This window comes from Gossypium hirsutum, chromosome D06 (genome assembly GCF_007990345.1).
Source record: "Gossypium hirsutum isolate 1008001.06 chromosome D06, Gossypium_hirsutum_v2.1, whole genome shotgun sequence".
NCBI classification, from domain to species: domain Eukaryota; kingdom Viridiplantae; phylum Streptophyta; class Magnoliopsida; order Malvales; family Malvaceae; genus Gossypium; species Gossypium hirsutum.
In genome coordinates, this window is record NC_053442.1 from 4,606,954 (window position 1) to 4,679,042 (window position 72,089).

At 32.0% G+C, this 72,089-nt stretch overlaps 2 protein-coding genes and 1 long non-coding RNA gene across 3 annotated transcripts; 2 read left to right on the forward strand and 1 right to left on the reverse strand.

Moving 5' to 3' along the window:
* Positions 1-17,900: 17,900 nt before the first annotated feature.
* Positions 17,901-21,220, forward strand: LOC121218241 (TPR repeat-containing thioredoxin TTL1). The gene is made up of 6 exons (XM_041095123.1): positions 17,901-19,107; positions 19,189-19,384; positions 19,479-19,651; positions 19,792-20,125; positions 20,211-20,415; positions 20,510-21,220. Exons 1-6 carry the CDS (start codon positions 18,176-18,178, stop codon positions 20,761-20,763), a joined length of 2,094 nt encoding a protein of 697 aa, XP_040951057.1. The 5' UTR covers positions 17,901-18,175; the 3' UTR covers positions 20,764-21,220.
* Positions 21,221-21,665: 445 nt separating this feature from the next.
* On the forward strand, positions 21,666-28,116 carry LOC121218242 (uncharacterized). Its single transcript, XR_005914412.1, has 4 exons — positions 21,666-21,918; positions 25,113-25,195; positions 26,987-27,345; positions 27,421-28,116. It is a non-coding gene; the product is annotated as an uncharacterized lncRNA (long non-coding RNA).
* Positions 28,117-40,526: 12,410 nt separating this feature from the next.
* Positions 40,527-41,943, reverse strand: LOC107901450 (uncharacterized). Its single transcript, XM_016827466.2, has one exon. The coding sequence runs from the start codon at positions 41,783-41,785 to the stop codon at positions 40,763-40,765; it is 1,023 nt and encodes a 340-aa protein (XP_016682955.1). The 5' UTR covers positions 41,786-41,943; the 3' UTR covers positions 40,527-40,762.
* Between the last annotated feature and the right edge of the window lie 30,146 nt (positions 41,944-72,089).

Sequence of the window (72,089 nt, forward strand, 5' to 3'; positions counted from 1 at the left end):
AATAAATTGACCTAAACATCTCTTGGATTCCTGTCAATTTAAAAAATTGAGCAAATTAACCACTTAAAAAATCAAAATAATCTTCAAAAAATTGATAAAATAAAAAAAATTATATAAAATTCTTAAAAATGATATAAAAAACTTTAAATTCTAAATTTATCTCCAAATTACAAAAATAATAGTTTTCTTAATAAGGTCAATTTGTTATTAAGAAATAAATATTTAGAAAAAAAAGACAATTTCACTATAGGTCCCCCAACTACAGTTCAAATTCTAAATTGATCTCCAAATTTAAAAAAGCTCAATTGAGTCCTCAAAGTATTAAATATAATATCATATAAGGCAGGTGTGTCGATCAACCTAACATCAGCATGGGCGTTGCATGTCAATTTGGATTTGATGTGGAGCAAATTTAAAGCATGTTAATCGATTTTGAAATACATGTATACTTAGTGCATGGACAACTTTTAATCTAGATAGTAATTAAATTTTAAGAGGCTATTTCTTTTTCTAAAATGTTAAATTTAAGTTGTAGAAAAAGCTAGGAATGTATATGTATAATAGGAGCTAAGTTAAAATTATGGTAATACTGAAATATATATTTATGTCAATTATATATAATGATTTAAATAAAAAAATAAGTTATTGAGATATATAAGTTATTTGTCTAATTTGATGATTTGAGGAGAATTTTTTTTAATTTGGATAATTTTTAAATTTAAAATTTTTAATTAAAAAATATCTTTAGATGTCAAATAGTTAAGATTGAGCTAAGCAAGAAAAAAAATTGCTACTTGAAAATGTTTTAACTCATTTTGTAGACAAATCTATTAACAAAACATCTTATTTAAATATTATATAAATTTTTAACTAAGAAAAATATAAAAAACTTATAATATTTTCTTAAATTTCAAATATAACAAATTATGTTTTTGGTTAATTATTTAAAAAATTCTATTATTATTAAGGTTTTAATTTTTAAGAATTTATAATATAATTAAATTATTGAAATTTTTATTAAAATTTTTAAGAATAAAAACATAAGAATCTATTGACTTAGAAATAAAATAACTAATATTAAATTTGTAGTTTTGTACTAAATATCGAAATTTTATTTTATTTTTATTGTGAGCATAAAATGAAAAATATTACTAACAAATTAATTAATGTAAACATATCTATCTTATTGATTAAAAATAGAGAAAAATTAGGGTAGAAGTAATAATTAAGAATAAATTAAATATAATTTTACATTATTTGTATGTAATGATATAATGAAAATTTTCCACAAATATTCTTGAAAAGACTAGAGAAATTGAGAGCCTTGCCTGCTCCCTCAGTTATGCCCCTCGACCTGTTTAAAATTTATTTCATGTGATTTAAATATGTTGGATGTTAAATTTAAGTTAATATTTAATACTTAATATGACAATTAAATTAATTAAAAGATTTTATTGATATGATATTGAAATTTTAAAAACTCAATTAGAATATTTTAAAATTTAAATCATACGACTATGTATGGTGTAATTAAAAAAAGAAGAAGAAGAAAGTTATAATTTCATTCAAACATGAAAGGAAAAAAGGTTAGAAAATGTAATGAAACAAAAGTAGGCAAAAACAGTAGTTTTGTTGATGGAAACCGACGGAATGGAGTAATGATTGTGATGAGCCCAGTGGGCCGACATCAAAGCCTCCAAAAATGGGGAGCCTTTTCTTGTATTTTTCATGCTACGATAGGAGCATGGGTGAAGTCGAGAATTGTTCGATAGGAGCCGAACTGTATTAAAACGGTTAATTGAATTTTTAACTTTTGAGAGGGGCCAAACATGTTACTTTTTCTATTTAATAAAGAGGTTAAAAGTGATTAACTAAACTATTAATATTTGAGAGGGACTAGAGTCCAATTGTACCATAACGAGTAATCATCGATTGAATTAAGGAGAAATGAAGCAGCAACAATTGTCTCTCCGTCTAGCCTTGCACGGTTTCGTTCACCATTTTCTTCTGAAGAGGAAATGGTTACAAAGAAGGTAAAAGAAACAAAGAGATTATAATGGCAAATTAACCTTGATACTCAACATTTGAATGGCACAAGTCAACAAGGAGTTCCTTTTCGTGACAAACTTTGGAGAATGTTAATGTTGTTAATGATGTGATTGTGGATATAAGAACATGTTCGTACAAAACTTGGGTGAGGAAAATCTCGAAGACATGAACGGAACATGAACAACAACTCGAACAAAAAATAAAGAATTAGGATACGGCTCCAAGGCGTGTATCAAGCCACTATCTTTAAAATTCTATTCGTCCCCACCTATACTCGATGTGTAAATGAGTTTCAAGCAAATGAACCTTGAGAATACAATGAAACCCGATGACTATTTGCGTTTTGCATTGACGAAAATAGTCCACTAATCACTAAGCAATGTATAACAAGAAAATCAATTTCTATGAAGTTCTTTATAGGACAATCTAATAATATTAGAAGATGAGGAAAGATAGAAAGAATTTTTAGAACTTGTTGGTATGATTTCCAAATGAAATCTCATTCCTGTTTATAGGAATTTTCATGTCTCTTCATAAAAACATCTTTCAATAGGTATTTTTTCTGAATAATAATATCTTTAAAAGAGCTATAATTATTAATCTAATATCTCTTGATTAAATATAACTATTCAAAGTTTGAATAGTTATACTTCTTTGTCAATAATCAAAAGGATATAAGTTTTGATTAATTACACCATTTCATTTATAGTTATTGAAACACTATAAATATTGTTGAAAATGTTCCAACAATCTTCCCTTATTTTCAAAATATTTTAGATTTTGATATTCTTGGATATCAATTTGCATAAATGAAAGTGTCTTGTGATTGAACCTTTATGGTAGACTAAGCTATGAACCAACTATTCCATTTGATTAACTAAACACATCTCACACAATTATTTCAACATTGCTCAATGCATAGTATCCAGGGACACTATTATGGCCATGTGTCTGTGTCTTCTTTTCATGAGTGATGTAAGAGCCAAGCCCTTGAGCTACTAGAAGCAACCACACTTCCAATCACATACGTAGATCCCATCAAGATTATTCTCGTAATTATAACACTCTAACATATTTATGTTATGGGTCTATTAAGAGTATATTAATTATCGTTCCCTTATCATTGCGAGTACCTACACTTTAATCTTAGGATGGATTTATTTATAGTGCTAGCAGACATATACTAATAATGTACTTTGTCTCATTGAACTCAAGACTTGACGTTATACCAAGCGTTGAGTCGAGTTTCCATCATGGGTGACTTTAATTAATGGGCTTGAACCCCATCCCTTTTGAGGTCTTGTTGATTACACCTCTAGCAAGACTTTTTGTCAAATGATCCACCAAATTTTCACTTGACCTCACATAATTAATAGTGATCACTCCATCAGATGTTAATTGTTGGAGATAGCTGTAACAATCCGTTTTTAGTTAAATCGAAATAGTGGTTTCGAGACCACAAATTCGAAGTTGGAAGAAAATTTATTTTAATATTATTTTATGGTCTACACTATGATAGGAATATCGTATGAAAATTTCGTTAAGAAATTTTACCGTTTACATGCCTAGCTTGATAAAAAGAACCAAATTGCATAAAGTGTAAAAGTTGAATTGTAGTAGCTAGAGGTATTAAATAGCTATGGAATTTAAAATTTGAGGTCATTATATGGAAAATAAACCATTTAGAGGAGTTAGTAAATAAAGATGATTATTCATCATTGGAATTTAGTAAATTAGTAAGGTTAATTTTGGAAAGTAAATGATAAAATGATGATAAATGAATTAAATAATTAAATAATTATCTTTTTCATCATCTTTCCTACAACAAAAGCATGGAAACCCTAACCATGAAAACTTAAGTTCAAGCAAGCTTACTTTGCTTAATTAGGTGTATTCTTGTCCGGTTTTTAATGATTTTTATGTTTTTGATATCATAATAGCTTAATCTAGTTATCTCGGGGATTAATTTGCAAAACTGTTAAAGTATTAGGGTTTTGCTATGGATGAGTATAGTTGAAATTTGAAGTTTTATGGTAGAAAATGAAAGGTTGTTGTTAGATAAACAACTTTTGTAAAGAGAATTTTGATGAAATTATGATTTAGAGAAGAAATTGAAAAGATGAAAAAATTATGAAAAAATTCTGAATTTTGTGAAAAATATGGGCTACTATTGATATGTATAAAAATCAGTTAGGCTTGAAATAATGGTTAAATTGTATAAATTTCATTTTCTGAGCCTAGGGACAAAATAGTAATTTTGCCAAAATGTGTGTTGGATTGAATTGAATATGAATTGTATTAAATTGAGTTAAATTCATTCATATAGATCCAGATAGACCTAATATGGAGTTAGATCGTGGAAAAGAAAAAGTATTGGATTAGTAGCCTACAAAATTACGAACACTTGTTGAAGCAAGTTCATGTAACTAAATTGTATATTTGTATGATTTGAATTGAATATCATTGTGTGTGTGATTTGTATAAAATGCCATGTATATTATTGATCACATATTCGACAAGTACAGAATCCCATTTGAACCTTAGAAATTCAATGGATACAAATGACATGTCATTAGGGTTCCTGGATTTGTTGTGGTCCTGCATGTGTTGCGGACACACCACAACTCTTATGAGCATCCCGATATTTGGCTCTCCCGAGCTTCCCGATTTATGGCTCTTATGAGCTTCCTAATATACAACTTGATAGAGCTTCCTGTTATACAACTCACATGAGCTTCCCATTATATGACTCAGAAGAGCTTCCTGTTTACATGCTCGTATGAACACATATGTATATGAATTGACGATTACAGATTTGTACACTTCGTGTGTACTACCCGTGTATCCAGCGATATTTTAAATGGTTTAACGGGCAAAGTTCTGATATGAAACAATATGAGTTCGAAACGAACAATTACGAGTATATACTTGAATTACATGGAAATGATATGACATGATATGTTGAAAAATAAGATGGATGATACATGTATGTGAATCTTACCTAGTGATTATGTACATCCATGTCTATCGATTATGGAAAGTGTTACATGACTAACATGTGGATATGTGTTTAGACTTTTGGCCAAATTGGTTTGGTTATATTAATATGCTTACCTTAAATGTAATTAAATGGTAAGTTAATTTCCTTATTATACAAACTTACTAAGCATTAAATGCTTACTCTGTTTTATTTTTCATGTTTTGTAGTAATTCATAAACTCATTTTGGTTGGAAGTGGGTCGGAGCAACTTCACACTATCCATCGACCTTTCGGTATATTTAGTAAATTAGTTTTGGTTATAATGACATGTATAGGTTAACTTGGCCATTGATGGCATATAAAGGTTTTGTTGAGATTAGCCATTTGAATGACTTGTGTTGGTATATTTTGATGTGTATATAAGTGGTTTTATCATGTTTGAAGTGTGATTTTTATTATGCATATATATGCATTTGGTTATCTAGATAAATATGAATATTTGGTTGACATGTCTTTAAATTGTCATTTGAGGTGTCTAAGGGCACATTGGTTGTATGTGGTAATGTCATGTTTAAGACATGATTTTGGTTTGTTTTGATTGCTTTGTTGTGGCTTGTTGAGGTGTTAAAACATTGTGTTTAGGTTGATACCAAAATGGGTGAGAAATGTGGCTTGGAAATAACCTATTTTTGTCCACACGGGCAGAGACACGGGTATGTGTCTTAGCCGCGTGTGACACACGACCAGGTGATACGGTCGTGCGTCCCCTGTATCTTTAATTTGCACAAAACAGAATGCTCACACGACCTAGCACACGGACATCAGGCTTGGCTGTGTGACCCAAGTCAGAGAGCTCATAAGTTTGGACACGGACTGAGACACGGCCGTGTATCCCTATTTCGAATGTTCAAACGGCTTGAGACACGGGCGTGTCTCTTGACTGTGTGAGACACACGGCTTGGCCACAAGGGCGTGTGTCCCCTGCACTTTTGAAAAATTTTAGTGTTTTTCAAAAAATTCTTTGAGTACCAGATTTAGTGTCGACTTGTTTCTAATGTGTATTTTGGGTCTCGATGGCTCACATAAGGGACATTATACTTGATTTCAATTGGTTTCTGATATGAATGCTATATGATATGAAATATTTGTTTATTTATTTTGTAAATTTTGGTAATACTCTGTAACCCTGTTCCGGCGACGGATACGGGTTAGGGGTGTTACATTTATTATGTATTAATCCAATGTGTCTAGACCTTCCATTATATACTTGGCTATTTGCCTTTGTTAGAGTAATCTCACTATCGCCAATGGATAGAAACAAGTGAAATTAGTTTAGACCATAGAGGTACATCATAAAGCAAAGTTCTTAACCATTATACTTCTTTAGATACAATGGCTAATACAATAAATTCGGTTGCCATGGTGAAATCAGTAATACATGTTTGTTTCTTGGAACCCCAAGAAATGACTCTTCCACCAAGAATGAAGATCCTTCCACTAGTAGAAGCACAATATTCTAAACTTGTAATCCAACTAGCATTCGAATACCCTTCTAAAATTGAAGGTATCTATTATAGCACAACCCAAGTTAATAGTTATCTTTAAGTACCTAAGTACTCTATTCAAAGCTTTCCAGTGCAAACTACTTAGATCACTTGTGTACCTACTAAATTTCCCAACATCATACGTAATATCTGGTATTGTACAAGTCATTATGTACATAAGACAACCAATTAGACTTGCATATTTCAATTGATCAATTTTCCTACTAGCATTATATGCTTATTTTATTTAAGGATCCATGGATGTAGATGCTGGTATATAATTGAAAAGATCAAACATTTTAAGCACCTTTTCAATTTAATGTGATTGTGATAAAGCTATAGTGATTTCCTCTCACGTTATTTTAATCCCAAGAATAACATTTGCTACACCCATATCCTTTATACTAAAATTGTTTGACAAGATTTTTTTATGTTTTCTATTTGTTCCAAATTCGTGCCAAATATGAGCATATCATCTACATAAAAGCAAATTATGACACATTTTTCATTTTTAAATTTGTTATATATCTTGACACCCCAAACCCGACAGGGATAGTCCAACCCGAATTTCAAACGGTACATTAGCCACCGAGGTGACTCTCCAAAACAACTACCACAAATCACACCAATCATCCATACTCACCATACATATACAAAATATTTAATACAAGCATTTAGTCCTAAGAGCATGCTTTTCTAAATCAAATAATAAGTCGTATAATAAGTGAATTAAGGCGTACCTTAATTTCGGTGGGCTCTACTAGTTGTAAAATGTCTCATTAGTTCCTATAGGCAGTATCATATAATTCAAATAACAATTTCAACCAAGCAAGCAAACACAGAGTTTAAAAAGGTCCCAAAAATTAAATAGACTAAAAAGTCCAATTACAACCCTTTAAAAATATTTTTAAATTGTATAGAATTATCTAAGTCCCATTCGAAGTCTCTAGCCGGGGACTGTCCCACATTGCCTTCTTAGGGTTCTATAAGCTCAACGCATATACTGTAGAAAGAAAGTTTGTGTAATGGATTACTAAATTGTCACCCTCCTCGCTATCCCGCAAGCTGTTTATTTGGAAGAGAAAAATAAAGAGATGAGCTTAGGAAAACTCAATGAATACACATGTATACAACACTAAAAAACACATCAATAATCCACATACAAACAAATCATATATAACAGTTCGCATAGAAACGATTTCGCGTAATGCATGGATGAGGTTCGCACATGCACATGTTCAATTCACAACATGATGATAGGGTTCACACGTCTTACTTGCTTCCCATAGAGTGCAATCTCGTTTTCAAGTGCAATATATATTGTACTCACCTTGTTCACCACAATGTCGACTATGTGACCTTCTCCTTGCCTTTATCCCTGCTAGTCGATTCTCCTCCAAAATTTTCAACTTTGCATGAAAAAAATGCACATCACATAATTGTTTAAAATAATTTAATTCATTCTCTACTCAACAGCAGCCCGCTATTTATGTTATTTCTAATAGATTTTTACTATGTCATTATTTTCCTTTATTTTTCTAACTTTTAACCCTAAACTAGCCACTATTTATCGTCTTCCTCAAGCGCAAAACCATTTGGTTTATAAATTCCCTTAAAAACTTTGCTAAATCGGATTGTAAACCTTTTATTTTTATTAATTCTCTTTGAAAATCATTTTAGAAAACATTTTATAGCTTTGCCAACTTCGATCCACCATTTTCATGAAGCCAAACATTAAAAAAAAATTATATTTCTTATCTAAATCATAGATACTTTAGCCAAAAGCATCTCATGCAGATTTGATATGAAAATAGATTGTTTACTTTCGATCTTGCTATCTTTCGTAACTCCCAAGTGGTCTGCTCAAAAATCGAACTAGGGTTTAAAAAGAAAAATAGTGCTTGGTTGTTTAGAAAATGTAATGCACAAGAAAAATTTGAAGGAAAATTAACTACTAGATGCAACAACTTTTGAAATGAAGAAAGTGTGAAAAGAAAAAATATAGTAAAAAAAAAAGGAAATTAAAACATGAGAATAAAATGAGCAGTGACGACTTATATAACCAAATTCATTTATAAAGTTGGTTTATTTATCTTATAGATCCCTCTTAATTCTACCCTTGTTTTAAATAAATCCCCCACTAATCATTAGTCCTAATTTACCTATTTAAGTTCTCTACTTTAGCTATTATTCCTATTTAGTCCTAATTACTAACGTGATTTCTATTTACTCTATTTTTAATCTATAATTTAATGTCAATACTACCAGCTTGATTTCCAGGATGTGATATATGCACTTATCAGATTCATTTATTTTATAGACATTAGCTAGAATAACCTTGTCAAACTTTTGGTGCCATTTACTTGGTGCTTGTTTAAGCCCATATAAAGATTTAATAAGCTTACTTACATTATACTCCTATCTTGGAATAATAAATTCTTCCGATTGTTCCATGTACACTTCCTCTTCCAATTCACTATTTAAAAATGTAGTTTTAACATCCATTTGGTGAACAACCAAATTATACATTGAGGTAAGTGATATTGAGAGTCTAATCATAGCAATTCTTGCTACTAGAGCATAGGTATCAAAGTAATCAAAACCTTGTTTTTGTTTAAAACCTTTGGCTACCAACCTTGCTTTAATTTATCAATGGTTCCGAGAAAGACACAATATCCTGAAGTGAGTCTTCTATTTGATGGAGATCTTGGCCCAATTAGCATCTAAATATCCAACAACCTATGTATTTCTCTTATCTTTATATGTATTTCTCTTATCTTTATATAACAAACCTTGTCTAGATACATCTTTGAAGTATTGAAGGATGTGCTTCATTGCATCCCAATAACTGTCACAAAGAGCTTGAAGAAATTGACTAACCAAACTTACTGAAAAGAACATTTGGATGTATGATAGTAAGATAGTTTAATTTCTTGACCAACCTTCGATATTGACTTGGATTTTGTAATAACTTTTCCTATCTCAAAATAAGTTTGATATTAGGGTTCATAAGCATATGAACAAGTTTACAATCCAACATCTCCATTTCTTATAATATATCCAACACATGATTCCTTTAAGAAATAACGATGCATGTCTTTGATTGTGCCACTTCAATACCCCAAAAAAAATTCAACTTTCCTAAGTCTCTAGTTTGAAAGTGGCTGAAAAGATGTTGCTTGAATTGTACTATCCCTTCATGATCATCACAGGTGATAGCAATATCATCCGTATAAACAACTAGATATATGCACTTATGACGAGTTTTGTGACAATAATAGATTGAGTAGTTTGTTTCACTCCTTTTCATCCCAAGTTGTTGAATAACAACATCGAATCATCTAACCAAGCTTTTAGAGACTACTTTAGACCATAAAAATATTTTCTCAATCGACATAGTAGCCCAAACTTCCCCTAAACAACAAAACTAAGAGATTGTTCCATATAAATTTGTTTTTTCAAATCTCCATGAAGAAAAGCATTTTTAATATTGAACTGGTTAATAGTCTAATGATTTATTGCAACAAGAGAGATTAAGAGTCGAACTGAGGTATTCTTAGCAATCAGAGGAGAAAGTTTCCCCATAATCGATAATGAAAACCTGTGTAAATCCTTAAGAAACTAAATGTGCCTTCATTCAATCTATCTTTCCATCCAAACCAACTTTAACTATATATACCCATTGACAACCAACAGTTGATTTGCCCGATGGTAAGGGAATAAGATCCCACGTATGATTAGCTTAAAGACTAAACATTTCTTCTATCATAGCTTAGTACAATCCAATATTAGCCTTTGCTACACTGACAATCTTAGGAATGGATACATTGGATAAATACGAGGTGGGGACATAATATGAAAGTGATAATTGATGATAACTCAAAAAAGTATAAATAAGATGAAGATTACGAAAAGAATAAATACCATTTCTGAGAGAAATAGGTGGGATGTGTTCTTAAGGCATGACTAGAGATGAAAATATGATAGGGTAGAAGGTAAGTTTCATGGAGCATCCACCTAACTTGTATTTTCGAAATAATAATTAAAAGCATCATTAGAGGAGCGTTGAGAATAGACTTGAAGAGGTTTGGTGGGAGGAGGATTATTAGTGACAGAAAAATAAGGATAGGGAGAACTTCAATAACGTCCTTTTATTTTTGAAGTGGAAAAAAGAAATTTGGAGCAAAAATGGATAAAAAATTACTTTACAATTTAATTAGTGTGAGATTTTACTAATGGAGATTAAATTGTAAGAATACTCTAGGGTATACAATATTAACTTTACTGGAATTTATGAAGGAGGATTGATTTCTCCTATCCCTTTAATGATAGTTTGAGTACTATCACTAAGGTAATTGTAAAAGAGGTAAAAGAAAAAAAACAAGGGTTGAGAAAATGTTTGTTATTACAAGAGATGTGATTTAAAGCACCCAAGTCAAATATCCAAGAACCATTTCAAAATGACTATGTTAGGAAAGCAAAAAATTACCATGCTATACAATCAGAGCTATTGAGGAAGAAGATTGTTGTTTCGATGTTTGATACAATAGGTATTCATCATAATATTTTCCAATTAAAGTAATAGAGTTAACTCCTTGTGTAAGAGGCAATGGTAGTAAACCATCCCTTTGAAATTAAGTGACATAAGCAAAAAATCGAGAATTTTGATTATGATGGGAAGGTCGTCCATAGAGGTCCTAACAAAGATCTATTTTGGAAGTAGAAAACTAATGAGAAGAGTCAAAGGCAAAGTCGCATAATGTCAACACCATTAGAGTCAACGGGATTAGGCTAAGCTCGTGGAGAACTTGTGACAAAGCACGATAGTCGAAGGAGGACTTATGCAACTTCTTAAATTAATTCTCAGTCGAAGGGTTGATTGGGGCTAGGCTTTTCAGTGATGGGGGTTGTGAGAACTAGAAGGCTCTGATACTATTTTTATTTTGAGAGAGGAGAAAAATTGAAATAGGGAGGTTGTTGCCACAAATGACTCATACCATGTGAATTTCGCAGATGTTATACTTATAGTGATACTAGAGAAGATATTATCGATGTCCTTCGAGAATGTACTATTCCTACCTCAATATGGATGAGACTCATCAAACCTAGCAAACTGAATGAGTTCCTCTAAAGAGAAATTCAGGATTGGGTGCACATTAATTTATCCCTTCCAAAACACTTCGCGGTTGGTAGCTAGGATTGGAGTCTGAAGTTTAGTGTCATTTTCTGGTGTGTTTGGCATCATTATAACGAGGAAGTGTTAACCATGTTGATATTGAAGGCATATGGGACAGAAGCTTAAGACTCTTCCATGAATTTGAAGGTAGTGCAAGGACTGGGTATACTAATGGAATAGACAAACTTTTACCACATATGTTGCTTATTAATTGGTCCCCTCTCCAGAAGCTTGGTATAAAATCAACGCGGAAGGCACATTTCAAAAAGAATATCAATTGGCCACTGTTGGTAGGGTGATTCGTGAACATATGAGAACCTTGACTCTTGGGGTTTGCCAAGTGCATTGGCAATTGCACTATTAGTGAAGCAGAAGCTTGAGGTGCTGTGGAGGGTCTCAAACAGACTTGGAGAGGTTGTGAATTCGCTTAAGGATCTTGGTCAGGCTAAGCATATGAGTGGTGTAATCCAAGCTATTAGCAGGATGTTGGATCATGATTGGGAGGTGCGGTTAATACACACTTATGGAGAAGGAAACCAAGTGGCTGAAGTAGTTCGTCGACTTGCTGGAATCAGGGTTGGTGAATTGTTGATCTTTACTTTGCCACCTGATGGAATACGGCAGAAGCTTCTTGGTGAATTGGTGAATTGTTGACCTTGTGCAGTGTACAATTCCTAGACTCGTTCCTTAAGCTTTGTATTTCTCCGATTAAAAAAACAATTAATTGTACCGTTTAATCAAGGTGGTGCAAAATCCCCTCATGTACTACGCCTGTGGGGGCAAATCTTTTGTGTGATAAAACCATCAAATTTTTACATGATAAATAAGTTGGGAGAGAGAGTCTACCGAATATTCTCAGGCTTATTATATCATGATTTGAATAGTAGTTTAAGATGCTTGCAACTTAAACTTTGATAATGAAGTGCTGACAGCGTGACAAGTGTATCGAATTTTTCACATGGCAGGCGGTAGTTGCCTAACCATATAATGGAACAGATATATATAGAGAAGAACAGGTTCGATGCTTGCCTTTTGGATAAGGTGTGTGTTAGTCAACCACTATTAGGATGGATCCCAGGCCCAAAAAATTGAAAACTACATAAATAGGATCATCGGTGCATTAAAAACTAAATATAAAGCAAGTGCAATATAGCTTCAATTGTTATCAAGAGATATTCGAGTAAGAAAAAGCCTAATGATTCGATGATATGCAGTGCAGATTACATACATTAATAATCATCAAGCATCGACCATGTGGGCTTTCAACCAAACAATTATTGGACGATTAACTGCATGCATGTTTTTGTAGTACCAAAGATAATGTTTTTGTGAACTGGATAGAGATGAAAATGTGCATAGAGGGAAGTGAGAAGGCCGGAATGTCTTGTTGAAGCTGATCCCAATGTGACCCCTCCATGCTTATAGCTGAAGTTTTGGGTATCCTTTAAAAAATCTTTGGATCACGCACCCACATCTTTTTCTTTACGTAAAACCCCACGTGCAGTCCTTTATTTATTTATTTTTTTGTTTAAGCCTTGAGTTTCAAGAGTGAAAAGCTATAGGCTGTGTCATTTCCAAGTTTCATTTCATGTGCCAAAACTTTGAAGAAATCTCCATGTATTATTGGTACTTAGTTTCCACTCATTTTGAGCCTTGCATTCCAAGCCTAACCCCCCAAATATTTACACAGTTTTTCCCTATTTTCTTTTTCCTTTCGAAGATTCCAAGTTCCCAATCGAGATTGAATATTACTTATGGATATTGACAAAAGAAACTTCACAATTCTATTCTCATACAATTTTACTTAGTCATGATCTATTCAAGTTTAAAAGCTTACTCGATATTTCTAATTTTTTTAATAAAAATATTAAATTTAAAAAATAAATTTGAACAAAAATATTAGATTCGTCTAAATTATGGATTGAACTTAGGTTCCAATATTCAATGTTCGAGCTTGGCCTAACCCATTTAAAATTTTATAATTATATTTTCACTTTTTCACTCTTTATATATTATGTAATTTATAGTATATGAAAATTAAACGTATGATAATATAATATAATATAATATAAATGTTAAAATTTTAATAAAAGAAAAAATATATAGAATTAGAAAATAGTAAATAAGAAATAACATACATTTTATTTAAAAAAAGGTATGGATGGATTTAAATAGGCTTGAGTTTTTTTTTGTCAAAATTAAAATATCCACAGTGGTAGTAGTGATTAATCTGCTCGTCATGGGTGCTTTATGAAGAAGTAAACTGCTAGCCATGAAATGTTCTCCATTCTCATGAATAGAGACCCCAAACCACATGATTTAAGAGACGAAGTGAATAATTATCACGCCACACCTTGTGATTAATAAGTCTAAATTAACCATTTATAAATGCGATTAAATTTAAATAAAATTTAAAATTTGACCAAACTAAGCTATAGAGTGGACATATAATCAACTTAACCCAAATCTAATCTAATCCAGGAAAACTTTTACAACCTGCCAAGGCAGCTTTAAAATATATTTTCATATCCAAGAAAGCAAAGCTCTAAAATCCTTAAAGATTCACTCAAATTGTCCATTTCTGAACACTTTGTTTAGATTGTAGCATATGTAGCCCTGCAGGTGCCCCCACAATTGGTTGGCATCAACTTTCTCTTTTTCGACCTTTAATATATATGGGGTACTAATGAACTAATTAATATTTGTTTGAAGATTAATGTATTGAAACTTGAGTATCCCATAAGATACAAAGAAATGGGGTTAAATTAGAGAGATCCCTTTTTGATCATTTGCTTGAAATAGTCAAAATTCACATGTGCTTTTCTCTTTAGATTGCGCCATAAACAAGGCTTACCTTCGATTGGTCTAAAAGAATAATTTATGAATGAGTCCAAGTTTTATCTGGCAATTCCATGTCTTCATTATAGACAAGGAAAACATGTGAAATTTGACAAATCCCTCACCTAATCCAGTAGCTTAATATAGTCTTATCAACCAATTGAATTGAATTTTGAGTTCGTCACACATCGTCTTTGAAACCTAAGCAGAGGATTGGAAACTGGAAAGTGCTCTTACGTTATAGTTTTTTTTCCTTTAATTTTGATTTTGCTATTTTTCTTTTCTTGTATAGTTTGACATATCTCTTTATTTTTATAATATCTTTAATTAGTCTAAATTGTTAATGTTGGTTATTCTTATTAAACTGTTAAATTCAAATTGGAACATATTTTTGTCTGCATTTTAACTGAAATAATTAGGAATAGCAAAACTTAAAAACCTTACGACAGATTTTACTAAAATGGAACATATTTTTTTTAAAAGTGAATGTGGGGTAGAGTGAAAATTTTCATTTAGACGGTAGATATGGAGTGATTATAGTAATTGATTGCCCCGATTCACTATATAAAACTATCACTTTATTCTTGTATATATAAACTATTAAAATGGTAAAACTGTAATAATATAATATAGAAAAAAATTCGTATATTTTATATTTAATTTTTTTTGAAAAATTATGTTTAAACATCTAATTACTTTTAAAAAGATTGAAAATATTAAAGATAAGTAAAAAAAAATTAAATTGAAGCAGAAAGAGGTGGGGTGAGATGGATACATTCAACATCCATGAAGGTGATAGTGGTTTTTAAGATTATACATCCATAATAAGGCGAGACGGATAGTGGAACGAAATATGTCAATTGTGGAGAGATGGTGAATTTAGCAATATTCGCATCTATCCTGATCCATCTCCATCCCTGAGAATAATGTTATAAAAGTAGAGGGTCAAATTGTGCCAAATTAAAATGTAAAATTAAATCTCAAATTTAAGTATAATAGAAGGACCAAAACAAGAATTTGACCTATTTTCTTATCTTTTATTTCCGTATGAGACGTAAACTTTGGACCACTTCTTTGAGCTTTTAGCGAGAACAGAAAACATGATTCGAGTGGATTTTGGAAAGCCCTGAGAACTTGTAATATTTTGTGTTTCCATGAAATAAAGCAGGTTGTGAAATTGATTTCAAAAAATTTTCAATGCTGTCGGTAGAATTTAAACCCCTTAAAAGAGGATTTAATGAGTTGAACCAAATAAGTGGGTCATTCCATTTCATCTCGGTCAACACCAAAACCCCATCTTTATTCAATTTCTGACCCTGTTTTCAACTTTTAATAAAAAAAACCCAACTGCAACAATCCCCAGCCACACGATTTCATCATACCATTTTATATGGGTGAAAAGATTCTAATATCATATTGGGTGTTTGTCACAAGTTTTGTGTATGTCAATAATAAATGTATTAAGAGCAATCATAGAGGAACTTATGGCTAATTATTTTCTTAAATATTTTGACCCATATAATTGAAGGATGGTAGAATCAAAATATGCAGGCTGCCGTCTCAAGCTGGTGGGTCTAGGAGAAACAGTGTGGAAACCGGCACCGACTGAAACAAATTATGTAGGGTTTAGACCCGGACAAAATCTTTCTCAATCTTTGGGTTGCATTCAATGTTTTTATACAAGAGTTCAATGTTTGAGCCAAACAAGTAGAGTGGCGGCATCCCCTGTCAACAGCTTCTGTATGTATTATAATGAATACCCATCATTAAGTACCAAAATTTAGGCTCGAATAACTAAACATGTGGCTAGTTTGGATGGATTTTAAGTCCATTAATACCATGCTAGTTTCATAGCACAGTTGAATTTCCTTATTAATCGAAACAATGCGTCGGAACTAGAGGTGCTCATGGGCTGGGTGGTTCGGCCCGACCCGATGGCCCGCCCGAAATATGAGAGGGTTTGGGTAAAAATATAGGCCAGAAATATGGGCTTAGGTAAAAAAACGAGGCCTGATTAAAAAACGGGCCGGGCCTCGGGCACCACTTTTTTGGACTTGGCCCGGCCCGAATATAATAATTTTTTTTTATTTTTTTAAATTTTAAAATACTTTTTTTAAAATTTTTTTAATTTTAAAATATATTTAAAATACTTTTAAAATTTTTTAATTTTAAAATATTTTTTTTATTTTTGTTTTAATTTTTAAAATAAATTTTTAGTATTTATTTAAAAAACGGGCCGGGCTAGGCCGGGCCCGGGCTTATGAATTTTTCCCGGGCCGGGCCTGAGCAAAATTCTAAGCCCAAATTTCCGGCCGGGCTGGGCCCTGGCCAAAATTTTTTCCAGACCCGGCCCGACCCAAGAGCACCTCTAGTTGGAACCAACAGCTATGTTGAACAAACAACAAATAAATGCCTCTTTGGCCGCCGATCAATATATTGTATTTTTCCCCATGTTTTGTTTCGTGCTAAGTTTGAAATACAAAAGGGTTTAAGGTTTGATAGAATAAATTTAAAAGATTAATAAATTAATGATAAATTATGTTTTTGTCACTTAAATTTAAAATTTATAAAATAATTATTAAATTATATGAAAGTTTTTATTTAAGCTATTGGGCTGTTGAAACCGCTGATATATGGCCTTATCTCTGCAGTAGATCAGTTTTTTTTTTCCATGAAATATCTTTAAACATCATAAATTTATAAATTAAAATCCAAACAACTTTCTTTTTTAATTTTCAACATTGATTGTCAAATTAACTTAGATCTAAGTTATGTTCTACTCGTTGATGGGTATTGATTCACCGTATCGACGTCAAATCATCTCTCAAAACTTGCTTGTTAAACTTAAAAAAAACACTTGATAATCTAATGATTATTTTATAATTTTTTGAAGTTGAATAACTAAAATGTAAATTTACTAATAGTTTAGTGACCTTAAGTGCAATTTACTCATAAATTAAAAAAAGTGAGGGGGGGGGGCTGTTGCTAGGAAATTGGTTGATCATATTTGTTTACTAGCTAGTATGATAAAAAGAACCATAGCCACCCCTTGTATGGGGCCAATTCAATTGATTGTTTGGAATTCTTCCTTTTATTTTTGTCAAATCACAATAATATGCAACAACCGAACAAAAACATTCTTTTTGCATTTAATTTAAATCATGTGGTCATTAGAGATTAAAAAAATCATCAAAGGGTAGAATTCATCCCCATATTTATAAACATTATTTTCAAAAAAAAAATTTGTGTAAACCTCCATCCCCTTTTCCTCAGTATCCTATAAAGATAAAGTAGGTTTCTTGGAAGCCACTCTAGAGGGTACTAAATTGATGATATAAATACATCTTCTAGGACTAAGCCTGTTACATAGAACGAATCCTTCAAATTCAAGTCATCTTTTATTGTTGCTTCAATTGTTTGATTCTTTGAATTCTTTTGGTTCATATTTTTCTTCTTGTACATACATAGTGGTTGTGGTTATATTAATATTGCTCTGATTCCCTCTGTTCTGTTGACAAATTCTCTGCCTTTAGACTAATTCAATATATCTTCCATAACAATCATTTTCAAGTGGAAAAGTTGGCAAAGATGACAAAATGTTCAATGGAGCAGGAGCTAGGGTGTGGTCTAATGGGGGGAGTTTTACAACGTTGGAGCAACTGGTCGAAAAAATCATCGGTGCCGGCACTGCCCGGAAAAGGGATGAACAAGGTTTCAAAAGAACCGGTTACTGATAAGTCTAAGAAGCTTTCAAACAATGATGATTCCAGGAGGAGACGGAGTACCAGCACCGTGGAGCCTGTCCTCCTGGATTCATCCAACTTGGCTAAGCCTTTACCGGAACAGGATCAGAAACCGGTAAGGAAGTCCGAGTTGTTGCCACCACGAAACTCGGTTTCATATTCTCACCCTGTGAAAGACAGTAGGAGACGTTCAAATACCGGCAGAAGCTCGACATCGTCCTCGTCAGGCTCAACACATCACTCCAAGGAGCTTGCTAAGGTAACCACTAGTGATCAACAGCCATCAAACAATAGCAAAGCTCTTATTCGAGCAACTTCGAGTAATATAATGCTAGCAGGCCAGTTGGGAAACTTAAGACAGCTTGGAGCTGGGAGTGCTGTAGGGAACCATGGTTCCAATGCAACAATCGAAGCTTTGGATAAACTACCAAGAAAAAACAGCCTTGGTAAACTTGGTGGTTCAGTGATGGGCAATATTATAAGGCAACCTAGTGATGAGTTTAAACAGCTTCACGGTCTAACAGGTAGATTGGATCCTGAAACACTGAAGAACAAGGGAAATGAAGCATACAAGCAAGGAAGGTTTGAAGAGGCATTGGCTTTATACGAACGAGCAATCTCTCTGGATTCTAAACAAGCGACATATCGGTGTAATAAAAGCGCTGCCTTGTTAGGTTTAGGCCGTCTTATGGAGGCTATTGTCGAGTGCAAAGAAGCTATCCAGCTTGATCCTACTTATTGCAGAGCTCATCACCGTTTGGCAACAATTTATTTGAGGTAGTATTCAATCATAGTGTAAAACTTTATATGATCATCCACAGAAAGGAAAATCTAAAATTGGTATTGCTTGCAATGCAGATTGGGAGAACCAGAACATGCATTATATCATTACAAACATGCCGGAAATCATGCAGATTCTAATCACATATCTGAAGCTCAAACTCTAATCCAACGTCTCAAAAGATGCTCTGATGCACGAAAATCACACGAATGGAACACTTTACTCAAGGAGACTCAATGTGTTATAACCTCAGGAGTCGATTCTGCACCCGAGGTCAGCTTTTTTTACAATTTATATACGTCGAGTTTTATTGTATGCTGTATGTAGTTGTTTATGGTCATATGTTGTTCTTTGTGATCTATTCCAGGTCTATGCTTTACAAACAGAGGCCTTGTTGAAGATCAACAAGCATCAAGAGGCTTGTATAACTTACAACAAAGGACCAAAATTTGCCATTGAATCGTGTATTAATTTCTTTGGCCTGACTGTTAGTGCTTATCTTTTAATGATCAAAGCACTGGTAAACATGGTTTCTGGCAGGTTAGTCGAAGAACTCTAGATGATTATACGCTTGTGATTACTTTTATGTAAAGCATGCGGACTGTCTATTTTATACATATGCATGCGCCCAGATTATTGTAGTTCAATAAATAATTGTAGACTTGATGGGATGACAATAGGCTAGATGAGGCTGTATCAGCAGCTCAGCATGCGGCTAGACTCGATCCAGGCAACAAGGAAATAAGCCTAGTGGTAAAGAGGACTAGAGCAGTATCGTCAGCTCGATTGAGCGGTAACTTGCTCTTCAAGGCATCAAAATTTGTAGAGGCTTGCATCGTATATGGTGAAGGACTCGAATACGATTCATACAATCCAGTTTTGCTATGCAACAGAGCAGCTTGCAGATCAAAGTTAGGCCAATTTGAAAAAGCCATTGAAGATTGCACAGCTGCTCTCAATGTTCAACCATCTTATAACAAGGCAAGGCTAAGGAGAGCTGATTGTAATTCCAAGGTAAATAATTCACACTTCATAATCAAAGGGCCTAATCATGAGCCACATAATTATTCATTATTGTTTCTTTCCTTCATCTTTTCAGCTTGAAAGATGGGAAACTGCAATCCAAGATTATGAGAAGTTGATAAGGGAAACCCCTGGAGATGAGGAGGTGGCTCGAGCTTTGTTCGAGGCTAAGGTCCAACTCAAAAAGCAGCATGGTGAAGACATTGAGGACTTGAAGTTTGGGTCAAATCTAGTTTTGGTCTCTAGCAACGAGCGTTTCAGGCACTTTGTAACCTCACCTGGTAAGTAGCCATAGCTTCAGGTACTTTGTAACCTCACCTGGTAAGTAGCTCATTGGTAAATCTAATTAGATAAAGCTTTTTATTCAAATGACAGGGATGACTGTCGTGCTATTCTGTAACAAAACAAAACACAAGAAAGTAGTGCAAATTATGGAACAAGTGTGCAAGAGATTCCCATCAATCAACTTCCTCAAGGTGGAGATAGAAGATCATCCCTACTTAGCTAAGTCAGAGGCATTAACCTGCATTCCAGCTTTCAAGATATACAAGAACGGATCAAGGGTTAAAGAAGTTCCAGGCAATGACCCTGAATTGCTAGAAAGATCAGTCAAATTGTACAGCAGTTGAGGACAGAATTAAACAACATCATGGGGCAAGTGCAAAGAGAAGATATGCAGGGAGATTTGTCACCTCTTTTTTCAAAAAGAAAGAGAACCAGGTTCAACAAGAGAGAGAAATTTTAATGATGGGGCTAATCCTAATAAAATATGCTAATGATGGGGCTAATCTTAATCATGTCTGCTCAGTCACTTTACCAGCATTAGACTCATACATGTCTAAAAAGCTGTGAGAAATTTGGGCGGCAACTTGAGATTTAAATATGGAAAAGGGAGATTTTTATTTTTTATTATTTTATTTTTCTTCTTTTACTGTTTTAAAGGAAAGAAACAAAGAGTTGTGTATATTGCATTTATAGAAATGGAACCAAAAAAGAAAAAATAGTAAGTGTGAGGATAGAAAAGAAAATTTGGTTTGTTTCTTTTAGCAGAAAGATTGCATAATGGAAAGGTCATGATTAGTGCCAGTAATGGAAATGCCAAAAGAATGTCCAGAAAGGAACTGTATGCTATTATTTTTATTTTCAGTTCTTCTACTATACATAGGTTAACACTTTTCTTTCTCCCTCCCAGTTTTTCAATAATTTTTTTATTTTCAGCAAATTGTTTATTTTTATAAAAATTAAAAGAATTTGATCTTATCAATTTGATATGCGATCAGTTATTTGTACATAATTTTAATTTGTATGATAACAAATTTAGCATTTTATGTTTATACATTCTAAGTAAATGTAAACAGAACCTATAAATGTTCCAGGTTAAGTCAAATTCTATTACACCATGTTTGGTTCGATGGAATTAGTATTCCATTCCGTCTCTATTCCGTGCAGTACAGTAATTCCGTCCCTATTCCATGTTTGGTTCACAGTTTTCTATTCAGTCAACTATTCTATTCCATCCCTATTGCGTGCGGTCTTGTAATAGCCATTCCGGGCACGTTTGTCTGAATTGTTATTCCAAACCACTCGTAATAACATTTTCCCCTTTTTGGACCAAAATAGCACGCGTCTGTTCTTCATCGTTTTCACTCACTTCTGCAGATTTCTTCCTCAACATTTATCCCCAAACTGAACCCTAGAAATTAGCTCTTTAATCGACGAAAAATCAATCATCCATTCGCCATCTTCATCTTCATCTTCCTTCTAGTTGAACGTCCTTATTTACAGTAAGTGCCTTTGATTCCATTTTTCTTTCTCTGATTTTTTTAGTTAAAGTTATTTCAGTTCTTTTAACTTTTCTTTTCCCGTTTCATATTTGGATATAAACTAGCAAAGCAAGTTTCCAATTATTGGGTTTGATATACTTTCTGCATCTTCTTGGGCCGTCTCTTTTCGCTTTCTGTTGCTGTTATCGCTTGTATTTATCCATTCAAACTTCAAATATGAACATGAAAATGGTATAAAAAATGTTCAAAATGGAAAAAGAATAAAAGGTCTTTGTCATGCTAAAAGTGATTACTTTAGCTTCAAAGAAGTTTGTTTGTTCTGCAAATGTGAATTTTTCCTATTGTGGTTGTGCTTTGTTTTGGATATCTTGGTGAAATAAGACAAACCCAAATTTGCAAATTTGATATTCACTTTGAATGTTCCTTTTTCTTGGATATGGAAGGAAAAAAAAATTAGGATCTATAAATTTGGTATGCTTTGTATATGAAATTTCTTTATTGGAAAAGAAAAAGAAGTTCGGTATTGATTTCTCTTAACTGGCTTTGCTTCAAAGTAGTTTAGATGCATTTCATAAAGATTATATGCTTTTCTTCTTAATTTTGTGTTAAACATTGTTTTTAACATATCCAATTTGATATATGGGATGTAAAAGCTTTTTGGGTTTTAAGAAATGCAACCTTTTATCTAAAGAGATTTCAGTAGGTGAAAGTGCATCATGTATGTGTACACTTAAATTTATGTTTACACTTAAAATTTTCATGGACTATATTTATGGGATGGTCCCGGGATGCTATGTTCAAAGCTTAACCTTGTTTTGATCTCTAATTAGTTTATGACTAACCCCACCCCAGGATTCCTGCGTTTCCTTTATCTACACTTGCTGAGTTTAACATAGAGTTTAATATAGCGTTTCCTTTATCGCTTTATGTTTATTAAGCTTGCCATATAGAGTTTTGCAAACCTATAACTGAGTTTAATATGGATGATTTTTTTCTACTTGGCCCTTCTTTTGTGTTCTATGCCATGTAGTTTCTTGATTTAATTAGATTTAAAGCAGTTTATAGATGTTAAAACTAAAGTACTGATCCCATTGAGGCATACCTCCTGTCAATGTTTTAAGGGTCTAATCATTGACAAGTCTTTTTATTGAGGATGCTGATTCTAGTTGGTCGATTAAGATTTTGTATTGACAATATGTTTCTCATTTTAGAAAGAAATTATTTGCACTTTTGTAGAACCTGAGGTTGATTAAGATTGCAATTCGCAACTCTTAGATAAATAACTTACAACATTTCTTGCCATTCTTCATTAGCTGTAGGTATTAGTAAAATAAAGCTCTTTTACAACTATGGAGCTCCTTATTATTTTTCGAAATACTAGTCTTTAATTGTGAGGAAAAATAAACAATGAAAAATAACTACACACTTGAGACGGACATGATATCTATCACTCACGGTATATATATTTGTTCCCTTCACATAATAATCTATATTTACAACAAAAAGATATCAATAATGTTGGGAAAGTTGTTGTTGCTCGTTTCATGCACCGTTATAATAAATTTGTTTCTTTGCTTATGCCACTATTTTGAGTCCTATATAAGTTTCGGTTGGGCTAAGTATGATCCATTGGGAATGATCAAGTTTTAAGAGTTGATTTCTACTGAGAATCTGCTCACCTTGCGCCTAATGAATATGAAACTTGCCCTGTTTTTTATTTATTCACCATGAGCTATATTGTTCTCTTTATAAAGTTAAATATGTATGTGCAAAACAGTATGGATTACTTTTTATATCTAAAGATACCTCTTGTATATGGATTACTTTTTCTATGCAGTTCCTTTTTCTATGCCATGCAGAACCTGAGGTTGATTAAGATTGCAATTCGCAGCTCTTAAACAAATAACATTGTAAAGTGTTTGACTATGCCATGTTTGAGAAAATGATAGCATAGGTCAATTAAGATGTCTTATTAGTCTCCCAATTGAATTTCTCAAACACTAGTAAACTGTTTTAATCGAGAATATTCATATTGCTATATATCTACACTAGTAAACACTAGTGAACTGTTTGATAAGCATGGAAGTCAAACTGTTAGCAGATGATTAATTGGGATTGATCAAGTTTTAAGAGTTGATTTCTACTGAGAGTATGCGCAACTAGTGTTTCGACTACCTTGTTTGTTTCATTTTAATCGAGAATAGTCATATTGCTATATATCTACACTAGTAAACACTAGTGAACTGTTTGATAAGCATGGAAGTCAAACTGTTAGCAGATGATTAATTCGGATTGATTAAGTTTTAAGAGTTGATTTCTACTGAGAATATGCGCAACTAGTGTTTCGACTAGCTTCAAATCAGTTTTGAGTGACTATTGTAATAGTTAGTGCAAAACAATTTATTTTTATTACTTTTAATTTTAACTATTATTTTTCAATTATTATTCAAGTTTTAATTTTATTGTTATGGATTGGTTTTATGCATTTGTTTTTCAATTTACTAAATAATGCATTTGTTTATTTTTGCAATTCAAGTAAAGTTTGGATATTTTTTATTTTTAATATTTCAATTTATTAAATAATGCATTTGTTAAAATAAAAATAATTAAATGCATAAAACTAATTAAATTATATATTTAATTAAAATAATTAAATTATATTTTTTTATTTTAAATATTTTTTTATTTTTAATATTCCAATGTATTAAAATAAAAATAATTAAATTATATATTTAATTATTAAATACCTTTTAATAATTACAAAGTCTTTAATTGTTTTAATTTGATGTAGAATGTGATTTAAAAATTTTATTTTGGTGCAATTGTATAAATATAATTTTAATTTTAATTCAATATATAGATGAAATTTTAATTTTAGCTCAATTATTCATATACCTACAAAGCATCAACATAATAACATGATCAAAGATTTTGAGGACGAATAATTTATAGAAATTGCTCTAGACTATTTTCAAAATTTGTTCACCTCACAAGGGTAGTCTAATTCTACATAAGGTTTTGGTTAATAGACTAAGGCATGCCATCTGTGATTGTATTATCGAGGCCTAAAGTGCTTTTATATCATGACAACTAATTTGATAAAGAAATGAATTTCAAGTTGCAAAGATAATTTTAATTTCTATTTTTTGCTTCATAAAGATTCTAAATTTGTGTTGTTCATTTTTCTTTGATAGTGTGTTATTGCAACTTGAATTCTTTGGCATGTTTGATTGCTTCCTCCACCCATAGTTGAGCGTCTTGTATTCACTAAATCACTGTAAGTTTTTTGGCAATTAAATTCTTTAATTTTATTTTACTGTTATTGAAATTAGTAATGGAGAAATGTGACCATTTTACTACGATTTGAAGATATAGAACACTTTAATATCTTGCAATAATGGCTCGTCTGCCTTTAATAGGACAAAGTGTGATGCGTAAAAGAATTGGTATTGCATTGACAATATGGTTGCAAATCTGTAGAATTGCGAGTTGGTTCTTACTTATATTGGGTGCCATCCATAGCCTACATACTTATAGACCAAGGATTAGGTCCTATATTTTAGATTTTTATACAAAACGAGATTATGTGAAAAGGCTTATAAATGCTAGTGACGAGACCTGTATTGAACAAGTTAGGATGAATAGAATTTCCTTTTTTAAACTATGTGAGATGTTACAAACGTTAGGGGGATTGAAGTCGTCAAGGAACATGCTTGTTGATGAGCAAGTGAAAATGTTTTTACATATCATTTCCCATCACCTTAAAAATCGAATTATCAAGCATCACTTTAATAGGTCCGGGGACACTGTTAGCAGATCATTTCACCATGTTTTAAATGTTGTCATACGTTTACAAGATGTGTTATTTAAAAAGGCAGAGTCAATTACAGTTAATTCTACAGACCCAAGATGGAAATGGTTTAAGGTATTGGAGTGAGTTCTATATATAGCTTCTACATAATTTAGTTGATTTAGATTTAAATATAGTATCCTAACTCATGGTTTTATACATGTGTTATAGAATTGTTTAGGTGCTTTAGATGGAACCCACATCAAGATTAAGGTTCCAACAGTTGATAAACCTAGATATCAAACGCGAAAAGGTAACATAGCAACAAATATGTTAGGTGTATGTACACCTGATATGCAATTTGTATATGTTCTTCCTGGTTGGGAAGGTTCTGTTGTTGATGGACAGGTTCTTCGAGATGTCATTAGTTGGAGACATAGACTAAAAGTTCCTCTAGTAAAGTACAAAATTAAGGGACTTTGAATTATTCTTTAAGATCAAACATTATTGGGGAATTAATCATTTAAATTTTTTTTATAGGTTGTTATTATCTAGTTGATGTTGGATACACAAATTGTGAGGGATTTCTTGCACCTTTTAGAGGACAACGATTTCATTTGAATGAGTGGCGTCAAGGTTATCAACCAAGTACTCCGGAATAATTTTTTAATATGAAACATGCCTCAGCACGTAATGTTATTGAAAGATGCTTTGGGTTATTAAAACTTAGATGGGGAATACTTAGAAGTCAATCATTCTATCCTGTAAGGGTGCATAATAGAATCATTATTGCATGTTGTTTGCTCCATAATTTTATTCGAACCCATATGAGTATTGATCCTATTGAAGCGGAGTTGGGAGAAGGATTACCTAGTAATGTGGTAGATGACGATGAACCGAATATCGTAAATATTCATCCATCGGATGCATGGGCTACTTGGAGGATGGAACTAGCCAACCAAATGTTCGATGAATGGCAAGCATCTAGAAATTAGTTAGGTTTAGGGACAAGATGAGTTTGAGTTAATTTGTTTATGTTATTTTATGTATTTAGTTTGTGAAGCTTTGATGGTGTTTGAATTGTTTATTGTATTGTACTAAACTTGTTGAATTATAATTTAATTTCTTTTCATTCATCATGTGTTATAATTTTATAAAGTGTTGAGCTTTTGATTCATGATATTGAACTTAATTTTAATTTTATAAAGTGTTCACCTTTTGATTCATGATATTAAACTTAATTTTAATTTGTTTTTTTTCTGATGATAATTATGTTAGGTGTTTCAGAATCAAATGTTTCTTCCCAAACTTCTCGAGGAACCAAAAGGAAATGGGTTCCAGAAGAAGATGTAGCGTTGGTTTCCCGTATGGTGGACTTGCACAATGTTGGAACCTTTAATGCTGATACGGGGTTCAAAGCCGGTTATTTAAACGAGTTGGAAAAAATGTTAGAAAAAGCTTTACCCAATGCAATGTTGAAGGCTAGACTTAATATTGAATCGAGGATTAAGGTACTGAAAAGGGATTGGTCAATCGTGTATGACATGCTTAATGGCCAAAACAATAGCGGTTTTGGTTGGGATAAGCATAGGCAGCTTGTTGTTGCTGAAGATGCGGTTTGGAACTCTTATTTAAATGTAAGAATTATTTCAAGTCTTTATTATCTTATTTTGACCAAACTTATAACTAATATGAATTCTTCATTTTTATAGTCATAAAGAAGTCAGTCAATTCAGACATCGTAGTTGCCCTTACTACGACCAACTTATTACCATCTACGCAAAAGATCGAGTGACTGTGAAAGATGCTCAAACAGCCGCTGATGTTATTGAAGAAATAAATGTTCAGGATGTACCTACTACAGATATTAATGAAGAAAGAAACGAAATCTATGACTGCGAAGCTGATGTCTCTTTGGATGACATGGATGTTTCTACTACAGAACCGCAACCAGATAGTCACCAAGGGGGTTCCACATCATCAAAGAAGAAAAAAAGAATTCTGATGCAATTGATCACATTTCTTCTTCATTTCATGATGCTGCCACTTTATTGGCGGAAAACATATGGGCCATTGGCGAACAAATCAGTAGGAGTATTGCCTCCAATGTGGTAGTTCAACAAAAGTCAGAAGAATTCCAGATCATCCAAGAAAAAGCTATAAATTTATATTCAACCTTATGTGAAATAGAAGGTTTAACTGTGGATGAGTGCTATCGAGCATTTTCTTTAGTTTACCTTCTGATGTGCGGTTGGAATGGGTCAGAAGATTTCTTGCTGACCATTAAAAATCATGGTTCTGTTGATGATATTTTGTTAACTTTTTATGTTTGTAATATTTGGGATGGTATGTTATTACAATGTTCTAACTTTTTGATGTTGTAAAACTGTATAACATATGTATTATGACATAGAATTTCACGAATTTCATGTAACATTTTGTTAATATATGAATATTATCTTTATGCAAAATATAATTCTCAAGTTATTTATTACTGCTAATATTTTTTTCATTGTAGAATAATTAAATTATTTGTTTCACTAATGATATTTTAGCACATTAAATATGTATTGCAGTTTAAAAATAATAAAGTAGATTATATATTATTTTTATAGTATTATATATTATGATTTTAGTAAATTCATATAAGAATAATTATATTAAGAATTTTATTAAATTATATATTTTTATTAAATTATATTTAATAATAATTATTTTAAATTATATTTTATAGTATTATATATTACGATTTTAGTAAATTCATATAAGAATATTTAATATTAAGAATTTTATTACATTATATTTAATAATAATTATTTTAAATTATATTTTATAGTATTATATATTATGATTTTAGTAAATTCATATAAGAATATTTAATATTAGGAATTTTATTAAATTATATATTTTTATTAAATTATATTTAATAATAATTATGTTAAAATATGATTAAATTATTTATTATTTATATTAATAATCTTATTAAAATTTAATAACAATAACAATAATCATCTACCTAAAAAAATTCTGCTAAGGGTATTCTAATCATTTTAGTTTTTTTCCTTATGCTATTACAACATCATTCCATTCAACCAAACACAAGAATACTATTATAGTTCTATTCCATTCCATTCCATTCAACCAAACAATTGAATTACTATTACGCCTCTATTCCATTACAGCTTTATTCCATTACACCTCTATTCCATTATAGCGAACCAAACGTGCCCTTAGTCTTGTACTATGCTAAGTGGTAGATTTATTCAATGTTCTATAATTTGATCATTTTAGTTCTTATAATTTCCAAAATTTAGTCCTTACTCAAATAATAACCATTAAATCCATTAATTAAAATTGGAATGCCCTTTTGTGAGTATTATGTGGAAATAGCAAGCTGACATGGTATTATACATGTAATAAAATGTTTGTCACATAAGATTTTAAAAATAACAGATATTAACAACTTTAATGACTATTGTTTTTGTCAAGATTAAAATTTCAAATTTTAAAAAGTATAGAAACTAAAATAACTTCATTAAGGTACATAAATTAAACTCACAACTTATGTATGGTATAATAGCATAATTTGGTCTTTATTTATATAGTTAAAGTTGGTCGCTTGTTGGTCCATAAAGGGTTTGTCATTTTTTTTTGTTGGTCTTTAAGGAACGTCTGCTAACTAATGCGGAGCAATGTAAAAAGGTCTCTCGAAAGATCCTTCATGCAAGACATGTGGGAGTGTCGATGAATCCTGTCTTCACGTTCTTAGGGATTATTGTCATGCACGAGAGGTGTGGAAGCAAATTATCCCGTCGAGGGTTTTGCCTCAATTCTTGTCCTACCCCTTGATGGATTGGCTTTCGGCTAATTTGAGGAACAAATTCGGCTTAATCTTTTAGGATGTAGATTGGCAGTCCTTATTTGGTATTGTATGCTGGAAGATTTGGAAACAAAAGAATTTTGCAGTTCTTCAAGGTGACCTTTTTAATGTTGAAAATGTTATTCAGTCTTCATGGTATTGCACGAGATCTATTAAGCAAAGGCCAAGTAATTTTGGTGGCTCCTCTAGGAATCATATCATGTATCAAGTATGGAATCCACCACCTCCTGGTTCTTTTAAGCTGAATGTTGATGGAGCTCGCATTCTGTCCTTGGGATTGGCTTTTTTAACAGCAGTAGCAAGAGACGAGTATGGTAGATGGATGTGGGGGATAGGACATAACATTGAAAGATGTAGCGTAGAGAGAACAGAACTTTGGGCTATCTATGATGTCCTTCGGGTGGCTCGGGATCCTAATTGGGATAGATATATCATTGAGACTGATTGTGCTCTAGCCATCAAGGGGATTCACAAAGGCATCAAATGTTAGTCGAACAGAGATTTGAATTTAAGAATTCAATAACTATGCAAATGTGATTGACGTGTGGAAATTAAGCAAATATCAAAGGATGCAAAATTTGCTCATCATATTCTTGTAACACCCCCAACCCGTATCCCTCGTCGGAACTGGGTTACAGAGCATTATCGAAACTTATCGATCAAACATACATAAATTTAAACCTTGATATCATATAGTATTCAGGTCAAAAACCAATTAAATTCATACGCAATGTCCCTTATTTGAGCCCTCAAGGCTCAAAATACGTGTTAGAAACAAATCGGGACTAATTCGAAACTCAGAGAATTTTTTGAAAAATAATAAAATTTTCAAAGCTGCAAGATTCACACGGCCATATGGCTAGAATGTACCTTAAATAACAAGTTTACCATTCCCTGCAAGCTTGGACATTAAGCAATTCAAAAATCATTTGTTTAACTAGTTCAAAACACATTCAAACACATTCAAAACATATCAAAATAATCATCCTAGGTGCCTAACCAATGTACCCTCATTGGTACCACATTTATATCATCAATTTATATTATCAAAACACCATTCAAATTCAAATTATAAACATACCTAATTTAATCCATTTTACCTAGTTTATGAATATTTAAACATCAATTTAACATGCCATAATAAAACTTCAAAAACAAACACATGTATATATATACCAAACCAATATTAAACTTATAACTTCATTTACATTCAATCCACAAAATAACTATTAATTTGACACCCTAGGTACATGCCGACACAAAAGATAGATATCGCCACATTTGAGTTAGGGATAGTTGTTGGATGCTGAATCGGCGATCATAAGTTAAGTACCTAACCTGCGGATGGAAAACAAAACCGTACGTTGAGTATAAACTCAGTGGTATTTCTATAATTCGAATATTTAAAGATAAGAGATTAAAAGTGTATATTTGAAATATAAACACATATTAATATTATTTAAAAATCATAACTACCGTATGCCAACTCTTTGAATTCATACATAATAGCATATCATATTTCATTTGTTTCACAAATATCCCAATTCTCATACTTGTTATATAAATAGTTTTTCATAATTTGTTTCACATTTCATTTAAACAACGACATTATCCATTCCATATTCAATTCATGAGTATATAACTCATATATTCCATGTATTTACAACATATTTCACATTTTATTTTTAATTCACTATTTCACTTCCATTTCTCATGCCATGCCATTTCAATATCAATTATAAAACTTTATTATTCATTTACCCCTATTAACACGACCAGACTAACACGGATATATGGATCCAACCAAAACAAACCAGTTTGGCACCCAGTGTCTCATCGGATAATTCGAAGTAATAATTTGACACCCAGTATCTCATCGGCTAAATCGAAGTAAATTGGCACCCATTGCCTCATCGAATATATCCGAAGTAATAATTTGACACCTAGTGTCTTATCGACTCGAAGTCAAAGAAATCCCTGAACTCTTCCAATCCTATGGCATGCCATCTATATCCTACTTAACCCGATACAGTTAATAGGGTTTAATTTCACTTTTCAAATAATCAATTTATTCAATATATATACCAATTCAATCAATATAAATTCAATAAATTTATCACATACTAAATCAATCAATTTCAATTACAAAACACAATAATTCTCACCTCAACACTTACCATATACATTAAATTGAATTATAACAATTAACAACTAAATTCATATTATAGAAATACAAACTAGAAATTCTTAGCTATTCCTCGTCGACTTTATCTTTTCCCTTTTTAGTCGAGGGTTCCGATACGACGTTAGCTACAGAATTAGAACAATTAAAAATCATCAATACAACACAATTTAATTTCATATTGAATATTTCAATTTTTACTCAAATATTGCCTAAATTTCAATTTAGTCCCTAAACCGAGACTAACTTTTATTCTTCACATTTGATTCTTTATTTTCATGTAAATTCCACTTTAGACTAAATTCAACTCCTTATTTTCACATAAATTCTTAAATTTCAAATTTTTACAATTTAGTCCCTATTACACAAAATTTACTATTTGTTCTACAATTTAATCCTTTTTCATTTGTAGCTTAAAAATCTATCAATTTAATCCCTAATACTAAAATTATTCAACATTAACAACACCTAAAAACTCAATAATTTCTAAAATTTCGGCATAGGTCGGGTAGTATTTAACACCGGGATTCTAAAAACATAAAAATTAAAAGAAAAAGGAACTAAATTGACTAACCAATTGAACTTAAAACTTTGAAACCCCTAAGTCCCTTCCTCATTCTCATTTCTCTCTTTTCTTTTTCCTCTTTCTTTCTTTTCTAATTCGTTTGGATTTCTCTGTTTCTTATTTATTCATTCTTTATTTATTTGTTTTATTATAATATAATATAATATATATACTTAATTCTTAAGGTAAATATATTATAATAATATATATTTTAATTAAAATTTTATAATATTTTCATCCTTATGCCGCCTCATTTAAAGATAATGGCATAATTTCTTCTTTGGTCTCTTTAATTTTTCTTTAATCTATGATTCAACTTTTACCCTATATACAATTTAGTCCTTTTACCTAATTACTCTTAATTCATACAAATTTACCTAACCAAAGCCTAATTTACTATAAATATTTACAAGTCCAATTTACGGTAACGGAGTCTCGGAAATACAGTTTCCGACACTCCTGACTATCGGGTGGTTACAATTCTGGTCGGATTGATGAACGAATTACCCATTGATCCCAAAATGTTTCATGCATCTCCTTCAAGGGTTGCGGACCATATACGATTAGATAGATGACTCTTGATGCCTAGTCTTGCCGATACTAATATTATTTTGTAATAGATACTCTCATATTTTTGTCACCAAAAAGAAAGTTGGTCTTATATGAATTCAAGTAGGATTCGAGTTGTTTATCTTAGTTTAAAATTTTTATTATTTAAAGGAGTTTTATATGTAATTATTAGAAATAAAAGTCCTTAATTATGGTTGGTTAGGATAATTTAGTATGTCTTAGGAGTTTATTTAGGATATTAAATATTTATTTATTTAGAATTCAATTATATAAGACTTGCAAAACCAATTTTTTAATTAGTTGTTAGGAGTTTAGCCAAGCATTAAAGAATGGAGATTTGAGTTTAAAAAACTTGGCCATTAGCCTTCCTTTCCAAGGTTTAGCCATTTACCTTATATATTTTCTTGTTATCATTATTGCTAAGTCACAAGTTGATTAGAGGTGACGTAAAATAAATTTCCTTCTTAATTTTACATTAAAATCATGTTCTTTTGTTGATTTTTTGAATTTTCTTGTAACACCCCCTAACCCTAAACCGTCGCCGGAATAGGGTTATGAAACATTACCGGACATATTAAAAATTTACAAATAAACAAATCATAAATAACCAACATATTAAAAAAAATATAAATCATAAATTCATATAAACATTACTAATTGACTTCATTCGATTTTTTTTATAAAAATTTCGGCAGCATTTCTGCTTATTTTTACATTAAACCTCTTGCAAATAAAACCATAAATTTTCCAAACATAACCAATTCAACCAATTCATTTCGCATTCACATTTTCTATTCTAAATACATTCTAATCAAACCCAATTAATTCAATATCAATTTAAATTTATCAATGTACTAATTAAATTGGAATGGATAAATTTCTTTCATTAAAATTCTTAGATTTATAATACTAACTTTTTTAACTATTTACATTCAAAACATAATAACGTTTATACACATCCTATGTACATGCCACATTACTAAAAGAAAATATACATCACCAAAATTTGCTGAAGTCGGGTCTGGTTTTGGATGCTGATTCAGTACTTGACTTCTACAACCTGCGCACGGAAACAGCCGTACGCTGAGTATTTCATACTCAGTGGTATTACTATAAATTAAACTATTTAATAATAAAATTTCAAATATTGACCATAATCTTATAAATTACTTTAAATTAAATATACATATTCATATATCATTCCATAGATTTTAAATTTATATATATATTTACATACTAATTAAATTTATAATTTAACTCATACATTCTTTCTCATATTTTTATATAGTGTCAAATCAACCAATTTCATTTTCAAATTTTCATTTCAATTATTTACCCTATTAACAAGGCTCGAATTCTGACAGATACGAAAATTCCACCCAAACACACCAGAATATCCAACCTAAACACACCCGAAATTATTTAAATCCTCCAGAACACACCAATAAGGCATTAAATGCCTCTTCAGATAAATCGAAGTATATAATAATGTAATCATCTTCTCGGCCGAACTACAAATCTCATCACCACATCACAAATCCAATGGCATGCCATTTGTATCCAATCTAGTCCGATAAGTTAATAGAGTATTATTTTACTTTTCCAATTTCGAATTCATTTCCACACAATTTCAAACATTCAAACAATTCAAAACATCTATTATTTCAATTCACATATATTTCAATATAGCATTTAGTAAATAGTTTAAGTTATAGTAATATAAACCCGGAATACACGTTTACTCCTCAACGATCTTTTCTTTTCCTTTAGATGCCGATGCCTCGTTTTCCTTGTTAGCTACGAAAATAATAATTATTTTCACTATTAATTACAGCATTAAAAATAATAATAATATTAATTAAATTTTATTCAATTCCTACTTATTCCCAATTTAATTCTAACTAAGCTTACTTATTTTTCTAACTTAATTCATACTTCTTTTCTACTTAATGTCTTATCATATTTAACTCTACTTTTCAATATTCATAATTAAACCCTAATTTAAGACTTTTTATAACTTAATTCCAACTATGTAAAACTTATAACTTAGTTTACAAATCAATCTTTTTGTCTATTCTAACTAGAAATTCTATAAACTAAACCCCTGATTTAACAACTTGTTCAAAAACCTATAAACTTCCATATCCTCCACTTGATTTCAACAAAACTTTGTTTTAAAGCTTCTAAATCATCAAAATTAAGAGAAAAGGGATAAATTTAACTTACCAATTAAGCTTGAAGCTTTAAAATCCAATTTTCCCCTTTTCTTTTCTTTCCCCTTTTCCTTCCCTTGTTTTCGTCTCTTTCTCTGTTTCTATTCTGTTCTTCTTTTGTTTCTTTTTCTTTTTTGTTTTACTTCCTTACTATATTTCTTTTATTTTAACTAATAACATTAATAATATCTTATTAAAAAAATCTTTTACTTATTAATTAAGCACATATTTATTTTTATTACAAGTGTACCTATGTAATTATTACTATTACACATGTCTTCAATTTTTACCATACATTTGTCATCTATTTACTTTATTTAATATATATAATAATATAATATATTATATTATATTATATTATATTATATAATAAAATAATATACATAACATAAAAATCTCATATTTTTATCACTTATACGCCTATTTTTTTTTGTTAATGGCTTAATTGTCATTTTAATCCTTTTTATTTTCTATTAATCTATAATTCAACTTTTACCTCTAATTCAATTTAATCATTTTTCCTAATTTCTCTTAATTAAACTAAATTCACCCAATTAATACCTAATTAAGAACTCAACTAAACTCATAATTATTTCAAGTAATATTTTTTTGACTCAGTTTACTAAGACGGAGGCCCAATAATGTACTTTTCCGATGCTTGTAAATTTTGGGTCATTACATTTCTTGGTTCTAAGGTTCCATATCAATTAAGATTCAAATGTTACAATAAACAATAGCCAAGATTTTAAAGGTTGCAATCCAACAAGATGACAATATTTTTTCAACAGATATTTATCTTAGCTTAAGATTTTAATTATTTAAATGAGTTTTATATTTAATTTTTAGAAATACCTGTAAATTAAACTCATTCATTATGGTTTATGAGAATATTATCTTACTTAAAGCTTATTTAGGAGATTAGATATTTATTTAGTGAATCATACTTGTAAAATTGAATTTTTAATTAGTTTTTACGACTTTTTATTTCTTTTAAACTATAGCATATTAAAAGCATTTAAGTATTTGGCTTGACCAAGCATAAAAAATGGAGATTTTAGTTTAATAAATATGGTCACGAGCTTTTCTTTTCAAGGTTGAGTGATTCACTTTATTTATTTCTTTTTTTTTTTACGAAGATGAGCAATTCATATCGATTCTCTCTGTTATCCATGTTTCTAGATGCAAACTGTTTTTAGATTCATATTGTTTATCTCCCTATCATATTTGCTTTTTTTGATACCATACTTAGAACTATCCCTAGTCCCTCCCCAATCCATAAATAGAAGGATTATATGTTTCAGTGTACTCAAATCTACGTCATCTTGCATTAGCAACCATGCCCATGTCAGTCGAGCTAAAACTCAATTAGCATATTAATTCAAAATTCTAATTTTTCAATGTCATTTAAAAAATGAAATTATACTTGTCAAAATAGTTGTTGTTTTTAACTAATTTCTTATTTAAAAAAAAACTCACATTAAAAGATGAAGAAGATCATAGTTTGTAGGTCAATTCCAACATGGCTCAATCGAATTCTAGGCCTGACTAAGGCTTCCTTTGGTTTGGCTTTTAATGCCAGTAAGGTGTAGTTGGGGGGAAAATATGGTGCCAACTTCACTGGTATGCTGTTTGGTTCAGCAGGTCAGTCCAGTGAGCAGGCATCCCCACCAAGCTGGTCAGCTAAAAATCAACAGGAGATTTCAGCAGCAATGGAGATTTCAGCTGGAGATTTCAACTGTTGGTATTTTTAACAGACAAAAATACCCTTACTCTTCTGCCTCCAATATTTTACCCTCTTTCCATAGGCTATGCAGCAAAATATTACAAGTATTAGGGACACAACCATTTCTCATCATCTCATTTACAATAGCATTTGCTTCAGATAACTTCCCTTTATGATAGTAGTCATGCAGTAAAGTGCTAAACTCATTCGGCAAGCAACCTTTCTCAGGCATTTTATCAAACAACTCTCGGGCAAGCATTTAGAGACTAGCAAATACTAACAATATTCAGAAGCACAATAATAAAATGTATTTATCACCCAATGTCGGGGTAGGATTGCATTCACTCATTGCAGCTTTTTTCTTCTATCTTCTCTTTTCTACATCCAAAAAATTTTGCAACAAAAATTAGCATATATATGCTTCAAATAGGAAAGGTCGAAGGAACTGCATGGTGTTTCTGCATCAGAAATAAGTGGGGTACTTGGCAAAAATTAGTGGTGAGTAATGATAATAAAGTAGGTTGTAAACTTTTAAATTTGTAAAATCTAATAAATAATTTAACTATAAAAAATTAAAAATAATTATCATTTTATCTAATAAATAATTTAAATTGATTATATAATTCATTAAAATATTAGAAGAAACATTTTAATATTTTATTAAATGAATTTATAAATTCACATATTTTAATAATTTTTAAAAAGTAAAATAATTTTAAAAAATTCTATTATATATCAATTCTAATCTAATATCCTTAATAGTCATTTTTTATTCTCACCTCACCGCTACAACTGCGTTTGAATCCAAACACACACTCCACCATTGTTTCCAATCTCACCACCACTGCTGTTTTTAACCTCACCGGAAGTAAACACACCGCCCATCCAAACTAGCCCTAAATGCATCAAGAAAGTTTGAAATGATTAATGCTTCTAGGCCACCAAATACAACAGATGTTAGAGCTCAAATTCTAGGCCCAGTTTCGGGTCAATGACTCAAAACTGTCTACCATTCTATAATTTTTTTAATATTTAGGGTTATTTTAGATAGGCAGTGCATTCACTCACGATTAGTGTAAAAACAGTAATGATGATAAGATTAGATATTTTAACAATACTATAGCATAAGACAAAAAAGAAGAAACTAAATACATCGCACTGAAAATAAAGTTCTTTCGAAAAGGCCATTAGGAGATCTCCTCAAAATTTTTTTTCAAACTTATTTAAAAATCAAATTTCAAATAAATATTAAAAAAAATTGAATACAATTTATTTTTTTTATACAAATTCACTCATAATTCAATCGAGTTTCACCTAAGTTTTCATCCTTCAAAATCTCTTTAACCTTGGGTGAAAATTGTTGCATCCCATCGATTTTATTTATTTATTTTGGTTTAACTTTTTTTTTACGAGAAAAGAATAAAATTTTAACAATAATGCAACTAATATAATTTGACCTAAACATTGAACCCACAATTAATTTGAATGGAACTTACTCGGTCCCATGGGGGGTTTATTCTCTTCATGATTTAAACCAAATAAATGAAGTTAACAAATATTCAACGACAATGTACAGCACATAATTAAGTCAACAACCAGGTGGTTCATGCATCACTTTCGACATAAATTAGACATCCTTTCTTTCTTCTTGTTCATAAACTAGACAACCCTTATTATTAGGACAACCAATATTCTAATTTCACTCTTTATTTTTAGTTTTCCACATATCCCAGGTAATAAAAAATTGCTTAAGTATCTCACTCTAATATACTGTTATTGATTGGTTTTTTTTTATTCAATTTGGTACATAGAATTATTTTCCATCTATTATTTTAATTTTTTTCGTAACATCCTTAAATTTGAGATATGTAAGACTTTGCCAATAGTGACGCATGATAATAATGATATTATCATCTAAAAATATATATTTTTTAAATTTAAAAATATATAAATTATAGAGTAAAAATTTAAAGGTTCAATTATGTTCCAAGTCCCTATGCATTTTGTACATTTGAAATGTAATATTTTTTATTTTCAAGAATTCAATTTTTGAACTTTTCGAATTTAAAAATTCAGGTCCAGTTGTTACTCGCTAAAATTCTTTTGTTAAATTTAGTGGCGTGATATTTTAAAATTAATTATTTAAAAAAAAATTCATATGGTAGTCTTATGACAAAGAAATGACATTAAAACGCTTATGCAATAATAACACTTATTTAAACTCATCATAATAATTTTTCTTTTTCAAATTGTTTTCTTAAGAAAAGTTGGTAAGCAATTTTCAATTGAACATATGTTTATATATATATATATATATATATGAAATGGAGAATGTTATAACATTTGGTTAGGTATAACTTATGGAATGTTAATAAATATGGTAATGTATCTAAATACCGATATATATAGTAATGTGAATTTGAATGAATCTGTCGAAATGGGTGACAACTTTTATGCATAAATGGTAGTTTAGCTATAATGGGATTCATTGGATATGTAGATTTGATTGAAGTTATATTTGCAAATGAATTTGATGTGATTTAGATGATTGCAAATAGGTATCAAAATTTAACAATTTGAAAACAATATATCATGTCACAATGTCGAATATTTGTCGTCGTGATGAGATTAAGTTGTCATTTACGGTGCGACGTCGAGTATTGATTGTTGTGACGAGGCTTGTTCAGTATGTTACGTCACGATATTAACCCAGTGTTTTGAAATCTTTATAATTTAGTCCTAATTCGGCTTTGCGTTGACTTTAGAACTTTCGTAAGCTCATATAATTAAGACCCAGAAACAACTATATATCGTATTGTATGATTGTATTAGTTGAAATTAATCATTTAATAGTATAAATTGAATATAGTTTGGTCGTAGTTGTTCCGACAGCGAATATGACATCTCATAACTCGAATCTGATGATCGGGTCAAGTAATGAGATGTTACATTAGCTATCTTTTTAACTTTTTTTTCTATTTAAAATATTTTAAATATATTTCAAATTTCTCCAAAGTAATGAACTTGCCAATTCTAATAAGTACTAATGATAAAACATGAGATTTGGTAATTAGTAAGTGCAGATGTCCATTTTCCATGTTTTCTAGACATATACATTATAGACATGTTTTAAGGTTACATTGAAGATCAATTGAGTATTGCTGCACACTCTGCTGGTTCTTTCATTATTGTCTTAGTATCATGCCACTCACGGTGCTATAACATCCCTTGTAGAGATAGAAATTAGCTCAAGCAAATCCATCAAAATTAAAAATAAATAAACACCAGGAGAAAAAGGTGAAAATTATGAGAAAAAATATGATTTATCATTCTCTTATTGAAAAGAGACAGAGATGACGTGAAATCACAATTTTATACAAACCTTTCTCATGAGTTAAATGATCAAACATCAATAATAGTTAAATCTGTTTGTTAAAATGATAAAGAATCTAATTTTGTTAGGTAAAGTTTTAGGTTGGAGTTTTTTGGATAGAAAAAATAATAGTGGAGGAGTTTTGCTTTGATTGAACTTCAAATCTAATCAAAATCTAATAATTTTATGAAAGATAAAAATAATACAAGTTAGAGATAGAAATTTATACATTATTAGCCCTCTAAGAGTGATAAAAATCAAAAGAAAAATAAAGGTTCAGAATTCAGGGATGTAAGAACAATTAATGTACAATGGCAGCAAAATCTTTTCCTATGGAAAAGAAGTGGAAAGCTGTACAGATTTCATGATAGAAACTACAAACATTCAAATCATACAATAGAAATGGAAAATATATTATCAATAATCAAATGGAAAACTATAGGTGGTGATTAAGTTCTCCAATTCTCAGTTCCTCCTAGAAAAGAACTCAGATACAAGTAGGAGAAAATGTTCAAAATAAAGCACAGAAAAAGAGAGAGAAAAGCCAATCATCTCTTCCAACTTCGACTTCGAGATAATGGATCTTTGAATCCACCAACAACCCATGTCTCTTTGGCTGTATCAGAAGAACAAGTTTTGTAGAAACCAAGGTCGTACTTCATCACCACCAAGCTTTGTGTTGTTGTCTTTCTGTTTTCTTCTTCCATTAATGACCTTAAATTCTTTGTTTTCTTCTCACATTTCTTCTTGCATTCTTCTTCTTCATCATCGTTTTGTATGTTTTCTTCATCTTTAACGTTCTCTTTTAACCAACTTTTAGCAGGAGCTGACCTACAGCGCATAAGCAAGAGGGCATTTGGAGGTGGAACTGCATTTTGAGCATCATCATCAACAACGTCAACGTCATGGGACTTCCCCTTTTCTTCTTTTAAAAGTCCGTCGTTTTGATTCTCTTGAAGCACCATGAACCATTTCGAGAATACGGTTCTCGATGCCTCCTTGTCATCATCATGGATATGGTTATGGTTTTCTTGAGATTCTTCATCTTCGTCATCATCATCTTCGGTAGTGATATCGGATTGAGGGAATGACCTGAAACATCGAAAATCGAAACGGATGCTCCGCAAACAGGTAAAGAACTGCATCACTTCCTTTTTAAAACCAAGGGACTCGATCCAACCGGGTCTCTTCTTGTGACGCCTGCTGTTGTGAATCCTTTCAATCTCTTCCATCACTGATTGCCAGGTTTTGCATGAGGTGGTTTTAGACCTGACTTTGATCTGCCCGGCGCAGGTGACTTTAGGGGAAGACGGTTCCGTGATCTCGGGTCTCATTTGCTTGTTGTTTGCCCATAGAAGAGGGCTAGCTAAGCCTACTCCACTACCATTCCTGGTTCTTGATCTCTTAATGAGAGGGTGGTGGTGATGGCGGTGATTGTGGTGGCGGATGTTGGGTTCCGATGGCCTTGCTGGACTAGAAATGGGCTTAGGCATTAAGGTTAAACGGGATCGAGATGGGAAACATACTAGCAAATCTGCTGAAGGAGCTCCTTTGGTTTTTCTTCCTTTCATGGTGATGGCAGGGCTGTTTTGATTTTGTTTCTCTTTTGTTTCCCTCTTATTCTCTTTCCTCAACTAACTTCAATGGTTTCTTTTGACATGTGGGACAATGGGCACTTTTCAACTTTTTCCTTGGCTTGTAATTTATTTTGAAAAATAAACACATATATTATACACATAAATTAACTAACATGTCAATCAATAGTCGACACAATTTATAAAAAAAAAATTTAAATTTTCAATACTTAAATTTGAGACTCATCATATATACTTAAAATATTCACTATAAACTATTCAGAATTCAAATTAAATTTAAAATAAATTCATATGTAATAAAATTTAAACGTGAGATATCAAAATCTTTTATTAAACCAAAGTGTTATGTGTTTTTTTAATGAAAAGTGTTGTGGGGTTAAGATTATGTTTCTAAAATAGAAAGGAGGGAGATGGTGGACAGCTTTATTTACCCTTTTTTAAATATGTATCTCATTTTAATTTCCTATTAACTCTTTTTTGCTCTCTTTCAAAATGGGGCCACTTTTTCACAGCTCACAAGTGAGGTTTCTTTTTGGGTCCTTACTTTTACTTTTTTTAATCTACTAATACATATTAAAACAAATCAAATTAGAAAAAGAAAAGGTTAAAGTCCACAAGCTTTTTTTCATGATCCCATCATCATACCCTCAACTTGTAAGAGCCCATGCCCTTACTTGCCATAGTTGCCTATACAACCAACAAAGAGTACAATATATAAACAGATTGGTCAATTTTCATATAGTAATATTCTTAGTTTGGATAAAATGCAGCATGTGATTTGGAAAAAAGGAGTAAACACACCGAAAGATTTTTAAGGGGAGGGAAAATTGGGTTGAAAATTTAAAACAAAAAAAGGGGAAAAAAGTTGAAGGAAGGTATAATGAGGGGGGAGGGGGTTAATGCACTTGAGAGCGGGGGGGGGGGGGAGAGAAAAGAATGGCCCCCTCCATCCACTAACACTTTGCTTTAAGATTAGACTTGATTTGCCTTTGTTTGTGATTTTTATTTTAGACCGTGGAAATATAAGTAATCAATCTATTCTTGTTCATTTTATAGTTATCATTATCATCATGAGAGAGAGAGAGACTAGTGGGGGATAGGAACTATGGAGAGATGCTCTGTTTTGTACCAAAGTGGTTAATTAGTGTTGCAATATTACTTGGTTATTTGGCGAATGTAATTTTTTTCTAGAATGTTTCGACAACCCTAACGTTGGATCTTAAGTTAAAGCTGGATTTAAGCTTGTCAGCTTTTAGCTGTCCCTCCTCACTATGCCTTTAAAATTCTGAATCTCATGAGATATTCATAGATGGTAATAGTTTAAAATGGTGTAAAAGAATGCAGTGCTTACAACAGATTTTTACAATTTGCGTACCGAAAGCTTCTGAAAAAGTGTGGTTGCGTGATCCGCTCGCGTCTCTGTTGTTTTTTTCCATTTTGGTATGCATAAAGCAAAGCCTATATACAACTTACGTAGGCCTTTTAGGTCTACAGATAGACTAACGGATAAAGTGGATTTTTTTTTCTACTTACTCAATTTAACTTTTGCTTATAACATTCAAACTTCAATAAGCTAGAGGTGTTCATGGGCCGGGCTGGGTTGGGTTTGGGCAGTGTTCAGAAAAAAATTTAACCTGCTTCTTAGGCCCGAGCCCGGCTTGAAATATGGGCCTGAAATTTTGTTTAGGTCCGGCCCGAAAAAAATTCTTAAGCCCGGCTCGGCTCGGCCCATTTTTTAATAAATAGTAAAAATTTATTTTAAAAATAAAAAATAAAAAAAAAAGTATTTTAAAAATATTTTAAAATTTTAAAAAAATATTTATTATATATTCGGCCCGGGCCGGGCCCGGGCCAAAAAGGGCCTCTTTTTTTGTCCAAACCCATATTTCGGGCCTATATTTTTACCCGAACCCTCCCATATTTCGGGCGGGCTATCGGGCCGGGCTGCCCGGCCCATGAGCACCTCTAGAATAAGCCCTCCCTTCAACTTTATTTAATATTTTTGTCCTCAATTTTGACTCTAACATGAAATGGTTTCTTCTATTTCACCATGTCTTGTCCACAAATTCTAGATATTATTTTTATAAAAGTAAACTAAATATATATTAAGAAATCTTATTGTTATACCCCTACATTTCAAACACACTCCTCACACACTCACTCCTCGAAATTATCCCTCAAAGTAATCTTTTCAAAATAACTCATTAAGTATGAATCCATGTGGGGCCCATATGGTAATCATCATTTATTATGTCAACTATCACGTCCCATCTAAAATGATTGATAGTATGTCCAATCACCACCCTATTTAGGTCTATGGTGGCAAACTACTTTAATAACCTACTCCAAGATCACCAATAGAAAGATGACATGTGGCACATTAGGATCATGGATAAGTGTATATAAACCCTTAGCCTCGTATGTGAAGGGGATCTCTCTCTCTCTAAGCCACTCATTAGGCTCTAACCTCCATATACGACGACTCTTCACGTTGTCATAAGCTAGGTGAACCACCTAACACCATCATCATCTTCGCTTTCTCTAATCTCACCATTAACAATAGGTGCAATGAGTGTAAACCACTTCCATTGTCTGATCTTTCAAAATTTTAGATGGCCAACCCAGAGGCCAGAATCCCAATTGGACAAACTCAAGATCATGCCCAAAATACCACTCAGACTAAAACAAATTAAAACTATGAAAATTATTACTATGATCCCTATAACTACTAGCCCAATCCTACCCATATCAATAACAATACTACTAACATTATCCAACCTGCCAAAACTAAGCCTATACAACCCAAAAACTAAACAGCAATTCTCAACAATTGTCATTATTGCAAGAATAATTCAAAACTCTTCAGGAACAGTTCCGACAATCTCCAGAATCTTAAGAACATAAAAAACAAGGATATTAGCAACAAGAAGAACAACTTCAATGTAATATACAAGCGCTTTTGGTTGCTAACAGGCAAGACATAAAAAGATAATGATGATTATGATGATAATGATGATGGTGATGATGATTTATAAAGGGTTTCATTTATCCTACAAGAGCAAAATTCCCAACCCGAGCGAGGATCACCTAGACAAAAAGATGCAAATATTAAACTAAGGATCGATATAAATGCACCTCTACGAAAAGACCTAAAGTACATCCCCCAACACATTTCCACCAGAGAAATGGCATGGAGAAATAAGGTTAAACTCCTTCAAAAGGAGATACAAGACTTGTAGACAACACATCTTATATACACAGAGTGGACCCTTAAAGCCAATAACCCTTAAGCCCCACATACCACCACCACTACAAGGTATCTAACAAACTTTAAAATCCCAGAGATGAAGTTTGATGGAAAAAAGGACCATACGAGTCACATGGCTCAATTCAAGAGCTACATGGAAATATTAGGGGCTTCGAAGGAATTAAAGTGCAAGGCTTTTCCACTAACTCTCCAGGGTCATGCCATAAACTGGTATAATTCATTATAGCCAAGATTTATTAATAGCTTTGATGAGCTCGCCAAAATCTTTGTGGGTCATTTCCTCGCCAACAAGACAACCCTTAAATCAAAACAAAGCTTTCTAGCATTAAGATAGCGACAATGGGAACCCCTCACTAATTTCACCAAAAGGTTTAATCTAGCTACCTTGGAAATAAGAGACCTTACTTATCACACACGGATTTCCTTAGGGACCCAGATTTAAAGAAGTTTTGGTAGTTGATTGAGCAAAGTAGAAGAATAGACCCTATTGGAAATTTTTGGAAAGTCTTGTGTTTGTTAGGCAAATAATTAGATTTCAATTTTGATTTTGTTAAGATGGAACTGACTGGTCCTAGAGTGGGAGACATAATAATTACCGATAATTGGCTAAAAGAGATTGGGAGACCATGTATAGGAGTTGTATATATAAGTGAAAAGTGGACAATTTAAAGGAATGAAAATTCCTTCTCAATTTTGTCTACCAATAATTTCGTTTCGAAAAAGATGAAAACTTAGGAAAGTTTTGCATGGAGCTGATGATGTGAGAAGTGAAGTCTAGAAGTAGAGGAATTAAGAAAATTGGTAAGCTTTTTAACTTTTCTGTGCTCAAGATCTTAAGAAAAGAATGAGGGATAGAACTCCTAATAAGTTTTTGAAAAGTTGAGTTATGGGTTTAAGGTTGAATACCTTCGAAGTAATTGATATATGACTATCATGCTTAGCTGTCAAGATAAATGAGGCTCTAGTGGTTGGGCAAGCTAAGTTGATTAAGGATAATAAAGCAATGTGAGTTTCTATGCTTTATATTTGAGTATTCGATAATATCAAACTGCTAATTAATATGTGTTTATATTTGTTTTGTGTTGTCTAAATCGTAGTTGTGTATGGACATGGTGACTGAGTACACTTGAATGTACATATACTGGATGTTTAATTAGTTATGATTGAAGTATTAATGGATGGCGTACTACACACTAATGGTAAATAAAATTATATATGTGAATTGCTTATAATATATACGATATGCAGGGTACGGAGGGAAGTACCATGACGGGGTAGTTGAAGATAGGATTAATTGGCGAAAAAGAAGAATGGACAAACTAAAATAAAGATTTAAAGGAGATTGGGTGGCATCGCAAAATGGCATCGACTGGCTCGCTAAAGTGACACTGTGACGACGGTCTATCAACTCTATGGAGCGACACTGCGACGATGATTTATAGGTCTTATGGGGCAACACCTCAAAAGAGGTATAATGTGTAAGGCCACAACTCAACTTTGGCAACATGTGAAGTCCACGAAAACATTAAATATGGGGTATAATATGTAAGAACATAGCTTGGCTATGACAACATGTGAAGTCTACCAAAACATTAAATATGGTGTATAGTATGTAAGACCATAGCTTGGCTATGGCAACATGTGAAGTCCACCAAAACATTAAACATTGGGTATATTGTGTAGGACCATAGCTGGGTTATGGTGCCAGATAGAGTTTCCTGGTATGGTGAACCAAGAAACTAGATGAGCAAAGAAAGAGGAATCATTATAAGACACATGCGAAGAGTAGTACAATTGGATGATTACGGCAAGTCTGAGAACGCAAGTAAGCGAGAAGGTAAGAAAATCTGCCAAACTATAAAGAGAATAGTTGAAAGAAATATCCAAGAATGCGAGTAAGCTTACTAATATGGGAACCTGCCAAGTTTGACAGAAAAAGGAATTGAGCTTGAATGTGGGTTTATCGAGGTAGAGGAAATAGAAGGGGTATCCTATTCTGGGTAAGGGGTATCTGTCATTATTAATTCACCAGTGGTTAGCGAGTAATAGAACATTGAGTATAATAAGTGGGTCAACAAGGTAGATTCTAAGATAAAGGGTAGGAGCAGTAATTTCACCAATAATTTGCTAAAAAAAGGGTGTTAGAATAAGACTATGTAGGTTTATTAAAGGTGGAGACCGCCAGGAATTTTTGGGTAGAAATAGTCCGCTAGGGACAGTCAATAATTTGGAGCATCTTAAAAAGGTTAGACCAAGGAGAGTAAACACTCTAAGGGTCACGTTACGGATGTGAGCCCGCCAGGAAGGAAGTGGTGTTGATTTATTCAGCCAACTGACTTATTGAGTCCGCAGAATAGAATGATAGAAGGAGACCTTATCCAGAAAATGAGGAATCAGGCATAGGTCAAGTCAAAAGTTTATCTCCGCTGAAGTAAGGGGATAAGACGATATGAATTCCAGGGCGGATCAAGGAAGGGATTCACAGTTGTGGCAAAGTCTAAATTAAAATGCTAGTAAGTTGCCAAACCTGTGAATGTATCTAAGGGATTTCCGAGTAAGGCATACCCTAATAGGTTCAATAAAATCTTGGGATAACGACAAACAGGGTTAAGGCCCATAAGAAAATGAGACATTATCCTTGATACAGTAAAATAAGCTTCAAGAAAAGCTTGAAGATGGTTTTGCAAGTGATAATGCCCTCTGACAGTACGTTCTGTAACACCCCGAAAGTTGCTACAGTAAGAAAATGAGATACTATCCTTGATACAATAAAATAAGGAAATAAAGTGAAAAAAAGGGGCTATTTTGAGTTATGTAAAGAAATTTTCTTAGGAAGTATATTATGATGTATTAATTCAGTAAATGACTAAATCGCAAAAGTGAAAAAAGTTTTGTTGCCCAAGAGTAAATACTCAAAATTTGAGTGGTTAAAATGTAAATATGGAAAATTTGAAGGATCAATAGTGAAAATATTTTAAGGGTGTCATGATCTAGAAAATAAGGAAAATGGATGAATTAGGACCAAATTGAATAAGTGGAAAAAGTATGAGGGGTTAAATCGTAATTTTCCTAAAATAAGTGATGATTCAATGGAAGAATTTTGAAGGATCATAAGAGGCAAAATGGTCATTTAATCAAAGATATTTTAAAGAGTAATGATGATGTTGGTGATATTTTAAATTAATTAAATAGATAAATATTATTTTATTAATATTTTGATTTGACATTTATTTATATTTTATTAATTTTTAATTAGTATATAAGGAAAGAAAGATGAAGAATTCTCTTTATCTTTCCATGCTTCCAACGTGAGAAGAAGAAAAGAAAGATTTCTTTTCTTTACAATTTGGTCCTTTCACTAAAAATCCACCATTTTCACTTAGAAATCAAAAGAATTTCCATAGCCACCAAGAGAAAAAAATAATAAGAATAATATTGGGAACTAGAATATCAAGTTATATTCAAGAAAATAGAAGTTGGAGGAGAGATAAAGTCAAGTTAAAGTTTGGTTTAAAGAGAATAAGTGTAACAACCCGCTTTAGACCCTAGTCGAATAGTGGTTTCGGGACCACAAATTCGAGTTAGAAAAATATTTTAATATTATTTTCCATGCTTATAGTATGTGAATTTGACATGTGTGAAATTTTCATGATTTAATTTATCCGTTTGTGTGCTTAATTTGTGAAAAGGGCTAAATCGCATAAAAAGTAAAAGTGGCATTCTCATTGTTAATATGCTAATTTGATTTATGTTAAGTCCTTAAAAGGTTAATATACCATTAAAAGGTTAGTGAATATTTATGTCCATGATTCAAGTGATTTATATTAAGATTTCATTAAGGTTAAAATAGTAAAAAGCATAATAACATGAAATTAAATAAAACAAAAAAATTAAAGTGGCCATGCATTCATCTTCTTGGCCGAAACTAGAGAAGAAAAGAAAGCTTATGATTCAATGGAAGCTTGAATTAGGTATGTGTTTTGCTCGGTTTTTGATAATTTTTACGTTTTTGAGATCGTTGCTTTGAATACTAGCTACCCATGCTTGAATTTTTGAATTAGTTATGTATTTTGTGATTTTCCATTGATGAGAGATTGTTGTTCTTGTTGTTTGATGATAGAAAAAATAAAAATAAGTTGTTAGATTATTATGTTTAATTAAGTGATTTTTAGTAAAAATGCCTATTTAGGATTAAATTGTGAATTTTGTAAATTTAAAGGTCAAAATGCAAAATAAATGAAAGAAATGGGCTGCTACGGACCTTAGTGAAGTTCAGCCAAGCTTGGGTGTGGTGAAATTTTGAATATTTTGTGTTTTGTGAAATAATGACTAAATTGTGAAAAATGTGAAATGTTAGGGGCTAAAATGAAATTTACCCATTTATGTGTTTTTGGATGAATTTGAATAAATATATGGTTAAACAAGTCAAATTTGTATTGAATTAGATCAAGAAAAGAGGAAATCAGATTTGCATTAAGGGAATACAAAAGTTGTCGAATAGTCATCTCGGTTCATTCGTCATCGTCCGAGGTAAGTTTGTAAGTAAATAAATGTCGTTAAATTTGAATGTATATGTGTTATAGATGCTGACTTGAATTTTAATGAATATATGTATAAATGCTGAGTTGTTTTTAAGTATGGGAGAATTGTTTACGAGCTTAATTCGAATGAATTACGACATTCGAAAGCCCATACGAACCATAGGATTCTGATGTGTGATATCATGTAAGACCACGTCTGGGACGTTGGAAGTGATTTAAGATTTACATGTAAGACCATGTCTGGGATATTGGCATCGTATATGATTTCGTGTAAGACCCTGTCTGGGACAGTGGCATCGTTATTTGATTACATGTAAGACCACGTCTGGAACGTTGGCATTGTACGAGCTTTTTGAGCTATCCGAGTATCCTTTTTGATTTCGAATGGTTCAACAGGAAATGATACGGCAAAACCGAATGTGAGTTCGAATTAAACGATTCAAGTATGTTTGAGTTATATGAAGTTTGAAAGTAAAGGTAAGTATTGTGGTATAGCAGGAAAATGTGAACTAATCGCTTAAATATGATTATATATATATGTGTGTGTTTAAGATTGGGAGTATTCGACCTACTTGTATGAATTATATATGTTCTTTGATAAATTATTTGCTTATGACTTTCTAAGCTATTTACGCTTACTGTGTGTTTGTTTGTTCATTGTTTTATAGATTTTAGAAGCTAGTTACGAGCTCGGGGATCGTAAAAGAAATCCGTCACACTATCGAACGCTATTTTGGTATTTTTAAAAGCTTGAATTATGAACTTATGGCATGTATAGGCTAGCATTTGTTTAGGTTGGTTTTGAAAGTGTATACATGTATAAGCTAGTCTTATCATGTTTGAGTTGAAATTGTATATATATAAACCATGCAAAAATGGCTTGAGAGTTATGCTTGAGTTCGGTTATGTTTGATTATGGTTTAAGCTTATTGTGGTAAGTATGTTTCATAACTTGCATGAATGGTAATTTGGTTATATTATTTGTTAGCATATGTCATGAATGCCTTGTAATAGCTCGTCGAGTATGCTTGTTATATGGTTAGATTTGAATTTATGGTTAGTTTATAATTCGACCTTAAATGAGGTAAAATGATGAATTTATATTTGATTATGATGTTAGGGCCTTGCAAATTGATCATCGTCTAAGATTATTTTGGAAGTATTATGTATGATTTTATAATGTGGATTGGCATGAGTTGGTATGATAAGTGTGTATTGAATGTGAATTGGCAATATAAGGTTGGGTGTTAAATGTCAATCAAGGAAAGTGTTTTAGGTTCATTTTGCTAGCCGAATGGATAAGAAGCAATTGGTCTTGTGTGATAATTTGGTACAATGCAAAATATGTGTAAGAAACATGATTTGATTCGGCATTTGTACTTATGAGTTAAGGTGATTTGGTTTGATTTCATGATTAGTTAATAAGTGAATTAATGCAGGTTTATATTTGGCTTGTAATAGGTTAAATTAACAATTTATGTCTATGAATCATTAGTTGTGAAATGATTAACTTTGTTATGACTAGGAAATGACATATTTTTAGTTTATGATTGTATGGCATAATTTGTTCAAGGTTATTATGGATAATTTTGCATCGGAGTTTATTATAGCTATGGTTTTTATAGTGACTTGCGCATATTTCAATAAAGCTAAATGTACATAAAATTATGTCTTAATGTTAGTTAAAGTTTTTTATAAGTTAATGATTATATAACCATGTGACACTGATTGGTATGGTTACTTATATGCATAGTTTATAAAATGAAACATACAAAATTTTAAATTAAGTGTTCAATATTTGATTAAGTTACAAGAATTGATGTAATTGAATTTTGAATTGTGCACTGAAATGATTATCTGTATGAACTGTGATATGATCAGTAATGCCTCGTAACCCTAATCTGGCGATGGATACGGGTTAGGGGTGTTACAATAAGATAGAAGTTGAGTAAGTGAATCAAGTGGTAGGAGAAGAGTAAAACAAGAGATTTTGATAGAAAAAAGGTAAGTACCCATGAACTTCCTTGTTATTTAAGGATTAAAATGTGATCTTTGTATAGTAAGTGGTAATTAAGTAAAAATAATAATGTGAAATAATTTCTTAAGTGAATTAGGAAATTATAATAAAAGTATAATAGTTGGGTTATTTGCCATCGAAAAATATACAAGGTTTTAGATAAGTAAAATCATGGGAAAAAATGTGAAATTTTATGGAAACAATGACTAAATTGAAAGACTAAATTTTATGTGAAATACATGTGGTGGAAATAATACAAGTGAAATTCATAGAAATTTGATGTGGAAATTGAGATAGTGGAATTAATTATGTGAATTAAGTGAGATGTGAAAGAAAGAAAATTGTTTAATAATGAATAGAGAACTTTTATGGAAAAAAATGATTAAATTGGATAAAAGTTTACAAGAAACTATTGATAATAAAGCACATAGTGGAAAATAAAAGAATATATGAATTTTGTAATCCAAACTACAATTATTTTCTAAGTTGTGGAAATTAAAGGTTAAATCGTAAATTTGGGAAAATTCATATTAGAAATAGAAAAAAAATAAGTGCATAACACTTAAAATGAGAAAAAAAATGATGTTGTAGTAAATTTTAGAATATTAATAAGTATTAAATTATGTTATATGTGTTATTAAAAGTAAAATATATTGTTATATGAGATATTATGCTGATGACTAAATTACAAAATATATAAAAGTGATATGTGAAATACATGATAAGGATTATTAGTGAATTATAGATGAATATTGAACTTAGAGATATATTACATGTATTAAAGATAGTGGAAGATATAAGTATATGGATTATTGATACAAGGACAAAATTTGTAAAAAAAAGAAGTAAAATTGTTATATAAAAGTGTAAAAGTGATATGTCTGTATGATATAATTTTCCCGAGTAGATGAGATTAGAACTATTGGGATATAGATGGCATGCCATTAAGGAAATTTTAGCGCTCTTATCGTCTTGCACTTTAGCGCTTACCATTTCGCACTTCGATGCTTATCGTTCTGCACTATAGTGCCTATTGTTTTGCACTTCGGTGCCTACTATTCTTGTAACACCCCAAAATTTTAATTTTGGGTATTGTGAATGTGTGACACAAAATATTTGTCTGCTTTAGTGGTTATGTGTTTTGGGTGTGTTTGGGAGGTCCCAAGTTCAAGCCAGAACTTGGGAAAATTTTCATATTTTTATGAATAAGCCATTATCTTTGGTCAGTAAGCTTTTAAGTAAAAGTTGAAAAATAATTAATAGAATGGGCTTGCTGGTCTGGTGGATAAGTGGAGTGTTAGTGTGAAGGAGGTCTTGTGTTTGAATCTCTGCGTGGGCAAGAGAGAGTTATTTTTGCTTGGCTTGGTGACTAAGAGTTTGAGTTATGATTGATAATTGAATAGTGGGTGGTTGAGATAATGTGGGTAGTGAGATTGAGTGAATCAGTTTCCCCAAAAGTCCTTTTTGTAACCGACGTCTAACTCCCTCCTCTGCCAGTTTTTTTCTTTGCTACTCTTTTCTCCATCTTTTGTCTCTATAGCCGAATTTACTTCTCTTTCCCCACCATTTTTGTTTTCTTTATTTTTGCAAATCTTCTCTTTGGGTGTATCCATCGATTTCATCTGTTTTGGTAAGTTGGGTAAGCATGTTTTAGTTTCGATATCCTTGAATCAGTAATTAATGGAATTATTTCGTGTTTAGGAGACTCTTAGGCGGCTATGGATTCCAATCGGTGCCGAGGAAGTGCGATTTCGATATTGTATGTTCAAGGTATGAGTTGTCAAAAATATTTGGGGATGGTCTGTTCTTAATAATTTAGTTTGGTATCGGTTTAAGTGACTGAAATTGGTATTTGGATGGTCAAAAATAGGTTTTGGAGTGCTCGGGGATCGTTTTAGCTTCAATTGAAACCAGGTGTGTACCCGAAATGCAGAAAATGGGATTCGGCGAAAAGCCGAAATTGCTTGCGTCACTAAAATAGTTTTGGACGGCAGTAGTAGGCTAACTTTGAAAAATCACCATAAATGGTGGAAGTCAAATTATAGGATAAAAAGAATATGGAATTAAAGCTTATTGAGTCTAGTTTCTTATAGAAGAAACAGTGTAAGTAATGGAATTGTAAATTGTGAGATATAATAAACTTTGTGAGAGAAGGTCAGAATGAATTTGGGTTCCCTTGTTCTGACTTCGGAAAATCATCAAAAATTGGAGAAAAATAATTAGGGGTTAAAATTTAAATTTTTAAATTATTAATGAGTTTATTTTCAATAGAAATAAATGGAAATTTCATCCAAATTTTTTACTAAAAGATAATTAAATTTTAGCAAAGAAGGGTCGAAGCTGTCAGACAGCAAAACAGGGGTAAGTTTGAAGATTTTACTGTACTTATTGGCTGAACTAAAAATTCTGAAATTTTTTTGGTAGAAAGGTATTTGAGTCTAGTTTCAAAGACATCAAGCGGGTTTAAATTTAGAATTCTGTAGCTCAAAATATAAATAATTTAGTAATAGTGACTCAAGTAGACAACTTTGAAGGAACACACAAGCAAATAGTGAAAACATATATGAATATTTAGCTAGCACGGGTTACATTAAAAATGGATCACGAGGCCAAGGCCAAATTGGATCGTGTGGGCCACATGGGCGTGTGAGCCCATTTTTTTGAAAAGTTTTGTAAGGTTGCACGAGTCACCCAAGTCGACTGTGGACCTATTGTAGGGCCGGTAAGCTTTACTTAGACTCCTATATGTGTGATCTATCGATCTGATTTCTAGACCGAGCATGACTTATGATATCTGAATGTATGTACTATTAATTGCATAATGGCATGTCATATTTTGTATGTTGCATTGTATCGGGGTGGGTTGATAATATTTGGAGAAAGTATCTGAAAGGCTATTAAGCCTATTATCTGGCAACTCAGCTGCAACCTATTGATTATGTGCCGCATTTCAGTACAGCATGGTGTGTAAGGATGGATGGGTTGATTTAATCCCCACATGGTGTGTAGGGTTGCACGAAGATGGTGTGTAGAGGCTGGTGGGTAGGATTCTGATTTACTGTATCTTCATTCTGTATCTGATATAGGCCAAGGCCCTAATGTATTTCTGGGACTGTATCTGAACGAGCTAAGGCCCAAATTGATTCTGTGATGGACCCAGGCCCCATATTGTATCTAACTAAATTCTGTTGAATACCTGTATGCATGTTTTCTGTGGAGATTACACACTGAGTTTGCGAAAACTCACCCTTTTGTTTGTTTAATCTATACAGGTAATCCCTAGACTTGACAGGTCGGTGTAGCGGAGGACTCGACGGCAGTCACACGTAAATTTTAGACTGTTTTTCATTAATGTCTAGAATTTATTACTTATTTGGGGTTTTTTATGTAACTTTTGGACTATGGAATGGTTGGCTTTAAATTTGGGACTTTATACTGTTTTTATGGATTTTTTTTAAACTGCAACTCAACAAAAACACAGTTTTTCTAAAAACTAAGGTTTTTGTAAATAGAAACGATTTTCCCTAAATTAATTGGTGACAAAAGCTTCCACTAAGAGACAAGTTTTATAGCAAATCAACTAGTACTTATTTTTCTGAATTAAATAAAAGCTAACTAACTGTAATGGTTTTAACTCGACAATCTTGTCTTCAAATCTCATTCCATGTGACATCGCCAAATTCGGCCATAACGTCTAGGCCAGGTTTGGGGTGCTACAGTTCTATTAGTGCAGCTCTGTATCAATTTCATATATCCTAAGTGCTCTGTTTAGTCTACTGGGCCTCTGCTAAAAACAAATAAACAATTTTTGTTATAAGGTAAAGGTATATCTTCGATTAATGTTCGAAATATTGAATCAGTAAAGAAAACACATAAGCAAATCAAATGTATTTGAGAGAGTATAAGAAAGACAATAACTAGTAAGTTAAATATGTAAAAATAAATTGTGAAAGAAATAGTGATTGAATTATGAAAAATTATACTAAGCAGTGAAACATGATACATGTATTAAAAAAAAGTAGTAATATCTATTGGTTGAATTGAGGTTTTAAGGACTAAAATGTGAAATAAGTAAAAATTTACAAATGAATATGATAATAAGAAATTGGATGTAATATGGTAAATAAACAAAGAAACGAGATATTGGGAACTAAGGAATTTAATAGATTTTGAATATCATGGGTACTTACTAAGTCTTTACCGACTTAACGAGTTTACTTTCAACACGTAGGTACAGTGATTTTGAAGTGTCGTAGCTGAGGTCATGGACATCCATATCATCACATCTCTAAGTGCCAAGAGGGTATATTTCATAATTTGGAATAGAATGGCATGTACTTAGGAAGACCAAGTGTATTACAAGTAGTAGGGACTAAAATATAGTTATAAAAACCTTACTTATTTTGGAGTCTAAAGAAGAACTTTGGTAATATTTGCATTGATTATTAAAAATCTAAATGCATACATGCATAATTGATGGGATACATGTTAAATAAGGTTGATTTGGGATTGTTTTGAATTGGTTTTTAAACTTTGAAACAGCTTGAAAACTGTGCAGGGGATTTTTAGCAATTTTTCCAAGTGTTTTTTCCAACAAAAATTACCTAAGGTATTGATACCTAAAGCTTGATTTTGAAAATTTCCAAAACAGAATGCACTTCTGGTATCGATTTTTAGGTTGGTCTCGATAATGAAGGAAAAGTATCGATACTTAAGACAAAGGTATCGATACTTTGCCCATGTTTTGTGCAAAAGTCATATTTTAAACATTTCTAGGCATAGAATAATATCTGGTAATGTCCTTGAACATTGAGAATGATAATATAAAATTAATTTAATGAAAATTTTATTTTTTCTTAATGTTTAAATTTATTAGTGTTTAGCTAAAATCACTTTGGCACCAAATGTAATATTTCTATATCAGGTTCCTCGGGTTGAACCGGGTATAAGGGTGTTACACGTTCGGAGAAAACAAGCTAATGGCTACGATGGATAAAATTTCAGGTCTTCCTACACATTCTAAGGACTTTCTTATTTGTGCTTTAAGTTTCATGTTCCTTAATTTTAAAGGAAATCTTCCACGAAAATCAAAGTATAGGATCTCGCTAAGTTCTCTTAAACTTATACGTTTTCTGCTTCCACGTAGGTTAAGTTATGTTTGGGAAATTTTAGTGGAGGGACCAAGCTAGACATTGCTTATTTCAAAAGATGGGTGTGGTTGTTGATTCATTTATATAGAGGGGCATCCCTAGAGGCCACGCCATTGGTTCTATATAAGCTTTAATAATAGTTAGATTTTGTAAAATTTATGTCGTTTACGCATGTAAATTAAGCAAAATCAAAAACATTGTTAAGTTATTTTGGTTATTGTATCATCTGATACCTAGACCTGGCGATCAGGCCGGGAATAAAGTGTTATATTACTAATGATTGGGCAATCTTAGACTACATTGTCAGTGTAGAACCCTTTATCCTACCTGTTAACAGTTACAGAAAAAGTGTGTCACATTAAAATATACAATATCTCTAACCCTAATTTACTTTTCTAACTCCATAATCTCTTTCAAAAGTCCATCATTTATCAAGTTTTGATTAGAGAACCTTAATTTCTTTTTTTAGAATATTTTCAAGCCAAATTATGATTTAATAAACAAAGGTATCAATATCTTATTCATAAGTTTTAGAACATGTACTAGTTTACTATTCATTTTTAGCTTCAAAGTCTTCATGTATCGAAACTTTGAAACACATGTATCATGTAACAGCCTGTCTGGCGAAGTCATGGTATCTAGTTACTATTTGGATTCTTGGTAAAATAAGTGTAGATCTATGGTTTGACGGACTCTTTTGTTAAGTGTAAGCCACCCAGATGCTTTAGCAAGAAAATTTAGTTAGTTAAGTTGAGATTTATTTACTTAAGTTGAGAATTGAACTTGGTGATTATTCTACAACTCTCAAAAGTTCTTCAAGTACCACTTTACTTCGAGGCTTAAAGTTATCCATGTAGCTTTCCTCGAGGAAAGTAGCACGAGTAGAAACTTTGGTCGTATTATCTTTCAGATTGTAGAATAATCCACCCTTTGTTTCTTTCAGATATCTTACAAATATGCATAATTCTGTCCGTACACCCAACTTCTTTGCATCCTTATTTAGAACGTGTGTTCGACAACCTCATATTCTAAAGTAATTTAAAGCAGGTTTCTTTCCATGCGATAATTCATAAGGTGTCTTACAAGTAGACTTGGTTGGCACAACATTTAAAATATAGTAAGTTGTTTGTATTGCATATTCCCAAAAGGAAGTAGAGAGTTGTGAATATCTTAATATTGAACGAACCATGTCAAGTAAGGTTCTATTCCTTCTCTCAACTCCGTCATTCTACTGTGGAGTGTCCGGTGTAGTGAACTGGGATAAAATCTCATTCTCTATAAGGTATCCTAAGAACTCGTCAAACAAGTATTCCCCACCTCGGTCAGACCGAAGATTCTTTATGGATAAACCTAATTGCTTTTTCACTTTTGTACAAAACTCTCAAATTTTATCAAATGTTTCGTTGTTGTAGTGCATTAGATACACATATCCATATTGAGAATATTCGTCGATAAAAGTCACATAATAATCATAACCCCTCGGACACTGATGCTCATGGGACCACATACATCAGTGTGCACAAATTCTAAAGGTTGGTTGGCCTTTATACCTTTTGCATTAAAAGACCTCTTAGTCATTTTACCTTCCAAGCAATATTCACATTGTGGAAGATTAACTTCCTTAAGCATACTTAAGAGACCATCTTTCATAAGTCTAGTGATTCTTTCTTAGTTAATATTACCAAGTCTTAAGTGTCATAGGTACACCTCATTAGAGTGAAAAGTTTTAATTTTTTTATTCACTATTTTAGTTTGAAGCATCGAGTAGTTATTTGGTTTGATAAAGTAGAGATTGTTTTTCATCCATCCATTATAAATTAATGAACGACATCTATGAATAGCAATCCATTTATTGAATGTCACAGTATAACTGTCATAAAATAAACATGTTACAAAATTTAAATTCCTTTTACAATAAGGTACATAAAACACATTCTTTAAAATAATCTTCCTAAAATTATCAAAATGTAAAATAACTTCTCCCACTGCTTTGGCTGAAACATAGCTCTCATCTCCGATCCGCAACAAGAGGCATTTGTCACACAAAATTCTCGTTTTGCTGAACCCCTGTAAAGAAACACACACGCGGTTAGTGGCTCCAGACTCAGTTACCCAGTTATTAATTGATTCTTCCACTAAGTAAGCTTCAACCACAAAGAATTCCATACCTTTGTCTTTTTCGGCTAGGTAATCCAAATATTTCGTGCAGTTTGATCTGAAATGCTCTTTCCTATTGTAGAAGAACCATTTGATCTTTTTAGTATCTTTTGACTTCTTAGCCTTCTTCCTATCCACACGAGGTGGAACAAAAAACTTAGTCAGTTTCTTCTTTCCCTTAGCTTCCAGCTTCCTCTTAGAGGATTAGAGGCTTAAAACTAAGTTTGCCTTAGGTTTCTCCTAAACCAGTTTACCACCATTCAATATCAACTCATAATATTGTAATTCCTTCATGAGTTGAATCAAGGTAAGCGCCTTGTTCCCCAAGTTGTAAGCGGCCTTAAAGCCAAAAAACTCCTAGGTTAAGGATTTGAACACTATTTCAATCTGAGTGTTCACATCTAGTTCAGCCCCATTGTCCTCCGTTTTAACAAAAAAAATCACATAAGCTTAAGCATATGTTCTTTGATCGGAGTGTTAGGTTTCTGCTGAAAGTTCATCAAATTTGTAATAGCGAATTATCGAGCCAATGCAACTTGGCCTCCGAGAAAATCCTCCAAATTTATCATGATCTCTTTGGCAATACAAAAATTCTTGTGTTGCTTTCGCAACACGTTACTCATGCTCGCTAACATATAACATTCAGCAATTGAGTTAGAATCTCTCCAGCGATTTCTTGCTTTGTGCTAAGCTTCCGGAGGGCATGTTTCATCAATAATGAATTTTTGTTTCTTACAGTTGAGAACTATTAGTAAGTTTCATTTCTATTCTCGAAAGTTATCCCCATCCAATTAATGTACATATTTTATCGATGCTTAAAAAAGTTATGATATTTTAAATTAAAAAATGTTTTCAATGTTTATTTTTAAGATTTGATTTAATATAGTTTGATCTTTGAAATTGTAAATTTATTTAAATGTTTTTAAAATATTTTTCAAAATTACAAAATTTCTATTTTACTGATTGGTTTTAAAAAACTAATTATGAAATCTATATAAGAGATGTTTTTAAAATAGTGTCTTTTAGATCTGTTTTTAATTTTTTTAAATCTCTATTTTAATTTATTTAAACAGTTTAATCTCATTAATCTATTACATATCTTAAAATTTAATTTCAAGTTTAAAATTTTAAATCGGTTTCATTACATTTTTAATTATTTAAATGTTGTATTAAATAAATATATAATTTTTTAGGGTAAAAATATATATAATTTTTGTAATTATATAAAAGAAAATTTTAATAATGTAAGGAAAAATGGACTTACATTTTAAAAAGTTACAATTAGAGTAAATTGTGAAAATTTTAATTATGTTATTAAAAGTATACAAATTTAATATTATATTACTATTGTTAAGTAAAATAATATTATTATAATAAATTTTGTTAAATAACTTAAAACTACAATATTAATATTTCAATTTTCAAATTATTTTTATTTAAAACTTAAATAATGATAAATTAAGCGCATAAAAGAACAACTAATTTAATAATACATTTGAATCTCAAATTATGATTTATTGATTAGGTGTGTGCTTTTTTAAAAAATAATTTGAGTTTAAAACATCATTTTGTTGAGTAATTTTTTGTCTGTCTCATTAGAGGGACAATCGAATATTTATATATGTATACATAATTAATGTTCATAGAATTGATGCTCTTAGTAGACTCTATGCATTCTAGACACGTGTATTGCTCTGGGCTGCCTGCTGGACACTCCTTGGGCATATGCAAGCCGAGACTGTGAGCTCCCCTTATGAACACCCCCTGACATGTGCAAGTTGAGTCTGTGAGCTCCCCTTGCGAGCTTCATACTATAAGGCTTGCATGTATCCATCTGGTGGGCTCTAGCTAGGCTACGGGTAGGCAACCCAGACCCTATCAAAACTTAAATAATGATAAATTAAATGCATAAAAGAACAACTAATTTAATAATACATTTGAATCTCAAATTATGATTTATTGATTAGGTGTGTGCTTTTTTAAAAAATAATCTGAGTTTAAAACATCATCTTATTGAGTAATTTTTCGTCTGTCTTATTAGAGGGGACAACCGAATATTTATATATATACATAACTAATGTTCATAGAATTGACGCTCTTAGTAGACTCTATGCATTCTAGACACGTGTATTGCTCTTGACTGCCTATATAACCCATTTAAAAATACAATACTAGAATTATGAAAGGTAACAATAGATTTATTACTCGATATCATTTTCATTGGGATGTATTCAAGGTAAATAATAACTAAATGTAATATATTTATTTGTTTTTAAATTAAAAATTAATCTATTTATTTAAAGGCTTAAGGGTGTAAAAAGTCCTCAAATTATTTCAAAAAAAACAATTAAGCCCCTCTTTTTTTTCTTTTTTTTGCACTTAATTGGGTACTTGAACTTTCAAAATGCATCAAAAGTCCCTCAAACCTTTTAAAAAAATAATTAAACTCTTCTTTTTTTGCACTTAATTGGATACTTGAACTTTCAAAATGCATCAAAAACACTCAAACTTTTTCAAAAAACCCCTATTTTTATTAAAAATTAGAAAAAATATATAAAAATCATAAAAATTGTAAAATTGTAAAATTTTATAAAAACCATAAAAAATATATTAACATTTTATTTAAAATTTAATAATTTATTTAAAATTTTAATTTAATTTTTCATTATCTATTTTTGAGATTATTTTGTAGACAAGACATTTGTGCATTGGTTTGTACTATGTGCCATATATTTGTATTATTATTGTTCATTAATACTATTGTTCAAGACATCGTGCATTTTTAGGGTAGCCTCAAGGTATTCGTATTACATTAACGAATATAAAAATATCAACAACCCCTCAGAGTATTAACGTCTCGTTTCATATAGAAAAAATATAAACTCATTAAAAATATTTTAAACATATCTAATTATCAATTATAATTCATATTTATTTTCTCATTTTAGACCCTATCAAATGACTTTGACTCAAGGATGGATGCACAGATTGAACCACCAACAAACACCATAATACGAACATAAGTGCTAATCGGGTGTAATGCACCGGTTCCACCAATCACACCAGAATACACTCCTACTCCCAGGGTATTGGAGAACTATCAGATAGTAATACATGTTCTACGCTAGATCCCTCACCTACAAAATAGACCGTATGACATGTCAACTATACTTGAAACTCTATCTGATATTGTTAATAGGCATCATTCATCGTTATTAATCATTGAAACACATTATAATTCAAGATTAGATGATATTATCATAATAAAATCTCATTGTCACAACCATACATACACATATTTCAAGCGTAATCTAATCGACTCAATCAATCAAGTTTATACATACCTCGAGTCATGCTTAACATCGATATTATTCGATTATATTAAACTACCTATTTAAGCATAAATTGAAGTAAAATTATGAGAGTGCAAACGGGAATTACTATTTGTCAACAACTTTCGTTTTTCCCTTGTTTTTGGACATCTCAGCGTCGCCTTTAGTTACGTTCGATAAATTCGATTAGGAAAATCATTAATTTCACACATTAAACATAAAATTTGATACATGCACGAATGAAGTGAAATTTATTAAATTGCATTCACCGAAGCACTAATTTTTAAGTTTGGAAAAATCAATCCTCTTGCAACGAATTTTTGGATGGGGTCCAAACATTTTTGGGTTGAGTTGCCTTCATAATGTTTGAATATCTACCTCTAAGCTTAATATGCACTTTAAATCACTTGATTTCGAATTTAGGAGCTCAAGTTATGATTGTTTTAGTGAAGATCGCGTTAGTAGAATTTCTGAACGAGATTATTACAGAAATAACATGAAAACACACTAAACATTTACTAAAGCAAGAACTTTAAACTAAGCAAAAATAATAAAAGACACATAACTTGCTCAAGAATAATCTCCTTAAGTATAATGGAGAGCCTAATTTGACGTATTAAATTACATGTTCTGGTCTTTTCTTTAAAATAAATTTCTACCATTTTTGCAAATGAGTCCCCATCATAATCCATGATTTTCAACATGCTACTCACTTTCTCCTCCATACCTGTCATTCATTTTGAACAATTTTTTTTAGAAAAAAAAGGACTTGCCAGATATAAGTTTTTTAAATTATATATGGTTAAAGTACCTAGGAGGTGGAATCGCATCAAATTAGTCCCTTTATTATTAAATCCCAAATAAATTAAACTAGATGTGTCCATGAGTCGGGCTAGGCCCTAACAAAAATCTAGACTCAATTAATAGGTTCAGGCTCACCCCAACCGAAAAATGGGCCTAAATTTTGGCCTAGCCCAGCCCAAATAAAAATGTTAAAACTAGGGTTTGGATCGCCCATATTAATTTTTATTTTTTTAAATAAATTTTTTTAAATGTAATACATCAAATACACAAAAAAATATTAAAATAAATATTTTTCAATAAATTAAAAATAAACTTAACAACTAAATACCTTTAAAATAAAAAAATTAATAATAAGATAAAAGTTATACAATATCTAAATATTAAAAACAAATTAATAGCATCATCATAATAGATGAAAGTAAGACAGAAATAGTCAGGAAAAAAATTTACAAATTCGGGCCGGGCTGCCCTGCCATATAGGGGTGTTCATTCGGTTAACCGACCCGAAATTACTATAACCGAATTAACCGACCTTCCAAAAATTTTAACCGTTAACCGAACCGATTTTTTTAAAAAAAATTAAATGAACCGAAATTTTTTCGGTTAATAAGGTCGGTTAACCGAATTAACCGAAAATTATGTATTTTTTATTTTTCGTTAAAAATTACCCGAATTACCCAAATTAACCGAATTAACCGAATTAACCGAATTACCGAAAAATACCCGAATTACCCGAATTTTTTATTTTTTATTTTTAAAATTTAAAAAATTTATAAATTATTAATGTAAATTGGGTTTTAGACTTTAGTAAATTGGGTTGGTAAATTGGATAGTCTTTTAGTTTTAGTTTTATTGGATTGGATAATTGGGTAAACTTTAGTTTTAGTTTTATTGGGTTGGGTAATTGGGTTTGGGCTGGGTTTGATAATTTTATTTCGGTTAACCGACCGGTTTCGAACCGAATTAACCGTTAACCGAAAAATCATAAAAAAATTAACCGACCCCCGACCAAAAAATTTCGGTTAACCGACCGATTAACCGAATTCGGTCGGTTAACCGAATTTTTTCGATTTTACCCGAATTATGCACACCCCTACTGCCATAGACACCACTAAACTAAACTCAAACAGAATAAAAGGGGATAACCCAAAATATATAAACCTAAAACTAAAAGCGATTTTGGATCTGGAAAGGCGAAGCTGAGGGTGAACCATGAGCAGCGATACTAGTGATTCCTCCAGTTACATTGGTGAACTGATCAGGACCCACGTCCAGAAATGGCCGGGTACCGATGGTAAAATGACGCTCGGTTTGCACTTTTTGGATCTGGAAAGCGATGAAGTCTTTATTAGGGCGATGCCACCTGATGCTCCTTTATCTCCACTGCCGTTGCCTGTGGCAACCACGTTTACGTTCTTGGGGGAATACGCAAAAATGATGCTACTTTTGGTGGTTATGATGATGTAAACGATGTTTTCCAATTAGATTGGAAGGACCTTGAACGTGGGTGGAGAAAAACTACTTCTATTTTGTTCCCTAGGGCCTTTTCCCCTGGTTCTTGCTGCTGAAGGAAAGATTTACGTCTTCGAACTATTGGGTTTTGAATCTTTTGGCGACGTTTACGATATAAGTGGGGATATTTGGGAACCATTGTCGCCCCCTCCGGAAGCTATCGCTCTATGTGGTCCTGTTCTCCTAGATTCTCCCCGATCTCAGATTTTGGTTCTCTTTACGCTTATTACTATGATCGTAAATCGTGGGTTTGCCTCGAACCAAAATTTTGTTACTGGTCTGACCCAGCGTCAATCGTGGACGATGTGCTGTATACTGTCATGTATAATTATTCTGGTGAGTTCTGTTCTTTGGAGGCATATAATTTGCTTGATAAGAAACATTTGCCGGTCAAATGGTAATCAAAATTTTCAGTGGATCCACCAAGGAGTGGCACTCTGTTTGGTTTGGGCAATGGCAAGTGTATTTTGCGTTGGGTCAACTATAACGATGAGTTTTGAGTACATAAGATTTAATATGTGGTGCAACGAGCAGGGAGGGATTCATGCAGCTGCAGAGCATCAATCTGCCATCACTGTTCCATATCGATCCAAAGATATTTGTGATATATTTTTGTTCTGAAGGAAGGTTAGCGCCCCTTTCATATCACTATTACATCATACGTATTTAAAGAAATAAACATGTAATTATGCAATTTAACTGAAGTTTTGTTTGTTTATATTAATAATTGAATACGTTCAAATGCAACCGAAACACATAGTTTTGAATAGTCAAATTAAAAAGGTAACAAATAATTTAAATTTAATAATTAATGATGAAATTCAATCAGAATACCAAAGCTTCCATAAAAAATTGTAAATTACATGGTAAAACATGTTAACACATTGCAATCTTTTATTGTGTCAAACGTCAAATAAAGAGCTTGACCAACAAACTTTGATTTTGTCCAAACCTTTGTCTAAATAAAAAAGGTTAAACTCGAGCCCAAATTAAAAATTTTATATAAAAATAAATTTTAAAAATATAATATATTAAATACATTTAAAAACATTAAAATAAATATTTACCAACAAATTGAAAATATATTAAAAATGTTTATACTTAAATAATACTAAGATAGTTGAAACTTAGCAAGTCAATGCCTAAAATAGTAAAATTAACAATAAAATAAGAGTTATACAATATGCAAACAATAACAATAAAATAACAAAACAACAGCAAAACAATAGCAAAGAAAAAAAAAGAGGCAAATTCGGGCCTAATAAAAAAAACTTACTCAAGGCTTGATCCTTTTAGAAAACGTGCATTATTTTTTATCCAAACTCATTTTTCGAACTTATATTTTTTTCAAATCCTTCTACATTTTAGATGGATCTTCGAGCTTGAACGGGTGGTTCTGTAATGCCCCAAAATGTTAAAGTTTAGCTTTGTTGAGTTTTATCCTGTGATGTGTACTGATTGGGTGGTTAAACACTTGGTGTATCTACTTAAAGTTTTGTGTTTGAGTCTTCGTGTGCGCAAGGAAGTGGGATTTATTTTGCTGCCTATGTTTAGTAAATAAGCCTGATATGGTTATTTTGTCTCAAATCTTTGCTCATTCTTTTCTTTGTTTGTCTTGACTTTTAATCTTTTGGTTCCCCATTCTGCCATTATTTCTCCTTTTGTTCTTACGGCCTTCTTGCTCGCTTATGATTATTATGGTTGTGCTTGAACCTGCTCGTTTTATTTGGTTTTCAGGTTGTGAAGGTAAATAGTGGTTTGTCCTTCTTTGTTCTTTAAATTAGAATTGTTGTGAGTAGTTTCTTGGGAAATCTGTTGTTTCGGGTTTTTGTGTATTGTACTAAAGTAATTGAATCATTTTAGGAGAAGGTGGTGACGGTTGGTGTCCCTCCAGCAACTTGAACCGTTTGGTGTTGTACATTTTTCGGTAAAGGTTCGATTGTGTTTTGGAATTGTTTGAGGGCGTTGTGTGTTATACAGTTACTTGTTCTAATATCGTGAATCATCGCTAAGTTGATGAATTAAATTTTGTTTTTAGGTTTCGGGAGTGTCGTGTGTGTATTTGTGTAAAAATCAATTTAGGTGTGTAATGCTAATCACAAAAAAAAAAACAGCAAACGACGAAAGCTAAAAAAATTTTCTGTCGGCGCCACATGGCTGTGTGACACACAGTTTAGGCTATTTGGGTCGTGTGGACCACATAAGCGTGTGGGCCATACGGGATGGCCATTTGGACTGTGTGGGCCAAAAATTCTAATTTTTTTTCTAAGGCCATACACCTTGTTTTGATAGATCGTGAACCTTCTGTGGGGTCGGTATGTGTTCAAATAGATTGTATAATATGAAATCCAATCATACGTTTGCATGAATCTCGATAGTTGCTCGAAAAATTGAAATGTCATATGATGAGTAAACTACGTAATATATTAAAAGAAAACCAGAAAATGCTATGTATGTTTTGTATCTACTATGCTATGTGTATATACTGAAAATATGTCTAATATCTATTACATTCTATATTTGCATCTGGGACGGGTTATATATTATGTGGAGGAAATGTTTTTGTAAAAAGTGATAATTCGCCTATTTATCTAGCAGCTCAGCTTCAAATTTCTGTAAAGTGTCTTATCGACACTAAGCAGTGAGTAGGGCTGGGTGGGTGTTTCATACCCTACATGGTGTGTTGGATGGTCGAAGTTGGTGTGTAGTGGGTGGAGGTAGGATTTCATGTCTGTACCTGAATTGCTCTTATATGAATCTGATTCTGTTAATTTGTCTAATATGCATCAACTATTTTAAGTTATTCGTTATACATTGGGTTTCAAAAACTCACTTTCTGTTTGACTGATATTTCCAGGTAATCCTCAGACTTAGGCAGATCAGTGCAATTGGGAGCTCGGATAAAAACTACACCAAAACAGGTCTTTAGCGGCGTTTTTTAGGCCTTAAGCGGCGCTTTTTAACGCCACTAAAGGTATTTGCGGTGCTTCCACAAGCGCCGCAAAAAAGGCCGCTAAAGAAAACGTCGCAAACGTTTGCAGCGTTTACAAACAAAAACGCCGCTAAAGAATATGGTCTTTAGCAGCGTTTTTTTTCTAAGCGCCTCTAAAGAACATGTTCTTTAGCGGCGTTTTTTTCTAAGCGCCGCTAAAGAACATGTTCGTTAGCGGCACTTTTATATAAAAACGCCACTATTTTTGGGATTTTTTTATATTAAAATTTTCATTTTTTCAGCCCTCCTATAGCAACAAATAAAAAACAACCAGATCTAAACCAACCAAAAGCAATAAATTTATATAATATTTCAAATTAAACGAATAAAATAATATTAATATGAATAAATAAAAGTGAATTCATATTATTTTTGCAAAAATGTTAAATGTTAAAATGATAAAAATATTTATGGCATACACTATGACGGCGAAAGTTGCCACTAAAACATCTTCATCATAATCTGAAGCTGCTGCTGGAGTTCGTCGTACTTTTTGCTCTGCTCTGCTTCTCTCGCTGCAGCCTCCACTTCCTTCGCTGCAGCCGCTGCTTCCCTCGCTGCCGCCTCTGCTTTAAGTTGTAGCTGGAGTTCTTCATATTTCCTTTGAACCTCAACTGTGGTCGCTTGCATTTGAGCCATCTGGTCTTTTAACCTCTGAACTTCAGCTTCAGCCTGACTCCCCGAAGCCATGTATTGGTGCGAGCTGGATCCAAAATATTGGGTTGGGCTAACAAAAGATCCTTGAAATCGAACCCGACCATACCTTTCAGGACCCAAAACTTCAGTAATAATCCGATTATCAATGTCTTCAAGATGAACAGAACTATCACTAGAAGCAATCGCTTCGTACTCCGCCTTTTTATCTTTTAGTTTTTCCTAATAAATAAATCACATAGTTAGGAACGCAATATTATATATTAAAAAACATATGCAACATAACAATAGTCGCATTACAAACAATGAATTAAACCATTAGAAAATAAACACTATAAATAACTAAAACAAGTCAAATCGTATTAAGTAAACGTACCATTATTTCACCAGCTTCAGGAGTCATGGGAGATCCATCTTTCTTCCTATGTGTAATTTCAAAAAGTTGAAGGCGTCTAACTTTTTGACCGAACGACAGTTCCTACAATATAGTAGTAAAAATATTATTTAATAGAAAGTTATACATATTTGAGAATATTAAAAAATTTAAAATACCTCCGCCTAAGCTACACATGCAAAACTTCTGGACCCGGCTGTGTGGGTGAATTTTTGTTTCTGTCTGCTGCTTTTTCCAACTTGTTCACGATCCTACGTTATGAAACTTTTAGTACGTAAACAGAAAATATTATAAACCAAAATAATTACAATAGTTTGGAAGTACATCATACCTCGCCTTTCTTCGAATGCCAAAATCTAACCGCATCTTCCCATTGGTACCTCAACATACCCGGCGGGACATTTTGCAATTTCTCATCGAGGGTTGTTTTTGTCTTATAATAATTTTCTTCAGAGTACTTTTATTGTCTCTCCATCTTTTTCCCAATGCCTTCTTTACATAAGCATCCGAGACCTCTAAAGCAAACCTCGCCTACAAAAAACAAAAAACACAAGTTAATAAAGTAAATATAAATGAAACTATTTCTCAAGCATTACAGATGACATTAACATTTTGTTACCTTAATATTATCGAGGGCTTGGTTTTTGTTGCTATCCGGCATTTGATGCCATGACTCATAGTTGATAGGCAACATATTCGGATTTCGTGCTAAAATGCCCATGTATCCTGCTAAAAGTCGAGCTTCTGATCCAACAGGCTGACCAAAACTGTTTCGTCCAACTTTGACACGCTCGACTGGATCTAACTCGTATAACTCTCTAAGTAGTGTACGTTCTCGACCTCTGCGCATCCCACCAGTTTCAACTACAAATGGTATATTATAATATAAGAATTTGAAAAATAAATCAACTATAAGTCAACACGCATGTAAATTAAATGTAAAATTACTTTGAACTTCTGTAGGATCCTCAACTGTAATCGAAACATTTGAAGATCCAACTGCTGTCTGTTGTTCAGTACTATTTGTTTCTGTCGAATTTGGGTCATTTTGAACAATGCTTCCCCTTAGAATTTTTCTTCTAGGCATTTTATCTGCAATACACATAAAATAGTTGAAAACTTAATAACTAATTACAGCAACAACAGCACATATAAAATAGTTGAAATATATAATAAGACCAAGATTTAATTTATGATATTACATATAATTAAACAATCGTAAAATCTTACTACATCATTATTCGTAAATATCTTCATCCTTATCCTGACGAACCCATTGAAATTATGCACTAGTACTAGGGATATTATCGTTTAAGTTTTGTTCTGGAAAGGGCAAAGTTTCTGATCTGTCGTCGATGTTATCTCTATTTCTACTGCCCATGTCAAACAAGTCTTTAGGGATGTTACGGAGTACAACGTACCAACCCTCATCGACTAGATCTTTTGAGTAAAAAACTTGTTTGACTTGAAATGAGAATACATACGGCTCATCTATCAGTTGTTGTCCTATGTGAATCAATCGGTCAAAGTTCACTATTGTAAAACCAAATTGATCTTTCTTAATTCCACGAGCTGTATTAACATCAGCCCAATCCCCTCGAAATAAGACAACTTTACATTTGCTGTAGTAATCCAACTCAATTATGCCAGTAAGATGTCCGAAATATTCCACATTTCCCTCGACAGGATTATTGTCCCTAGCACTAGCATAACTTGTAATTGCAGAATTAACAACTATTCCACAATTTTGCGTTCTCCTCAACCTCTCGCGATATTTTGTATGAAATCTGAATCTGTTGATGAGGAACGCACTATATCTTTTAACCACTCGATTTGGACCTTGGGAGAGCCATTTAACTTTTTCGTTTACGTTCTTCCCACCCCAAACCTATTGAATGGAAAGTAAACTGAGTAATTAAAAATGTTATGAGAAAGCATTATTATTTGTAAGCGGAAGCTCCAACTGCATATCGTTTGGCTTAACCATTCATAAAAAGATTCTGTAAACAACTTATTGATATCTCGGTGTTGTGTTCTTCGGGAGCGCGAACGAGATCTCAATATTTGTTTGTACTCACTATGTTAAAAAAATGTTCACTTTGTTAGAAGATAAACAATTTTTAGTTTGATAAATATTTATAAAATTTGTAGAACTTACTTCCGTAAAGGTTCCAATGATTCGTGGTGAAACAGAACATATCGATGTGCTTGTACCCACGATAAATGATCTAATTCTGCAATTTCAACTTTGCCGATTGGTTCTCCAAAACTTTGGAACAAATAAGTATCGACTAAGTTATAGTCCGTGAGTCCAGCATTCCTATTTGGTCTGTTGAACCTTGTTTCGACATCTTCCAAATATCTTGAGCAGAAGGTCATACATTCCTATGCCAAGTAGCCTTCAGCAATCGATCCTTCTGGATATCGCTTGTTGCGGCAATAAGACTTTAATTTGGATAGGAACTAAACACAATATACAACATTATAAAAAGTTGTAACTAAAGGTATAAAGGTGAATGAAGGAAAATTTTAAAAATTTTAATTAACACATTTCTATGGGATACATCCATCGGTAGAAAACGGGTCCGCCAAGAATTACTTCATGCGGGAGATGGATTATCAAGTGAACCATAATGGTGAAGAAGGAAGGTGGGAAGATTTTCTCCATGCTGCATAAAGTCAAAGCGGCTCGATCCTGTACCTTCTGAAGTTCTTGAACATCCAAAACTTTGTCACAAATGGCTTTCATTATGTTGGATAGTTCAATGATACAAGACGTCACCTTCTTGGGCATACAACATCATAGAGCAACTGGCAGTAAATCTTGCATCAAAATGTGATAGTCATGTGATTTTAGCGAATATAATCTTCGATCTTTAACACTAACACATCGAGATATATTTGATGCATACGCATCTGGAACCTTCATTTCCTTCAGCACCATACAAAACAGTTCTTTCTCCGTCTTGGACATTGAGAAAATAGAAGGCGGCAACCGATATTTCCCATTCGGAAGTGGATTAGGATGAAGATCAGGCCGAATTCCCATTTGGACTAAATCAAGTCGACTCTGAAGATTGTCTTTTGATTTTCCGTCGACATTCACAATTGTACCCACAATGTTCTCGCAGACATTTTTCTCAATGTGCATAACATCAAGATTGTGTCGTAAAAGGTGATGCTCCCAATAAGACAACTAAAAAAATACTTTTTTTTCCACAAGTCCGCCTCATTAGGATCGTCCTCTTCGTCGGAGTCTTCATCAGCTTCATCATTTGATCTTCTGTTTCTTTCCGTGTTTGGCGGTTGGTTCATCTTCCCATAAATGAAATTCATATCTTCCAACATGAACAATATTTCAGAGCCACTGGTCTGGGAAGGAGCTTCTCTGAACTCTTCAGTGCCGTCAAATACAGAACTCTGAAATCTAGATCTATGATTTTTCGGTAACCACTGACG

What these genes read in the sequence shown, in the direction of transcription:
- LOC107901450 (XM_016827466.2), bottom strand. Translation starts at nt 41,785, where the DNA reads ATGAAAGGAAGAAAAACCAAAGGAGCTCCTTCAGCAGATTTGCTAGTA.
- LOC121218241 (XM_041095123.1), top strand. Translation starts at nt 18,176, where the DNA reads ATGACAAAATGTTCAATGGAGCAGGAGCTAGGGTGTGGTCTAATGGGG. An exon ending in TTGGCAACAATTTATTTGAG is followed by an intron (nt 19,108 to 19,188) that starts GTAGTATTCAAT and finishes CTTGCAATGCAG; the next exon opens with ATTGGGAGAACCAGAACATG. An exon ending in GCACTTTGTAACCTCACCTG is followed by an intron (nt 20,416 to 20,509) that starts GTAAGTAGCCAT and finishes TTCAAATGACAG; the next exon opens with GGATGACTGTCGTGCTATTC.